We start from the raw sequence: 68,911 nt of genomic DNA on the forward strand, positions 1-68,911 counted from the left end.
CAGGGCATCGGCAGGCTTGTTTCTTCTGGGGACCCTGAGGGAGAAACCCCTGCCCGTGCCTCTCCTAGCTTCCAGTGGTTGCCTACAATCCCTGATGTTTCTTGGCCTCTGGACTCACCACTTCCTCGATCTCCATCCTCACATGGCATTCTCTTCTGTTTCCGTCCGAAAACAGACCTCTCATGACATTTCCTACCTCTCATAAGGACCCATGACATTGCATTAGGGCCCACTCTAACCCAGTGTGGACCTCACTCAACTTGATGATGTCTGTAAGACCCTTTTCCCAGATAAGGTCACATTCACGGGTACCGGGAGCTGAGACTTGGGCTTGCCTTTTCAGGGGACACAATCGGATCTGTGATGCTCTGCAAACATAAATCAAAAGCGAGCTGGAAGCTACTATATTAGTATCTGACACACAATAGACTCCAGGCCAAAACATATCAGCAGGAATAAAAATCGTAGAGGAGGACAAGTCATCAACAAAGGCAAAGCAACCCTCATGTGTCTGCACCTGCTCCAGAACTCGGCATCACGTGAAGGAAGGGACAAGACAAAGGAGAAACAGACAAATCCTGCACTAGAATCGGACGTTTCAACATCTCTCTGAGCGATGGTAGAACCAGCACAGAAGCGCAGAATGAGCAATGCCATCCACCCACTTGACCTGATGTATACTAACCACTGCACCTGTATGCTCCACGTGCTCGAGGAACATTTACCAAGCAGACCACACTGTGGCCATAAAACATAGCTCTCGCTTTAAAAAGGATTGAAATCATACAAAGCATGGTCTCTGGCGACCAATTAAGTACACAAGGAACTAATTTTGGAAACATCTGGAAAATCCTCAAATATTTGGAAATCCATGACACGTTTCCAAACAAACCTTGGGTCTGAGAAAAAAATCATGATAGAAACTAGAAATCATTTTCAGGGGTGCCTGGGTGGCTTGGTCGTTTAAGCATCCGACTCTTGGTTTCAGCTCAGGTCATGATCTCAAGGTTTGTGAGTTTAAGCCCTGTGTTGGGCTCTGTGCTGACAGTGCAGAGCCTCCCTGGGACTCTCTCTCCCTCTCCCGCTGCCCCTCTGATGTCTTTCTCTCTCAAAATAAATAAATAAACAAAAAACCCCACCATTTTCAGCAGACAACGTAACATAATCATGTGGGATGTGACTAAAGCAGTGCGTGGAGGGAGAACTACCACCTTCAAACCAGATGTTGAAATTCAGACCCTGGGTCCCTCCCAGGACATGGTTCCTACACCCTCTCAGTGAACACTGGAAGCACAGATTATAAGCACAGATCACTGCTTACACTGCGATTTCATAAGGGTCACAAAAAGTTGCTTCTATAAAATTTTTTTAATGTTCGTTTATTTTTGAGAGAGAGAGATGGATCATGAGTGAGGGAGAGGTGGAGAGAAAGGGAGACACAGAATCCAAAGCAGGCACCAGGCTCCAAGCAGTCAGCACAGAGCCCAATGCGGGGCTTGAACCCACAAACCGTGAGCTCATGACCTGAGCTGAAGTCTGATGCTTAACTGACTGTGCCACCCACACACCCCTCAAAAGGTTGCTTCTTTACTTTTGGTGATCCTTTTGCATTTATTAGCTAAAGTTCTTCCCTATAAAATCAACCATTTACCTTGAAATATGAGGTAAAAAAAGAAAGGCAAGGGTAATTATTTTTTGCTTGAGCCTTTGATTTATTTTCAGAGTAATGACACAATGCTTACCAGTATCCACCTGTGATTATACAGTTTTCTATGCTTTTGAGGCTCAAGTGATTCCAAAGGGGGACTCTTAAAGCTGCCTCCTGAGTCCTCCTCATCCCTAATAACTTACTATAAAATTTTCAAACATATAGAGGAGTTGAAAGAACTTTGCAGTGAATAGTCACAAACCTACCACCAAATTCTATAGCGAACATTTTTCTTTGATTAACATCACCAACGCTGCTTACCTTCCTCAGAGCCTGCTTTCATTGCACTTCATGTGTTTCCTTCTAGGCCTTTCTCTATGTACGGTACGTACTTGCCTGTCGTGTTAGTCTGCCAAGGCTGCCGTAACAGAATACCACAGACCAGGGGGCCCTCGACAACAGAAAGTTCTGACAGTTCTGGAGCCTGGTTATCCAAGGTCAAGGTGTGGGCATGTCTGGTTTCTCCGGAGGCCTCTCAGGATACGGGAGGTGGGCTGCAGGTCCTATGCTCATTTAGCGTGTCTGACAAGGTGGTGCTGATGTCGGCCAGGAAGCTCAGTTCCTCCCGACCTGGGCCCTCACAGTGGCTAGCTTCTTTCAGAGCTGGCGATCTGAGAGACAAGACAGCACGCCGGGGGGGGGCTTATCATGTGTAGGACCCAGATTTAGAGGGGACGTAGCATCACTTCTGCCACATCCTAGTCCTTAGAGTGACTAAGTGCACGCTCACTGTAAGGCAGCAGGGTTTGGCTTGGAATTTACGAGCTTATCATAAATGAATTTTTATGGGATGCTTTGACTCCTGAATGTTGTCTCCCTTATGCTGTAATTCTAGGATGACAAGAATCATGCATTCTTGGGGCACCTCTGTGGCTCAGTCAGAATCAGTTGAGCATCCGACTTGGGCTCAGGTCATGATCTTGTGGTTCACGAGTTCGAGCCCTGCATCGGGCTCTCTGCTGTCAGCACGAAGCCCACTTCGGATCCTGTCCCCTTCCTGTTGCCCCTCCCCCCCGCCCTCAAAAGTAAGTAAACATTAAAAGATTCTTGCATTCTTTACCAACCACTGTCCCTCCAACAGAGCACAGGCCACTCAGGCCCCTGACACACTCGGAACTTCAGACCCTCATGGCCGGTGGAACAGTGGGTGGTCTGGGGGACGCTCTCTACAAAATGGAGAGATATCTTTGGAAAATAAACATAGGTTGTTTTGCACGGGGAGTACATTCATGTTACCTGTATTAAAAGACATCACAAGGCTCAGGACGCCTGGCTGGCTCAGTCCGAAGAGCAGGTGACTCTTGATATCAGGGTTCTGAGTTCAAGCCCAACATTGGGCATAGAGATTACATCCGTAAATAAACTTAAAAATATATATATTAAGAAAAATGAAAAAAAAAACCACACATGACAAGGCCCTTCAGGTGGAAGCAGTAAGTAAGACTATCCAGGCACTCCTGGCCACACACACGTGCCCCAGAAACCTTCCCTGAGAAACGTGTAACCACCACACTGAGGCCAGCTGTTTTCAAGCTGTTCTGCGAATTTCTGCTTCCTTGTTCATGGATCTGTCACCTTCAGCACTTCTACAGGAAAAGGGCTGGCAGACCCCAAGGACGTCTGAAAACTGCAGATGCATGAGGCGAACTCTGACCTCCAGGGGAAACCTGTCAGCCAGCACAGATGGGGAACCTAGGCAGACAGGCCACTCAGCTGAAAATAGGAAGGCGAAGATTCAAACCCAATGTCAGGCAACCAAAGAACCTTCTGTTAAACAAACAAACAAACAAACAAAAGCCCCTGTGTTCTTTGACTGAGGGAAAAGACACCTGACTTCTAATGGAGCGCTCTGACCGCTTTACAGGGCGCTGATGTGCAGCCGTACCCAGCGTCCGTCTCCAGACGTTCCAGGTCCCCTCCCTGAGCCTCGGTCCCCAGCACCCACTGACGCCCACCCGCCCCAGCCCCCGGCCCTCCGCCACCGGGTTCCTTCTAGCACCTCACAAAACATGACGGTGCAGCACACTCTCATCTCACATGGGACCTGCCACACCTGCTGGGCCGGCCCCGCCCAACAGCGGCAGACCCCGCCCCACGTCGGCAGACCCCGCCCACTCACTGCCAACCCCCCCCATCCCCGCGCTCGCGCCTCTGAGGGCGGAGGCCTCCGCGGGCCGAACCACGGTGCCCCTCGGAATGGGGGAAGGCGGAATTACCACCGTCGCCGCCGTTGGCTGGGGCGTAAGTGATTAAAGCAACTCACCATCATTTTGGAATCGCGCCAGGCAGTCGTCTTTCCAGGAGTGCTGGCCACCTCTAGGTCGCCAGGAGTTCCTTTTATATTTTGGAATCGTCCATTCTTTTGCCCAGTCAGTAGAAGGTTCTAAAAGTCGACACAGAGAGGGGCCTAACTTATTAATGCAAGCGAAGCTGTTTGTCTGGTGGAAGGCTAAGACATCACAACCAAGATAGCTTGTTGAACTCGTAGTGTATTCTAGTATATACTTCTGAGTTATGTGTTCCGTTTCAGTGAATAAGCCGCTTCCTTGTGCCTCCCCGCGGCGTCGCAGATAGTTTAGTCCTTCAGCGCAACGCCCGACGGGAGAAGGAAGGGAGTGGCTGCCATGTTGGACGGGACCATACGGTCCCACAGGCGGGGGTGTTAAGGGGCTCCCGGTGAGTTGTTTGCTTGAGCCCAGCAGCCGTGGTGCGGCGCCTCAAGCAAATGCTTGTCATGGGCGCCCTGTCGTGGTCCTCGGTGGAAACACTTGCGGCCCCCGGCAGCCTCCGGGCAGCTGCGAGCTTCAGGGCGTGGACAGTCCCCCTCCCCGAGCTCTGTGGGGCGGCCCGCGGTGCGCACATGGCCCGGCGGCAGGCGCCGCGCAGTGCGGCCTGGGAGAGTCGGAAGCGCGGCGAGGCTCGGCGAGGCGGCAGCGGCGGGCCCATGCAGGACGCGGAGAACGTGGCGGCGCCCGAGGCGGCCGACCAGCGGGCAGAGCCTGGGCAGCAGCAGCAGCCGGCTGCTGAGCCGCCGCCACCGGGGGAGGAGCCGTCGCGGCCCACGGGGCCCGGCGCCCAGGAGGCAGCAGGCGGCGAGGACGCGGAGGCCGGGCCGGAGCCCGACGTGCCCGCCGAGCCCGCGGCTGACGGGGAGGAGAGGGCAGCTTCGGCCCCAGGCTCGTCCCCACCGCCGCCTCAGGAGCCCCCCGCGTCGGCCCCGGCCGTAGGAGAGGTTGCGGCGGAGCAGGCCGGGGACCCGTCGGCCGAGGCCCGGTCCGAGGGGGCGGGCGGGGAGGATGGTGGCGCGGACGAGCCCTCCTTCAGCGACCCCGAGGACTTCGTGGACGATGTGAGCGAGGAAGGTGAGGTGGCCCGGGAGGCAGCGGCGGCGGCGTCCCCGCGTCCCCGCTGTAGACCCGGCCTAGGGAAGGGTTTCTAGGAGCGTTTGGATCTCCTTACGTGTGTTCTTCATTCAGAGTGGGGCGGGGCGGGGCAGGGGGCCAGGTGGAGACTGGAGACCGCTTGGGAGCCGCTCACTTACACTAGAACCTGGATTTTGGAGGTGGTGATGGTGGACAGCTCGCAAGCAGAAGCCATGGCCGTGTGTGGCAATTAGGGTCGAGCCAAGCATGGCAGTGCACGTGTCGCACTATCTCTGGTGACAGTTCCTTGTCTGCAGGTCTGGGTGCCCCGAGTGATGAGCCATACCTGTCAAAGGCCTGACCCGGACCTCATGGGGACGCTTTTTGGGGTTGATGCGATGCTGTCCCTTAAAACAGTTTGTGACAGGGTTAGGTTCCTTTGCCCTCGCTCTACGGAAGCTGCTGCCTCCAGAGAGCCTCGTAGGACTGGCAAGCGGACTCAACCAGGTTCCTGTTTGATTCTCTCTCCTCTTGAGTCTGTAGGCGGATCGCTGTCCTTGTGCTGGCGCATCATATTTTTGGGGTTTAGCGTCAGTTGTTGTAACTTTGTTTTTCTTCTTACCTTGATTCCATCTGCGGGTATTTCTGTTTCTTCCCTGAGAACTGTCTCCTGGAGTGATCTTTGTAGTGCCTAATCCCATTTGTTTATGTTCTGTTTTTAGCCATGTGAACTGTCGGAGCTCCCAGCACATCACTGGACTCCTGTGCATTATGGTAGAATCGGAAAAACAACACCAAGGAGGTAGCTCAGGACACACCAAGAAAATTAGATGTTGTCGTGTTAAGGTTTTTTTGTTTTGTTTGAGATCTTGCGTCTGATCTCACGGAGGTTGAGTCAGAATCAAAGAATTTCTGGTAAAATGAAGAAAAAAACTTAGGGAACCAACAATATTTATTTTAATTTAAACCTAATGTTAAAGAGCCACCTGTTGTCATCATTATCCTTATGCTTTGTTTCTTAAGAGACATCTTAGCTTGAACAGCAGAAAAGGCTACACGGACCAGTGAATACTTGGGCCGCTGAGCCAGCGGAAGTCCCTGACCTGTGGGGAAATGTGCCCCCTACACGTTGGGGAGGTCGCTGGTTACGTACAAGGGGACAGTGTTGCCGGGACCCCACCAGGCTCTCCTTCTGGGGCCAGCATTCGTTTCCATTGCCCTGAGTTTTATAATCTAAGTTTCGGTTCAAAAGCTCATTTTGAGCCCCTGAGTGTTGACTCTGCAGTTGATTTTTTTAAAAAAGCGTTGAGCACGTGCACTTCGCATGGGATTTCTACCGCGTGGACCATTTCCAGAGTTCGGCTATGTGGCAGGACTAATGGGAGCATGCGCGAGCCAGGCCAGGTGCCTGCCCAGAGAGCCTCTGGGGGCCCTTGGGGTCCTGAGACTGCCCAGAGGGGCCTGTGAGGCCCCTGGTCCTAGGGAGCTGCGCCCAAGCACACTGCCCCCCGTCTTTCTGCAACCACCTGTTGTGGTCAGTAGTCCAAGTGCGCATTTCGTGGTTAGTGAGACAACTGCCCCGTGGGGTCAGTGAGGTGCAGAAGGTGAAAATGGACGGGTCTCCAGGAAGAGCCCTCATGGAGGTGCTGGAAGCCACAGCCGGGCCGTCCTGACTCCAGGCCGAGGGGTTAGCCTGCCGCACAGGGACTCGGACATGCAGCCGCTGCTGGTGCTTGCCAGACAGTACGTTATGGGTCTCACTCCGGGCCACTAAGTCGTGCTTACCTTTAGGCTTGGTGTTTAGTTTTGAGAATTGCAGTCTCTTTCTCCTGGAGCCAGGCTGGGAATCTGTATGGCAAGAGTGAGTGGACGTGGGCACTGGGGGTGATGAAGGAAAGGGGTCTCCTCAGCGTGTCGTTGCCGTGTTTATTCCCTTCCTGTCTGTGGGCACTTCCTATAAATGAGACGCTTAATGATTGAGAGAAGGAGTCCACAGTGTGTGTAAAGCTGAGCTTTTTATTGTAAACCTTGTAAAATCAGATCTGGCTAAACAGGCCACGTGTAATTGTACGGTAAGAACTTTAACAGCAACCCAGGGAGCTGACGCAGCCTCCCTTGGGAAGGTGCCTCCCACCGCGGTGACTGCGATCCGCCTCTTCCCATCTGTTTTCTCTCGGTCTCCACTTTTCCTCCTTGAAAATAAGAGGCAGTTCTTCTTTTAGAGTAACACTGTCTACATGATCCATGAAAGTGTTGAAACCAGAGCTCGTTTATAACAGGCTTGCTTTTAAACTAAGGGGCTTTTTTCCTTTTTGAAAAACTTCTGTAATTGTTTTTTATTACGGAAAATTTCCAGTATGACAGTGCAGAAACATTCGTATTAAGTTTTGAGAACGAAATGGCAGTAAAGGATATTTTTGGACATGTTTTTTTTTCAGCATGTTGAAATTAAGAGGAGAATTCAGAACAGAAATAATTGGGTTCCAGGGCACAGGGAGACACGAGGGGAGGTCCTTCGGGCTGGCTTTGCTGCTGTAGCTTCATCCGACCCGTGCTTGGACGGCAGCTTTGCTCTGCTGTAGCTCCTGGTGCCGCCAGCACCGGAAACTACAGCTTTCTTCACCAGCTGCCTAAGTGGGTTTAGGGTCTGTGCAGAGCTTACGTGGCAAAGGCCTCATCTGATGCTCCGTTTGACCCCTGAACGCATACCTCCAGCAGCTGGTCGGGCATTTTATTGGCTCTGGGCCTTCATGGTCAGAAGACCTCTGCCCGCAGGCAGGACAGTGGCGGGTGGCGCCCAGCTGGCCTTGTCTCCTGCCCAGCCTGCTGTCCCTGCGCCCACTCCCCGGACACGTCTTTTTCCTGGCCCTTGACACCTGTCCTCTTTCTCATAACCTAGCCGGCCACCTTATGGAAATAAAGCAATTCTAACACGTCTGAGTGCTTACGGTTTGGGTTTTGTGACCTTAATTTTAAAAACAGGCGACAGGAACATAATACGTTTCCAGTTTCTGAGTCTAGTTAAGAAAATAATGGCTAACACACTCTGTGTGTTGGGTGCTGCGCACAGTCCTCAGCACTCACAGACTTAGTACCTGAGCGGCTGGCGTCTCCCCCGCGCCCTGTGAGGGGACACTGTCCCTTGTAAGGGGCGTCGCTGTTTGCTTTCCCCAGCGTGTGGGTTCTCTAGCCTCCCAGCCTGCGCAGCGATTTGACGTCGAGTACTGGGTACGAGTTGTGTGCTTTGTCTTCAGCTGGACATGGAGAAAGTGCCTGCTGGTGGGTGTGCGCTGGCGGTGGGCTGGGGAGGGCTCACTCTCCTGGAGAGGCCAGCTCTGCGTGGCATTCTGTATGCTGCAGGGCTTTAAAACGTTGATTTACAATCTTCCCCTGATTCCAGAAATGAATGGACGTATCAGCAAGGAAAACGGGAAGAGTTAAACTCATCCTAATGTTCTCAAGTTTAAATTTTGAGTCAACCCAGGGCCGGGATTTCTTTTCTTCACAGTGGAACCGTTCAGATGATTCATTTTTCACTTACTGGGAAACTGTTCAATGTGTTAAACTAGCGTGTTAACATTCTGCGTGGTCAGAAAGAAGTCACTGGTCCATCTTGCGTCCATACAGAGCTGCTGGGGGACATTCTCAAGGAGCGGCCGCAGGAGGCGGACGGGATCGACTCAGTGATCGTGGTTGACAACGTTCCTCAAGTGGGGCCCGACCGCCTGGAGAAGCTCAAAAACGTCATCCATAAAATCTTTTCCAAGTTTGGGAAAATCACAAATGATTTTTATCCAGAGGAAGATGGAAAGACAAAAGGGTGAGTGGTGTTTCCCATGGTCTTGGTTCCTGGCGCCCTGTGGTGGCCGTTAGGCCATATAGGAGTCGCTGTGGACACAGAGGTGCCCGCCTCACCCACTATTCTGCCCCAGCCACCCTCAGCTTCAAGGAGGTCCACATGGTTCTTAAATTTGGGCATTAGGGGTTGTCTGCTAAATTCTTAAGGAATTGGAACTTAGGGCGGGTGGCGGGCGCACCTGGGTGTCTCGGTGGGTTAAGCATCCAACTCTTGGTTTTAGCTCAGGTCACAATCTGATGTTTTGTGAGTTCGAGGCTCGCATGAGGCTCTCTGCTGACATTGTGGAACCTGCTTGGAATTCTCTCTCCTCACTCTCTGCTCCTCTCCCATTTGCTCTGTCTCCCTCTCTTTCCTTTCTCAAACTAAATAAAAATTAGGAGCGCTTGGGTGGCCCAGTCCATTAAGTGGCCAACTTCACCTTAGTTCATGATCTTGCCATTCATGAGTTCAAGCCTCGCATCAGGCTTTGTGCTCAGCTCAGAGCCCAGAGCCTGCTTCAGATTCTGTGTGTGTCTCGCTCTCTGCTGCTCCCCCATTCGTGCTCTGTCTCTTTCTCAAAAATTAAAACACTTAAAAATTTTTATTTAAAAAAAATTGTTAAAGATCAGAGCTGAGATTTACGTCTTCTGCCATCGGGACAAAAACTGGCATGATCCGTCCTGGCCGAAGGGCCCAGCAGATGAGAGGCTGGGTTCCAGGAGGACTTTACACAGGGTGCGCTGTTGATTCTGAGATGAGCTTTTCTTCTTTTGCATCTTAACATCTCTGAGATGGGGTTACTGCTAACCGGTCTAAGTGAAAGTGTTGGGTCACTGCTTAATTAGCAACTTTTTTCCAACTGTTCCTTAAAATAGTGCGTCTTTTAAAAATGGTAGCATAAGGTATGTGTCCTGGAGTTTGCTTTTCAAATTCAGCAAGAGGTTTTCTGACACAGGAAAACCTTTCTTGTCAGATTTTCTCCATTAAAATTTCACGTGATACTGGTCTTGGAGAATCTTACAGGACAGACAGGAACCAGAAGAGAAGATGATGTTATGTTTTTTTAATTCAGGTAGTTTTGAAATTATCTTGAATAGCTTTCATTTTATTTGTTTTGTAAATCTTGGATAGTTCAAAAAATCTTTTTAATGTTTTTATTTTTGAGAGAGAGAGACAAAGCATGAGTAGGGCAGGGGCAGAGAGAGAGGGAGACACAGAATCCAAAGCAGCTCCAGGCTCTGAGCTGTCAGCACAGAGCCCGACGCGGGGATGGAACCTACAAACTGAGAGATCATGACCTGAGCTGATTGGATGCTAAACCAACTACGCCCACCAGGCGCCCTTATCTTGGATAGTTTTAAAGAAAAATATTTTTTTTAAGAAACTACCAAATGCAGGTAATGCTCCTTCTGCTGTCTGTTTTGGAAACTAGGTGGAGAGATAACCTGTTTGACCAGCACAAAGCATTTTCTGGAAGTCTTTATAATTTTGCTGTTAACACACCGTGTCAGACTAATCATGTTCTTAGATTTCTCACTGCTTTATTGAGAAAGTTGATACACAGTAGACTTGTGTAGTCTCAGAGCACATCACAGTCACAAGTTCTGACACATGTACTTTCATGAAGCCCTTTCCACCGTCAAGCTAGTGAGCATTTTGATTAATTCTCTAATTTGTGATTGTGGCATTAGAGACTTCGGATCTTCTGTTAGGATTTCATTTGCGTTTTGGGAACCATTCTGCTGGCAGCTCGACCCTCGGGGATGTGGTAGCAGATGGGCCATAGGCCTTGCCGGCGTTTGCTGGTCGGCTGGACGGGCCTGGGGGTGTGGAGCACGGCCTGCCCGGTCCTGCAGTCTGCGCCCTATGAGGTGTTGTGTCCTGATTCAGGTATACGTTCCTGGAGTACGCCTCCCCTGCCCATGCCTTGGACGCCGTGAAAAATGCGGACGGCTACAAGCTGGACAAACAGCACACGTTCAGGGTCAATCTCTTCACTGACTTTGACAAGTAAGTCCCGGCTCGCATGGGCTCGAGTGGCTCAGGGTGTCTGGGGCGGTGCTGCTGGCCTTTTCGGGGAGCTCCGTTCTGCGGGCACATCCTGACCCCTGACGCTTCTGGCCAGTAGCACCCCTCGCCCCTTGTTCCCTAGCCTCCTCCCACCTCTACCCCTACTATCATGGATCAGAGGGGGAGGAGAGGGGAGGGGCAGTACACACTGCCTGCAGCTGAGAGCCACCCATGGGGACCGCCACCCTGTCCCCTCACCCCTGTGGTCCTTCTGCATGTTCCTGAAGAGCGGCTTCTCTGTTCCAGGTATATGACGATCAGCGACGAATGGGATATTCCAGAGAAACAGCCTTTCAAGGACTTGGTACGTGGGTATACTCCCCCATGGTTGAGAGAAGCAGGGGCAGCCATGAGCTCGGGTCGGGGCTGCTTCCGGGAGCGCAGGTCAGGAATGCAGCTTCGATTGCAGCCCATGAGACCTATTCTGTCCCTTGCCTTGGGCTCTTTCTCTAGGGGAACCTGCGTTACTGGCTCGAGGAGGCAGAGTGCAGGGATCAGTACAGCGTCATTTTCGAGAGTGGAGACCGTACTTCCATATTCTGGAACGACGTGAAGGACCCTGTCTCCATCGAGGAGAGAGCGGTGAGTGGAGCCGCCCCGCGGGGCCTCCCTCTGTGTTTCCTTAACAGGCAGCTGGGGCCATTGTGGTTGAGCGCCCTCTCCTTCCGGGTTGCCCCTCTCCGCAACATCATTCGCTCTTCTGCTTTTTGTTGTTGTTGTTGTTTTTTAAATTTTTTTTAATGTTTTATTTATTTCTGAGAGAGAGAGAGAGAGACAGTGTGAGCAGGGGAGGGTCAGAGAGAAAGGGAGACAAAGAATCTGAAACAGTCTCCAGGTTCTGAGCTAGCTGTCAGCACAGAGCCCGACATGGGGCTTGAACCCACGAACCGTGAGATCATGACCTGAGCCGAAGTCGGACGCCCAACTGACTGAGCCACCCAGGCGCCCCTTGCTCTTCTGGTTTTGAAAGAAACTCCAAGATGTGAGCGGGCGTCTCGTGTTTCTCAGTCAAGGTTGAGGAGTGAATCCTCATCGGAGCGGGAGGCTCTGCGTCGTCCTCATGGTGGTGGTAACACGGGCCCCGACTTTTCCTGCAGAGATGGACGGAGACCTACGTGCGCTGGTCTCCCAAGGGCACCTACCTGGCTACCTTTCACCAGAGAGGCATTGCTCTCTGGGGGGGAGAGAAATTCAAGCAGATCCAGAGGTTCAGCCACCAGGGCGTTCAGCTCATTGACTTCTCGCCCTGCGAAAGGTAAGTGGTCGGGGCGGGCGGTGGTCTGCTCTGGCTTTGGGCCTCTGCAGATTGTGTGAAACCAACCTTGTGGCGGTCCCAAGCCTGGTGGGAGTGTTGCGGCAAGGACAGGATGGGCCCTTGTAGACTGTTGGCTGGCATTTCCCGGGTGGCCTTTGGTTGTGGCCGCTTGGTCATTTCTGCATGTGGGCACAGCAGCCCTTTCTCCCCAGCCCTGGGAGCGAGTTGATGTGTCCCTCGCTAAGGGGTAGGGAGTTCTCTTAGTTAAGTGTCCCCAGGGGCGCCACGACCTTCAGGAAATGCGTTCCTCTACTTTTACCGAAGTCCTACCCTGTTCCAATTTCTTCAAGTAACGTAAGAGGCCTCTCGTACCATGTGGTCGGAGTGCATTGTGGGTTCGCGACCACCCCTGGTGTCCCAGGGCTCCTGAGATGTGGCTCTGTGTCACCTGCTTTGCTTCTCAGTGTTTTTGGTAGAACATTTTTCTCATACATGGAAAACATGGAGTGAGAACGTCAGTAGCATCCCTGTGGTAATTCCTTAGCTTTAATGATTTCTTACTTTGCTGTATTTGTTTCAAATACATTTTCACTACGGGGAAGCCTGTGCGGCTCAGTCGGTTGAGCGTTCCTCTCTGGATTTCAGTTCAGGTCACGATCTCACGGTTCCTGAGTTTGAGCCCTGCGTCAGGCCCTGTGCTTGAGATTCTCTCTCTCTACCTCTCTCTGCCCCTCTACCACTGACTCATGCAGGCTCTCTTTCTCTCTTTCAAAATAAACTTTAAAAAAAACTTTATGGACCATCTGACTTCGGCTCAGGTCATGATCTCACGGTTTGTGGGTTCGAGCCCCACATTGGGCTCTGCTGACAGCCAGCTCAGAGCCTGGAGCCTGTTTCAGATTCTATATCTCCCTCTCTCTGACCCTCCCCTGCTCACGTGGTCTCTATCTCTCTATCTCAGAAATACATAAAACATTAAAAAGAATTTTTAAAAACAATTTAAAAAATTTAAAAAAAATACTGTGAGTGTCATGAACGAATGCCGGCAGTCTGTGGAAGTGCATCAATCCAGGTAAAGGCGTTCTTCCCCGGTAATCGCGGCAGCAGCGACCTTAGCCTGACATCTTCGGGTGCCCTCCATTCTGCGCTTTCCCTGTTGGTCTCCCCCCGTCACTGTCGTTTGGAGCTACTTGTTCAAACCTGGGTCCCGGGCTTATGTGTGGAGCCCTCCTGTTGCCCCAGCCCGTTGCCCTACGTCGCCCGCCCTCCCTGGGCTGTGCTTTGATGGTGGCCTATGAGGGAGATGGAGCCGGCTGGGTTTGTCTCCTGGCCCACTCCAGCCACCACATAACTGGTCCGCTCCGCTCCCGTGTTTCCTGTAAAGTGTAAGTTCTCTGCAATAGGCCTTTCTTACATCTAGTAAAGTAGGTTTTGTGGAGCGTATTCTTGGAGGACTCATGATGCACAACCACTTTGCATCCGTTGGGAACAAAACACGCGAGGTCTGTCGTTGTGGCCGCGGTATGTTCACACAGACCCACGCGGGACCCCTCCCGTGGCGCGTGAGCAGAGCAGCCGCCCGGATCGGCAGCTGATTCCACCCGCGTTCTGGTCTTCCCGTATCCGGTTGTAGTTAATGTGCATACAGATCTCTGTCCGCTCGAGGACTGGACCTGGAGCGTCCCCTACTTGTTGTTGCACCCTCGCATGGCACTCTGCAGAGAGCCTAAGGTGTGACACCTGCCACGGGTCCAGGAGTGTGTGCCTCAGCCCTGCAGGTGCATGTGGAGGGTGTGTTTCTTGGGGACACCTGAATTGGCCATTGTACTGAGTGTGATGGCCTCACATGTGGGGGCGTACGGAGCGGGTCTGCATAGCGAATTTCATGACTTGCAGGCGGTGCCTGCAGCCCCAGGTTTTAGTCCAGAGCGCCAGCGCCAGGAGCCCCACCTGCCTCTCCTGGGCGTGCCTGCCTCCTGTCCCTCCTCACCGAGTGTGTTTCAACCTTTCCTGTATTCGTTCCAAGGGAGCCATGTGACTTAGGTGGTGCACTATGTGAGCAGGGCAAGTCGGTGACCCAGGTGTAGACAAGCCAGCGGGTGGGGGAGTGAGAAGCCCGGGCGCAGGAGTGGTGGTAGGTGGATGTTGCTGTGGGATGCATGTGACCGGCTGCGCAGTCCACGCCTCTGTCCTGGCCGCACGTGGGCGGAGCGGGTAGATGGTGCACCCCTGCCTTGGAGCACACGCACACCTCACTTTGAGGCCTGTCGGGTCCTCTCTTGTCCCAATTCTGTGGGGAAGCACATGCCCTGGTCCAGGAGTGACCACTCGCCTCCCGCCTTGGAGGCTAGAGGTGGCTTTCCTGGTGGGAGAGCATTGCCAGGGAGCCGGAGTTGGGGGAGAGTGCCATGGGTGTGAGTCCTGTCTGCGTGTTCTGGAAGCCTCAACAGTACCTCGAGCTGCCTGGAGCTGAGGAGGCTCTGCCCTCAGCACGGGCTTGGGGACAGTGGCCAGGGTTGTAAGCGGTGTCTGCTCCGTTACAGGTACCTGGTGACTTTCAGCCCCGTGATGGACACTCAGGACGATCCTCAAGCCATCATCATCTGGGACATCCTGACTGGGCAGAAGAAGAGGGGCTTTCACTGTGAAAGCTCAGCCCATTGGCCTATTTTTAAGTGAGTAAACGAGGGGTGGTCAGTGGTGATCTTGTCGTGGCCTTTCCTCACAACAGAGGCTGGCACTTGTGTTCTCCTTTTTAGGTGGAGCCACGATGGTAAATTCTTTGCCAGAATGACACTTGACACGCTTAGTATCTATGAAACTCCCGTAAGTGGCACAATTTCCCGAGAGGCAGCCTGCCTGTTGGGAGCTTGGGGGCAGGGGCTAGGAGGGAGGAGAAGCGATACGTGTGCAGAAGGGGGTAAGACTGGAGCATCTGTCCCTTCCTGTCCCCGGGGGCCTCCCCGCTGTGCTGCCAGGAGTCCGGGACAGGAGTCAACAGAATCCCCACTATCGGCGAATTGTTGTGTTACATGCCCCCTACTGGGCTTCAGACTCATTCCAGAACCTCTCGTTTGCTTGCTGTGAAAATGTGCTTGTGTTACGGGGACCACGGCCTGACTTGTAACCCTCACTTCTCCATAGTCCATGGGTCTTCTGGACAAGAAGAGCTTGAAGATCTCTGGCATAAAGTAAGTGACCGTTCTTACCAGTGGGGGTTAGTGGCTTCCCCCTTCGCACTCACGCAGCCGCAGGAGGTGGTGTGGGCCGGGTCCAGACATAACGGTGGCACGGTGGGCCCTTGCCTGTCGCCACAGGCCTGCTCATCAGTGCGCCCACAACTCTGATGAGCCTCGCTGCCCACACTCCCTCCTTGTGCCCAGAGACCCCCCCATGAGGGCCGCAGTCCTTAAGAAGGACGGGGGGAGGGGGCTGGGAAAGGCTTCTGTGCACACTGTGGTCTGTGCAGCGGGTTCGATGGCTTTGGTGAGCCACCCGGAGACATGTGTTTGTACATGCGTGTGTGCACGTGCGTGCACACTCTCTGGGGCGGCCCGTCTGCAGAGGAGTGCCCGAAGTGTGGACGTCAACGCTCTTGGGCATGGTTGTGGCTCACAATGCAAACTAAGGCAGGAATCGATTCCCCGTGAACATTAACAGTAACAGTAGTCTCCGTGCGCCTGAGCCAGTGGATCATGTGTGCCGGTGCCCGACCTCACAGTGCCTCGCAGTGGGGGACATCGCTCTCCCGCTTAGCGTCCGGCAGCCACAGCTCCCTGCGTGTCCTGCAGCAGGATGTGGTAGGCGATGGCCAGTCGGGGCTCGGGGCACCTGCTGCGTGGTGGCCGGGACCCTCGCCAGCGCCTCTCCCCGCTGGTAGAACGAGTGTGGGGAAGCCCCAGGTGGCCAGGGGCCAGCTCTCAGGGCCGCGTTCCCTCGCTGTTGGTGGCCAGCCAGTCCTCAGGCAACGCTGTTCTGCTTCATCCCGCAGAGACTTCTCTTGGTCTCCCGGCGGTAACATCATTGCGTTTTGGGTCCCTGAGGATAAAGACATCCCGGCCAGAGTGACCTTGATGCAGCTTCCTACCAGACAGGAGATCAGGGTCAGGAACCTCTTCAATGTGGTGGATTGCAAGCTACATTGGCAGAAAAATGGAGATTATTTGTGCGTGAAGGTGGACAGGACCCCAAAAGGTACCCAGGTGAGTGGATGCCCCAAGCAGAACCCTTTCTTTATAGCTCCAAGCAGGCCCCCCACCCGAAGCCTGGTGACGGACTCTCCATTCGAGCTCACGGGTCACCTTTAGACCCGCCAGTTCCGGACAGTGGTTAGTCCTCGCTAGAGCTTGTGTCTCCTTGCCGCTGAGGCACAGGCGACCTGGTGGCCCAGTTCACAGGTCACAGGGATGCAGTGCCGTCTCAGGGAGATGGGATGCTGGCGTGTCTCTCTCTCCACTTCTTTCTCAAGCGCAGAGAGGAGCATGCTGGACCCAGTTCTGCGCCCTGATTGGCTTTGTTCCCATCATTTATGAGTTCTTCCCCCCAACGGGAGTGTTTCTCCTGCTTTCCCCCAGAGATCCCACAGACAGGGTCCCCGCACTGTAGCACTCGCCCTCGAAATGGCACAGTTCAGTGGCTTTTCAATATGTTCAGACTTGTGTGGCCATCGCCACAGTCTGAAGTGGAGAGCATTCTCCTCATCCACCCGCGGCACCACCGCCCACCCCGGTGCGCTCCTGTGCCCGCTGCTCTGCCTTCTTTCTGTCTGGATCTGCCAGGCTGGGACACTCGCTGGGAACGAAGTCCTGCTGCGTGTGGCCTTTGTGGCTGTGGCCCTTGATGAGCACGATGTCTAGGCCTATCCGGGCTGTGACTGGTGTCTGTGCCTCCTCCCTGGTCAGGGCCGAGGAACACAGCCGTGCTTCCTTGTGTTCGTTGTCTGAGGGACGCTTGTGCTGTGTCCGCCTCCCAGATGCCAGGAAGAATGCAGTGTCCTGGTCTGGCATGTGCCAGTGCTGGCGGGATTCGCAAACAGTGCAGCCCTGCCCTGTTGGCTCTCCGGGGCACCGCACGAGTTCTGCAGTGACTGCCTGTGCAGGGCTTTCTCCATGCAGGGGTGTGACCTCATGCATGCAGGGCCCTCTCTGTGCAGGGGTGACTCTAGGGCAGCTCTCCAAAGTAGGGCCTGGACCAGAGAGGGTGTCCGCTGTCCCCTTCGGACTGTGCCCACGCACCTCCGTCGGCACTGTCGTGACTGTTGCACTTTTAGTCACTTGACACGTCCGTGTGCCTGTCCCAGCTATGTACGTTTCATCTGTCGCCAGGTTGACTTGTCCTTGATTTAAGCGTTTCTCAAGTTTTCAGTTTTTGTGACTTCATTGCCTTTTTTTCTTCTGAATAGGGCGTGGTCACAAATTTTGAAATTTTCCGAATGAGGGAAAAGCAGGTACCTGTCGACGTGGTGGAAATGAAAGGCAAGTTCCGTTGTTTCTCTGTAGTCCAACGGCCCTTGAGCACTGCCGCCACTGGCCTTGGCGCTCCCCGCCTGGCAGAGTGCTCATGACCCTGACTGACATGTGCCGTCCGGCTGCACGAGAGCGCTCCCTGGTCCCTCTTCACATCCATCTCGGCCAATTTCCCCCTCAGAGGCTGCGCTGGGAATGGCCATTCATTGACGCTTTGAGCGCCCAGCAGCGGGAGGGTTTTCACATGGCAGTCCCAGGTTCTGCCTTGTCTAGAGCTCTTTCCTGGGCCTGTGAAAGCCGTTCACGTTCCTGTTTCCACCTCTGGATAGGAAACATTGCCCGTCTTTTGTCGGGTTTTGTGTTCTACTTTTGTTCTCTGTTTTGCTAGGGAGTCGAGAAAGGGGAGGGGAGCACAGTGGGAACGTAGGTTCAGCCTGGCCACCCTGCCATGCTGGGGTCTCCCCTTCCCCCATGAGAGTGCCAGCAGGTGGGAGGCCGTGGGATGCACTGGACATCGGGCTTTGGCCTCGCTGCAGTGGGCATCTAGGAAGGTGGTGGTACTCCATGGCCAAGGTCCCCATGACTCACCCGCACACTCGTCCTTAGGCCTGTCGTGTGGTCCCTTAGTGGATATAAAGATTGGGGTGTTGCTCTGGTCTGATGGTGAGGCCTGTGCGGGAACATGACTTCGTCAGGGACACTGTTGGCTCGCGTGACTTAGGGCCTTGCTCTTCGTCCCGATCGCAGAAACCATCATCGCCTTTGCCTGGGAACCGAATGGGAGTAAGTTTGCTGTGCTGCATGGGGAGGCCCCTCGGATATCTGTCTCCTTCTACCACGTGAAGAGCAACGGGAAGATTGAACTTATCAGTAAGTAGCCTCTCCCGTTGGCAGAGAGACAGACTGGACAGATGGATGGGTATGCACTGGGGACACAGCCCCGTCCTCGCTCCACGCGAGGTTGTTCGGTTGGCCAAGAGCTGCCGTTTGGGCTCCCCTCACGGCCCAGAGGGCCCCTGCAGCTCAGGCCTCATATGCTGCCCACCCACAAAGAATCGGCCTCTGGGAGCCCTCCCTCCCACCCTGACCTTCACAAGAGGGCTTCTGAGTGGAGGCGGTCCCCCTCTTGCAGCCACAGCAGGAGTCTCTGGGCTGGGGGTCCCGTTTCTCCCCCCGCCCCGCTCCGCCTGCTTGGGAGGCAAGCTAGGGCCTGGCCCCTCAGTGGGGCAGGGTGCGCTGTGTCTCCCCGAGCCCCGGGTGCACAGCCTCCTCGCAGGATAGACAGCACCTGGGGCCAGCATCTCACAGCCCAGGTGCAGAGGGCGTCCTGAGCGAACTTGGCGAACTCAGCTTTTACCTTCTGAGCTCAGTGGTGGGCGCAGTAGAGCCGTCCTGGGGTAGATTGGTGGCGGTCATAAAACTGCGTTATTAATTCCCTGCAACGGAAGAGGAAGTAGGGGCCAGTATGGGTTCCCAGATCTGCGTAGTCTCTTGTAGGAAATACATTGGCAAACAACGAGCGTCCAAAGGCATCTCTGAATGCTCTGTGTCGCCCACCTTGGAAGGTCGCATGTCATTGCTGGGATAATCACGTGCGTTCTGTTAACACGTGTGGTTGTTAAGGGACACCTTACAGTATACTGTCCCTCTTTTGTTCTGCTGAGTCCTGCTTGTTGGCTGGTGTATCCCTTCTCACGTCTCACTATCCCGGCTGGGCCCCCGTCCTTGGATCCACGGCAGGGTGAGATCAGGCCCCAGGCGGTTCACCTCCAATGAAGAGACCCCAGCCTGAAGCTTGAGCGGTAGTCGTCCACTCCCCAGGGCCTCTGCAGGCTTCTTCTGGATTGTGAGCAGTCAGGGTGCTGGGCTTCCAAATGAATTGATGGTCCCAATGTTCAAAACGGTGTTTGAGTCCCTGGAAGGATGAGTCTTGGGCCTCTTTGGGTCACAGGTGTCTCTCTGCCTCGGGGGGGGGGGGGGGTCTCGCCCTCGTGTGGAGACCCCGCAACAGTGTTTACGGTGAGTCGTCTGCAGTTTCCTGGAAAGTAGGCTGGTGTCAGTACAGATGGTATCGTAGCTTCAGGGTATCTCCTCCTTCCTTATATGTTTGGAATGTAGGTCCTAACTTGAACACATACCCAAACAATGGGTTTTCCAAAATGTTTTCTTGGGCAAACAGGCGTGGCATGCAGGGGTGGACATCTGCCCACCAGGGCTGCATGGACCCATTGCCTGTCTCAGCTGCATTGCGGCTACAGCGTCTTCACGGGGACTTCTAACAGGCACTCTCTTTGCTTTCAGAAATGTTTGATAAGCAGCAGGCAAATACCATCTTCTGGAGCCCCCAGGGACAGTTCGTCGTGTTGGCTGGCCTACGGAGGTGGGTTCCTGCTGGTGGCTGCCTCCGCATGTCATGATTCATGCTTGTGGGCCCCACGGGCCATGCTCCAGGTTCACAACCACCACGGTGTTTCCTTGAGAACGCGGTGGAACGAGTGTCCTACGTGAAAGGACCATCCCATTGTGCTCACACTTGGGTGGACGCTGGGCCGGGTAAACCATTCCCCACAGGTGTGTGTGGGGCGGGCCTGGATGCGTGAGCATTGTCGTTTCCTCACGGTTAAATGAGCCATCTTGGTAGCCGGGCAGTGAGTCTGGCGTAAACCCTGTCCTGTTGCAGGAGGGCTGTGTGAGCTCGGAGCCTGAGCCCCCTCGGGTCCTTGGCCGCCCCGCCATCCGTGGGAGCGTGGTAGCCGGATACACTTCAGTTTCCCGACTCTGCTGGAGGTGCTTCCTGTGTTCTTAGAGCTTTGGTCTCCGATAGGGTCTTCTGTGAAGGCGGGCAGGCGTACTAGGTGCCCTGTGTGTGACACTCTGGGGAGACGGCTCCTGGCTTACTTCCTCCTCAGCAGCCAGCCAGCAAGCGGGCGTGCCCACGGCTCCTGTGCCCTGCCCTGGACCCTGCAGGCAGCGGGATGCCACAGTGGCACGTGCACATGAGGCTCCCCGCGTGGACCGACCGTGCGCTGTGTCTCCCCAGCATGAACGGTGCCTTGGCCTTTGTCGACACCTCGGATTGTACAGTCATGAACATCGCCGAGCACTACATGGCCTCCGACGTGGAGTGGGACCCCACCGGGCGCTACGTGGTCACCTCTGTGTCCTGGTGGAGCCACAAGGTATGGGGCCCCGCGTGGCCCGGGCAGTGTGGGGCTCTCCTCCCCTCCGGGTCTCCTCAGGGTGGCCCCACTGCTAATCCTCCAGCTGCTCTTTGGGGCCCTGCCGGCTGCCGCTGCCACAGAGCCCCCAAGGCAGCGGCCTTGCCGGGGCCCGGCTGGCACTCCTTCACTTCTCTTGCCCAAGTCGTGCGTCTTCTGCTTGTTGCAGCCAGCCCAGGCTGCCTTCCTCTGGCGCAGCAGCCTGGGAGCCCTTTGCAGCAAGAATCGGGGTGGGTGGTTTCCCCCTGCAGTTCTGAACCACGCCATCCTCTATGGTGTGGAGGGGGGGGAAGGCTGCACCGAGCCGTGCACACCTCCCCGGCACCATTCTTCCACCCTCAAGAGGCTCATGGATCAGAGGAGCCCAGCTCCCCAGACCCTCAGAGAGGGAGGCCGGCAGGGCAGTGGCCCATGTGCTCCTCCCCTGCCTGGAGCGTGCTTCCTCTTCCATGGGCACCCCATTCCACGCTGTGCTTTTGCACAACGCTCACGAGACGGGAATCCATCTCTTCTTCTGGAGGGTGGAGGTTTGAGAGGGGAGCGTCGGCTGGGCAAGAGCTGTTCCTGGCGTGTGGTCCCTGTTCCGTCCAGGTTTGTAGGCTGCCAGGGCAAGCACTGCTTGGGCTGGGTTCTGGGCTCTGGGCCTCCCTAGAGGACACGAACACGTGTGTGAGGGAACCCATGTCTTAGTCTCCAAACTCCGTAACCTGAAGGACTGGAGGAGCGCTGTGCTCCGTGGGTTGAGCTTGCGTACAGAACACGTTCTAAGTGGTGTCTGTGTGCTGGGGTGTCTGCGTCAGTGCTCCAAGCTCATTGCTCCTGAGCCATAAGCCGCGGGGGAGGCCCTGCTGAGCATCCGTTCTGTTTACTGTTTCTTACTGGTAGAAGTAATGAGACTTGAACCAGCTCCTGGGTGGACATGGAGCCTGAGGGGACAAGTCAGGGCGATTCCGTTAACAAAATGACAACGTTCTAGGAGCTCAGGATTAGCAAACATCACTGATGACGCTGACTTGAGAATGACCTTTGAACTCGGCACAGTGGTCGTTCCGTGTGCGTCCAAGTTTGTCTGAGTGCTGCCTGCGTGGGGCCCACCCTGGGCCTTGGTAAAGTCTTTGAGGCTGTTGGCCGCCCTGTCAGATCCCAGCGCTCCCGAAGAGATGGCCTGCGACCGGACCACTCAGTTCACAGCTCCAGGAGCCGCTCCCTCCTCAAGGGAGGTGTTGCTGGAGACAGCCGTCGGTGGGCTGAACAGTGTTCAGTGACCTAGTCAGTGTGCATCCTGCTGTGTGTCCATCGTGCAGCAGTAAGGGGGCCAGGGCTGCGTGGCGCTGCCATAGTGCTGGGAGCTGTGCTCAGTGACGCGTGCGGCTTTCTGTCCTGTTTGCTGGCCGTGTCCCCCTCTGCAAGCAGAGATCCTTGATTCGCTGCTGTCTCCCAGACACAAAACTGCTGTTGTTGGCTCTCAGGCAGCCATCGGAGGGGTGGTTGACTTGGGGGGTGCGCTGTGAGGGTCCAGGTGCTGAGACCGCCCGTGTCTCACTGTGGCTCAGGCAGTGAGTGGTGGTGTGGCCTGTGTCCTGTTGCAGGTGGACAACGCCTACTGGTTGTGGACCTTTCAAGGGCGCCTTCTGCAGAAGAACAACAAGGACCGCTTCTGTCAGCTGCTCTGGAGGCCCCGGCCCCCCACGCTGCTGGGCCAAGACCAGATCAAGGTCGGGGTGGTGCCGGGTGGGCAGTGGAAATGCAACATTTTGGTGGGGGTGTGGGGTGCCTTAGGAGAACTACGGGAACATTGGGAAGCCAGTGGGAAGGAATGGTTTCAGAGTCATAAACGTGTGTTTCCAGGCCATTCCTGGCCACGTCAGTGCCCTTCTGGGACATTGGCATAAGCTGGAAGGGGAATGAACAGGCGCCAGGGGCGGGTGAGCCATGCCAGCAGGACTGGGAGGCGATGTCGGGGCTCCACATGGTCACAGAGAAATGGCAAAGCTGGGGGGAGCGACCATGAGAGAGGCAGGGACTCGCCCCCGTGACCCCTGCAGACCGGGGTGTGCATGCTCGTGGATGGCCATGTGTTAGTGATCTGTGACGATGCCGTTTCCTGTTGGCCACTTCGAAGATTGCTTGTGTGGTTCTTGCTCAGAGCGTGCAAATCCTGAGTGGCTTGTCTTTGTTTTGGTCTCAGCAAATTAAAAAGGATCTGAAGAAATACTCCAAGATCTTTGAACAGAAGGATCGTCTGAGCCAATCCAAGGCCTCGAAGGTTAGCCTGGTCCCAGGACTGAGGGAAGTGCCGCAGGCTGCCACCGCCTGTCTGTAGCCTGGAAGGGCCGGCAGCGGGCCCCAGGGGTGGCAGTGTGTGGGGGTGGGGGGAGTACATTGAAGGGCCAGCATCAGACCCCAGGGGCGGCAGTGTCTGGGGAGGGGGGCTGGTTCACTGCCTGCACACACAGACTGGCAGGACCCTGCTCTGCATCTGGGTGGCTGTGTTTCCGGGTGCATGTGAGGCAAAGGAGGAGGGCACGCCCTACGTTCCTGTCCAGGGTGTGGGGGGTGACTGCCAGCCACAGCCATCATCATGGTGAGGGGACTGTCAGCCTTGTGACTTCCCCAACTTCACACACAGGAACTAGTGGAGAGAAGACGCACCATGATGGAGGATTTCCGAAAATACCGGAAAATGGCCCAGGAGCTCTATATGGAACAGAAAAACGAACGTCTAGAATTGCGAGGAGGTAACTATTAGCTGGAGACATGTTTTTAAGAGCTGGAGTCTGTTGAAACGTTTTTCTCCTCCTCAGTGAGTTTTCCAGTTCAGCGTCCGGTGTTTTTGTCAAGGAACCGAGTTTGCCGGGGCCACAGGTTCACGTGCACAGCACTCCACGGAGGGCCTTGCTGTGCTCGCACCAGGCTCGGCTGGAGCGGGCGAGCGTGGGTGTGTGCACAGTGTCTGCACACGTCACCCTCCCTGTGCGTGCAGACACGTGTCCCTGTGGCTTGTCACCCCCCTTCCCTCACACAGGTGTGGACACGGACGAACTGGACAGCAACGTGGAGGACTGGGAGGAGGAGACCATCGAGTTTTTCGTCACCGAGGAGATCATCCCCCTGGGCAGCCCAGAGTGACGGGAGCAGGTGGTAAGATGGGGACTAGCCATGCCCTGACGTGTCCCGCAGCGCCTGTTGTGTTGTCCCTTTGCTGAGGAAAGAGCCAGGCTCACGTTCTCGGGCCAGTGTGGCCCCAGCGTGGAAGCTGCAGGGCTCAAGTGCATACCCTGGCTGTCTGAGGCTCTTCCTCAACACGGCAAGGCCTGAGCCCCGGACTTAGGGGACGCGCCCCTCATGTGTGCCCTGGTTGTGGGTGGGGGGCGGGGCTAGGGAAGAGGAGGGAGGCAGGCAGCAGTCCTGGGAGAAGGCCTCCGTGTGCCCAGCAGAGCCAGGCCTGTTGGTCTGAGGCAGGAGCCTCTGGAGCGCACTCGGGTTTCCTTGGTAAGCGAGCAAGGACTCAAGAGCCGTTGTGTCCAGGGCAGCCGACACTGGCCGGGTAGCCCCTCGGGCGAGGCTCTCCGCCCTTGAGGCCGCTCCCCTGGGCGTCTGCTCGTGATCACCCCAGTGTCAGGCCAGAGTTGACCTGGGGTCCCTTCCACCCTCCGAGGTTGTGTGCTCCATGTCTTCTGCCCATCAAGGCACGCCATCGCGGAAGCCCTGGGCAGAGACTAAACCTGGCTCCCCTCTTACAGCGTCCCCTGGCCCGTGCCGGAACAAGGTCGTCCTGCAGAGAGCCCACACGACACCTGGATGTTCCCTGTGCTTTCTCTCGCTGCAGGCCGTGCGCCCGGTTCTCCGTCCCCACGCATCACTGTGCCTTTAGCCCCCCCGGCCTCCGCCGCAGGGAGCATTTCAAGGCACCGCTTTACTCTTTTCTCGTTTGGGGTTTGTAAGGTCACACCACCAGTGTTTGTTACTCAGACTCGTGCACGGCGGAGGCAGGTTCCTGCCTTCTGGGACACGGCCCAGTGGTCATTCTCCAGTGATTTGTCCTGTCTCTAATGCGGGGGCCAGCGTGGCTGTGTTCCAGACACGCGAGCCGCGCACCAGTGTCCCCGCGCCATTCAGGTTGTGCTAGGTTCACAACGGGCTGAGCGTGGAAATAAAAGCAAACCTGTATGAAAACGCTGTCTTTCTCCTCTCTTTGAACTTAGATAGCGGCCTTGAACTTGATGCCTGTGCCCAGTCCCCCTGTGGCGGCGGCAGAGGTGCTGCTGGCCCCTCGGGCAGCTCTTCCGCCTCCTGGTTTGGTTGTGTTTTCTCAGCTGAGCTCTGGAAAGTAAAGCACTGGTCTGATCAGTGCAGAAGAAGTTTTTTCAGCATTTTTTGTTTTCCATGCTTGTTTCATCTGTTGGGAAAGATCCTTCTAGACCTTTCCTTGGAGTCCTACAAGTTTGAAGTTGTCCGTGAGAGTTGTCACTTTAGCCGCCATCATGTGGTTCTCTTTGAATATTTAACTCGGTTCCTCTCCTGTGAAGGGAGTGAGCAAATCCACGTAATTTCAGCCCCTGTGTATTTGCGATGTCTGCTGCCCACCTGTGCCTTGTCAGCTCCGCCGCATCACCTCTTTCTTCCCGTCTCTGGGAGCTTGAAGCCTGGGTTCAAAAGCAGCACACAGAATGGGCTCACTGTGCTTTCACGGCTGTGGCGCCCATGAGCCTGATACATTGGGATTGGAGGAGAAGCTGCTCGGGCGGCTGGGGCCACGGTGCTGGAGGAGAGTGTGGGCCGCCTGTCCCCAGTCCTAGGACCCCCCCCCCCCAAGTTTGGATGAGGCGCCCGGCGCTCTCCCCAGTTCCTGGTCACACCCGGCAGCACACAGTGTCTGGTGTTTCTTACTGGCTTCCACTCCCTTTCAATCTCAACGTGCTTGACTTAGGTTTTTACTTTGATGACGGTAAGGAGGAAAAGGCTCATGTTTTGATTGTGTTCACAGTTTTAACAGCTTTCAAAAAATTTACTTTGGACTGTTTCCAACTCAGCAGTTGTAATTGTTTTACATGATTTGTTAATAAAAGAATTTCGGAAACACTTGTGCTTGTTCATATCTCGTGCTGTAGAAACAGTCCCCCAGGGAGAGCCGTGTCCCGACCTGTCGGGTGAGGCCTCCACCCCCTGGCTCCTCGGGCTGAACGTCAGGGTGGGCGCTGGCCCCAGCTGCCCACATGGGTCCACTTCCCTGGTCCTGTCCCCAGAGGTGGGCAGGAAGGGAGGGGATTTACCCTCAGGTTGGAATCAGAGACTTGGGCTCTTTGGCAGGTTCCTGTGATCACAGGCTGCAGCCTTCATGGAAGGTGGATGTGAGCATTAGATGGGTGGCTTTCTTCTGCTGTCCCCCTCCCTGGTCCATGGGGTGGGAATGTCCTAGAGCCCAGCACTGGCCCAAACTCTGAGGAAGAGAACGGCACACCCAACACAACCCTGCCCCACCATGCTCATGGTCAGTCGTGGTCCCTGGGCTGGGCATGCTGGGGACAGCCCTGATGACCTTGAGGGACTCATCTGACTTGCGGCCCAACCCCTGCCACTGTGGGCTGGCCTCTATGGGCCTTTGAGCGCTGTAGCCACAGTCGCAAAGTTGGGTTTCTCAGGTTGGAACTTCCTGCACCTGACTTCTCTGACTTCCCAAACGTGGGACAGCTCGTTCTCCTCACCTCTGGTTCTCCACCTGACAAGGCTGCTGGCATCTGGGTCGCCGGGTCGCCAACTTGCCTGGAGGCTGCAGGGAAAATTGTACGCAGCCCCTGGTTGCAGACACCTGAAGGTGATGGCCAGCCCGGCCTGGGGGGTGGTGCAGATTGGCCACCTGGGAACTGTAGCTAGAACCACACCCCAATCAGAATCTGGAAGACCTTTTCAAGGTTGCTCTAGAAATGGCATTTGTGGGGAAAGCATCTGTAGTTAAGATTAATTTCATTAAACGTCAGCTGGTGGCATTTGTCTCCCTTTGGCGGAACTGCTCCTAGGCGAAGACTGGTTGCCGTGGCATCAGGTGAAGGTGCGGCCCCCATGTGCCCAGCGTGCAGCTGCCCTGCGTCCACCAGGGCCTGGGCTGCCCAGCTGCTTGGGGCCTCCCCAGCCACGTGTGCAGTCCCGAGTGTGCACACTGTTAAGGACTGGCTGGGCTCCTGGGGCCTGCTGATGTCACCAAGGCGGGGCAGATGGGAGGGGGGCCTGCCTCGCAGACAGGTCGCCAGGAGAACAGGAGCCTGTCATGCCCTCTGGCCCCACCGCTGCTGGCCCTTCCCCAGCCCGGGGCAGCCCGGCTTCGGGAGATGGAGCCCAAGGACCAGCCCCTCATGGTGAGCACCCTCCCTTGTGTCCCTGATGGGCCTGTGGCCGCATGTCCCCAGGGCTACCTCCTCCCTGCTCCTGCTGCCTCCTGACCCTCTGCCCCTGGTGCCCACTTGGCACAGGTCAGGTGTCAGGGCTGCTGGTCCCCATCTAGGGCCCTGCCTCTGCTCCCTGGGCTCTTCCTCTTCACCCCTCGCCCTGTGATCTCCTCCTTGAGGGACTCCAGCTCCTGTGAGGACTGGCCACATCTGTCTGCTTGGATGACTTGGAACTTGAGCCCACCTGACAGTGGAGTTGCTGAGGCCTGGGACACAGCCGTCGGCTGTCATGAAGGGGGTTCTCTGGGGATTCGGGGGCAGCTGCTGTGAGACCTCTGGAAGCCAGCTGCCATGGTGTTTGCCCTCAGGTGGTGCTTCGGATCCGCCCGCTTAGTGACACAGAACTGGACGAAGGGGCCACCGTCATTGCCCACAAAGTGGGGGACCAGGTGAGGCTGCTGGGGCACAGGGTGTGTGTCCACAGCGGGGACCTAGTGAGGCTGTGGGGGTGCAGGGTGAGTGTACACAACGGGGACCCGGTGAGGCTGTGGGGGCGTGGGGCCTGTGTCCACAGCTGGGACCTGGCAAGGCCACAGGGGCGAGGGCATATGTCCACAGATAGAGTCGCGACACCCATTGAATGTTAATACCAAGGGCTCACGGCAGCCAGGTACTGTTGTAGACGCTGGGGCAGAGCTGTGAGGAGACCCAAGGACTTTTCTTGTCCAGGGTGGGAGCGAACGATGAAGGGATGCATGTGTGATGTCAGGGGAGTTTGCTGTCACAGAGGATCAAACAGAGCGAGTCGGGGGAGGGGAGCCCTGACCACTGCTGCCTGCCAGATGGGCATGCCAGGTGCTGACCTAGTGGTGGGGGGGTGCCCAGTGGTGACCTGGTGGGGAGGGGTGCCTGGTGCTGACCTGGGGGGAGCCCTGGAGGATGCTGTGGGAAGAAGAAACGGACAGAGCACGTGGGCTGTGCAGACACTTTGGGTGCGCTGGGCAGAGGCTGCCGTGAATTAGTGCTGAGTTCATAGATAGCTAAGCAGTAAAACAAGGTGAGGGGTGTTAAATTGGGGGGAGCAGAAATTTGCAGGAAAGGGTTTGGCTTAGGTGTGAAGAGTGTATGTGGTCTCCATAGGAAAGCAGGGTTGATCCAGCTGAATTCATGCCGTGAGTGCCCCGGGGGTTGGGATGGGGCTCTGTCTGAGTCACCAAGGGGCAGGTGACCAGCCAGGCACAGCGCAGATGGGGGCCGAGTGGGGACTGCCGGGTGCGTGGCGCTGATTAACGCGGGTCAGGGGATGACGGGAGTATCCTGGAGTCAGTAACAGCTCTTATAATAGTGTCACTAGTGCCTGAACCTTGGTGCTGGCCCATCTGGGGACTGACAGACCTCCTCCCAGGGAGTGTCCCTGCTGTCCAGGGTGACTCCCACCCTACCTGATGATGAAGTCAAAGTGCAGCCTCTTGTGTTTGCTGGCCCAACACCTGGGAGGTGACCGACCCACACCTGAACAGTGTCCCCTGCCCACTGTGGCCCGGGGCAGCTCCGTGGGCAGGAGGACTTCCCGGTGATTCCTGGAGTTTAGGATGCTTTTCTTCTCACGGGGAGAATTTCTCCAGCTTCCTGGACTTTGAGGACTGGGTGACTTTAGGGGAAACTTCTGGATCATGGGGAAGGGCTTAGTGTGGGGAGAGTGTGTCAGGAGAAGGGAAGTGGCTTTAGTGAGTTCAAACTTCACTTTTCCCAGGGCCAGGGTCCTTCCAAATGTTGTGAGCAGGTGGGGTCTATGTGTGTTCAGGCAACAGTGTACATTCACAAGCCCCCTAGACCCCCTGCCCCCACCTGCCTTCCCCCACATCCTGTCTGGTCTGTCCTTCCGCTTCAGGGTCCGTCAGAGACCACCTGGGGCCTCTCCCAAGGCCGCCTCACTCTACCCTGTACAAGAGATAGCTCCCTTTTTAAAAAATGGAAGCGAAATTCATAAAACATAAAATTGATGATTTTATTATTTTTTAAGTTTACTTATTTATTTTGAAAGAGAAAGAGTACAAACAGGGGAGGGGCAGAGAGAGGAAGACAATCCTAAGCAGGCCCTGTGCTGTCAGCACGGGGCCCTACGCAAGTCTTGAAGTCACGAACCGTGAGATCATTTGACCTGAGACAAAATCAAGAATCAGACACTCAACCCACTGAGCCACACAGGCGCCCCCAAAATTCACCGTTTGAACGTGAGCAAGTCAGTGGTTGTTGGGACGTTTGCAGTGTCGGAGCATTTCCATTTCCCCAGCAGCAGCCCCTGCGCCCACTCAGCTGCCCCATGCCCTCAGCCGGCCTGGACCCCGTGGTTCGGCCCCGTGGGTGTGACTGCTGGCCTGCGGCACGCGGCCCCCATACATCGGGCTGCTCGCCCCCCGCACGGTGTTCTGGAGGTTTGTCCACATTACAGCACATCCACGATTCCTTTTAACGTTGTGTTTTGATGTGACTTCAGGCCAGGACACCGGCAAGGAGTTCCCGCATCACCTGCGGGTGCTTCCCTGCATGTGAGCGCTTGGCCAGCCTGCTCCGTCCTCTGCCATGTGTACGCTGCCACTGTGCCAGGCCATCTGAGGCTTCTGCCCCTCCACGTCCGACGAAGTCCGTGTGCGTCCCTGAAAAGCACGAGTATCGTGTGACCCCCGTATGGTGACCAGAGTCAGAAAGTTAACATTGTTTTACCCAGTCTAAACCTGGGTTCGTGGCTTACCGATTTCCCTCAATCATGGTATTTATAGCAAAGGAAAATGTATTTTTTCTGGCTATAAGAGCCACTCCAGCTGACGCTTCTGGAACACGGAGGGCTCAGTGCTGGTCAGTGTTGCTTGTCCCCCACACCAGCAGTGGCTTCTGTTCCCGTGTCCGTCTAACAGAGGGGAAAGCAGAGCCCAGGCTGGTGTGGGAATGCTGCCCAAGGCCTCCCACTGCTGGGAGCCTGATTGCCAGGCTCAGGGCGAGCACCTGCGATGGGAACTGCATGGACGGGGCAGCCCCTGAGCGCCTTTCCCGAGAGGCTCTCCATGACTGCACAGAAAACAGTGTGGAGGCCAAGGGCTAGCTCACGCCATGGAAGCTTACGCCCTGGAGAGTGTGCTGGCCTGAAGCTGGGGTGCCTGACTCCCCAGGAGCCTCTGGGCAGCCCTCGCCACCAGACACCTGCTTCCAAAGCTGTGGACCGAGGGAGGGCGTGGCCTGGTGGCCCAGCAGCCAGCTGGCCAGGTTTGGGGTCTGTCCAGCCTTGTCCTGGGGACTTTGGGCTCTCCCCTGGTACCCTCTCCCTCCCCCAGCCCCAGAGCTCCTCCTAGAGTAAACAGAGCTGATGGGCCTCTAATGGCCCTGCACCCCCACCCCCTGGGAGAGGCTCTTTGAACCTCCCCATCCCCAGAGGCTCTCACGCACCTTGCTTCCCCACCAGGGGCAGTGGGGGGAGAGGTGAATCCCACTGGGAGAAGCAGGAGCAGGCTGCAGAGCTGGGAGTGGGGGGCAGACCGGTGAGGAGTGGATGCATTATGTACACTCAGGGCCGCCTGGGGGAGCACAGCCCCTGCCCTCCTTCTTTCAGTTCATCAAAGGTCACCTTCCTGCAGAGCCCAGAGGGCATCCTGCTGGCTCTTAGCTGGAGTGCCTCTGTCCTGGCCTTGGTGTGAGGGACTCGGTGTCGATTGGGTGCTGGTGTTGGGGGTGCTGGGAAGCAGAGCCAGCAGGCCTGAGGGGCTTACAGTTGTGACTTTGGGGTGCAGTAGCCTGGAGAGGCTACTCCCCTGCATAGAAGTGAAGAGGATGCCTGGGAGTGGAGCCCCGGATGGCCCTCCCAGCTGAGCAGCCCTCTGGCCCCGTGGGTGAGCCTGGATCCTTGAGGGTACATGGAGACTGCCTGGGCTCTGTGAGCAGCCCCCTCACTGCTCCTAGATGGTGGTGCTCATGGACCCCAACGAGGACCCGGAGGACACGCTGCGTGCACACCGATCGCGGGAGAAGACCTTCATTTTTGACACCGTTTTCGACCAGCATGCATCACAGGTACCCCCTGGCCCATGGCCTCCCACGTCCTCCCCTCAGGCCAGGCTGGCATGGTACCCTCTCCAGGCCCTGGAGCCCCCACCCCCACCCCACCCCCCCACAAGGACCTGGCAGGCAGGTGGCCCCATCCGAAACTTTCACTGACGAGCAGGAGGCAGCACACTGGCCACCCAGGGGCAGGTAGCGGGAGGCCCCTCCCACAGTGGCGGGGTTTCACACATCTTCTCATTCATCTGTCTAGGCGATGAGCAGTGTCCCCTCTGCCCTGTGGGAAGGGCATACTCCCGTCCTGGGGGACCCCAGCCCCGGCAGGGGAGACAGGATGAGTGAGCAGGGGCGAATTGGGCTCAGCGGCCAAGAGCTAGAACTGATGGATGGGTGAGGGGTCCCAGCAGGGCTTGGGCGCCCCCCCACCCCCCCACCACACACACACAGAGGAAGAGCCCAGCCTCCCGGAGATCCCGTGAGGTCAGCGCGGGGGTTTGGACCCAGCATCAGGCCAGACTCACCAGTGCCCTTAGCTACAGATGGAAGGCCATCCAGCATGTCACCTGACCCTCACCTGTGAGACAGGTCTTGTCACCCCATGCTACAGAGGGGAGCCCTGCAGAGCAGGATTGAGCCCAGGCGCCCGGAGGCGGGACTGTCATGCGCCAGGATGATGATGTCTGGGGCTGTTTCACCCCAAGATAAAGCCTGGCGAGGGACACGGGCTCTGTGCTGATGTCAGCCCTGCACCCAGGTGATTGCCCCTCCCAGGTGAAGCAGAGCCCTGAGGCCCTTCCTCGCACTCCGTGCCACCCTTCCAACTGCCTGGGAACTACCGGCTTCTGCCTGTCTGTATCCCAGCTCCTGACGAAGCAGACTGACCTCCCCAAAGCTGGGATGGGAGATGACCACTCTCTGCCATCTGTCCCAGCTCTGGGTGAACAGGGGTCTGTGAGCAGATGCGTGCGCATTTTTAGTCTTATGTGGGGGAGGGGCTGCGGGCACCTGAAGGCCCCACAGGCTAATGTCCAGACGGCCCGCTCACTCGGCCATCCATCAGTGGCTGCACTGGGGCCTGGAGCTTGCTGGGGCTTCTCCCTGGGGCTTGGGCTCCCTCACAGCACGGTGGCCTCGGCCCCACGAAGGCAGGGTGGAAGCCGCCAGACTTAGGGGCTCGGCCATGGCCGGCACAGCATGGAACAGGCCACTGCAGCCCCAGGGAGGGAGCCAGACTCCACATGTCAGTGGGAGGAGCCTCCAGAGCCTGTGGCCCTCCTGATTCCCTTGCTGGCCGCCCCGCTGGGCCCTGGTGGCCGAGTCTGCATGGACAGCACCGCGGGGCCTGTTGAGGACACACCCGCCACCTGATGGCCCTGGGAGCGACCTTCCCGTGGGACTTGGCTGTGGTCATAAGGAGACCCAGCCTCTGTGGAGCAGAGATTTTTACTCTGCTCCTTTACTCTCGAGATTGCAGCCGGTCGGTGATGGGAGGGACCTGGCCCTCAAGGCCTGCTGCCTGGCTGTCCCCACATGCCAAGTGCTGTCCTCGAGGGCTCGACGTGCCTTGTCTCGCGAGCTTCTCAGCAACCCTCTAAAACATATAGACATGATCCCCATTTTACAGATGGGGAAACCAAGGCTGTCTGAGCTCACACAGGCCCGGATCATAGATCCTGATGGTGTAAGTCCAGAGCTGAGGAAAGCAGTACGGGACGGTGCCTCTAGCTTCCATGAGCCGTGTGAGCAGCCAAGGCTATGGGGACAATTCTGTGACATGAAGAGCAGGGTCCAGAGTGGGTGCCGTATAAGGGCATGGAGGGGGGACTGTCATTTCTGTCTAATCCAGCCAAACCTACAGCCCTGGAGGTACCCTTCCTTGAATACCCCCGTGGACAGGGAGCTCATTTCCGCACCTATTGCTAGGCACTGCTGCCTTACCTGAACTGCTGCTGTCCTGAAACTCTGACCCCTCGGTGCTGGTTTTGCACCATAAAGAGGAGTCCTGTCTCCACAGGCACATGGCCTGTTGTCGCTGTCCGGTCTCTGCCTTCTGTATAATTTCTCTCAGTTCCTGAGAAGCCCTGGAAAGGACTCGTCAGTGCCCAGCACCCAACGCATGTCAGGCTCTTGTTGGGAGTGGTTACACACACTCCTGCATAACCCTTCTTGGAAGCTACTCTGGGAGCCCGGCCCCGTTTCACCCCATGGGGCTGCATAGCAGGGTGGGCACAGAACCCCATGCCATGTCTACACTCCCATCCTTCTGGAGGTCCCTGGCCACGCATAGAGGGAACAGGACACTTGCAGACGTCACATGTTTGTCCTCTCTGGCAGCTACGTGCCCTGACTCTGTCTGGGCCATGCGCTCCGCTGTCTGTCCTTCTGTTCATCCACAGGAAGACATGTACCGTGCCACCACCCAGCACCTAGTGGAAGGCGTCATTTCTGGATACAACGCGACAGTGTTTGCGTACGGCCCCTCAGGTACGGCTCAGGGCAGCGTCCCGCAGAGGGGACTGGGTGGCAGGAGCATGCTCTCCCCGACCACACAAAGCGCTTGCCGTGCGCCACTGTCCCTGGCTCCTTCCATCCTGGGAGGAGCCCCCAGAGGTGTGGCCATCTCCTTTCCACATTCAGCTCGGCAGAGCTGAGTCTCAGGTAAAGTGGCCTCCCCAAGGCCACACAGCTGGGAGGAGTGAATCTGGGACTCAGCCAAAGCCTGCACCTTGCTGCCTGTGAGAACCCACAGACGTCTTCTCCGTAACAGCTGGCTGGGCCCGACACAGCTCCCCAGCACTCAGCTGCCTCTCACGTCCCGAAGGCTGGAGTCGCAGAGGGCCAGGGCAGATGGGGAGACTGAGGCCCAAGATGCGCCTTGCCCAGAGCCACAGCCTGTTTAATCCCTTCATTCAGCAGGAGTTAGGGAACGCCTACCCCGTGCCCGGTTCTGGCATTCGGGGAGCAGGTTGGGGGGTGGACGCTTTGTAACAAGAGCTGTACGATGGTCCTGTGACCAAAAAGACAACAGCAGCTCCGGCCTGGGGAGGAGCAGGTGCTCCCAGTGCCCCCCGTCCCCACCATCTGCGTCCTAGCTTAGACCCCGCCCTCCCTGCATCCATGGATCCTCCCGCATGGGAGCCACCAGCCTCGGGTCTCTCTCATGCCTCCTGTGATGGGAGATGAGTGTGTCCGTGTGTCAGGACCATCTGTCCAGCACGGGTAGACGTGGGGACGGTCTCCTGGGGGCATGCCTGGGCGGGGCCAGAGCCCACTCAGGAGGCCCCGCCCGGCTGGGCGCCCTGCCATCCACAGGTGCAGGGAAGACGCACACCATGCTGGGCATGGACGCGGAGCCGGGCATCTACCTGCGGACCCTCAGCGACCTGTTCCGGGCCATCGAGACATGCGGCTGTGGGGACTGCAGTGTGTCCATGTCGTACCTGGAGGTGAGCCGCCCTCTGCCTCTGTGCCCTGTGAGCAGCAGGGTGTTCGTGCACAGAGAGCCTGTGTAGCCCCCAGATCCCCCTTGCCGGGGACACTCAGCCCTCAGCACGTTCCCTGCAGACGCAAGGCCCCATGATCCGTGACACCAAGCCCTCTACTTCCTCTGCACCAAAGCCGCTCAGCCTTCTGGCTTTTGTTTCCCCTCCCAGATTTACAACGAAGTGATCCGGGACCTCCTGAACCCGTCCTCAGGCTTCCTGGACCTGAGGGAAGATTCTCGGGGCAGCATCCAGATCCCGGGCATCACGGAGGTCTCCACCTCTAACGCGCAGGAGGTGAGGGTCCTGGGGTCCCCGGAGGGAGGCGGGCCTCAGACTGGGCCGCTGCGCTCCCACAGCTCACGGGGTGGAGCTGGACATACAGCTTCAGCCATTTCTGGCCGAGGGGATGCTGCGCCAGCACCCACAGCCCCCTCCCCCAGCCCGCGCTCAGGGCAGACTTCACCAATACGCCACCCATTCCCCTCCGCGGCGCCCCAGCCTGTCAGGGTCAGCTGCAGGCTTGAAGCCACTTGTCCAGAGCAGGCGTGTCGTCCACTAGCCCGCAGCCCTCTGTCTTGTCCATCCGCCCCCCACTCCCCTTGCTGGCCCACACCCTACACTGCCCTCGGGGTGGGCCTCCTGCCTGCTCGAGATCCCTGTGCCTCCTTCTTGCCCCCGGGTCCTGCACAGTTGCCTCAGGATCCGGCCACGTGCCCTTAGCAGTGCCCTCATGGGTTCAGGTCAGGGAGGCAGCCTTCCTGCTTGTTCTTCGCAATGACACTGTGTCAGTGTCCTCCTCCCAAGTGCTCCCAGCACCGCCTGGCACATGGCAGGGACCCCACCATGTGGGACCCCACCAACCTCTCTGGCCTGATCCCCAGAGCAGTTTGCACACAAATGGGTTTCAAACCAACCCACCACCTCCAGGGAGTCCACACAACTGCAGGGGTCTGTGTGAGAGGTTCTGGGACTGCCCCTGGCTCGAGGGCACAGGCGGGCAGGAGCCCCCCCCCACCATGATGTCCAGGAACACCCCTGGTTCTGGGCACAGGCGGGAGGCCCCCCGGTGATGTCCGGGTCCACCCCTGGTTCTGGGGCCCAGGCGGACAGGAGGCCCCCTGTGATGTCTGCTGCGGGTAGAGGAGGGAAAGCGGTACAGGTGTCCGCATCTGCCATTCCTGCCTCCACCGGACAAGTTCTGTTGGCCAAGAGGACTGGTGTCCTCTCCTGCCCGTGGTTCTGCAAGGTGCACATGGCCTCTCGGAGCCCCTGCCCCTGCCCCCCAACACCCCCTGTGTCCTCAGATCATGCAGCTCCTCACCAAAGGCAACCGGCAGCGCACGCAGGAGCCCACGGCCACCAACCGGACGTCGTCCCGGTCCCACGCTGTGCTGCAGGTCACCGTGCGGCAACGGAGCCACGGCTCCCCCCTGGCGGAGGAAGTGCGCGTCGGGAGGCTCTTCATGGTGGACCTGGCGGGCTCTGAGCGGGCGTCGCAGGTTCTGTCCACCCTCGCACCCGTCACGCTGTCCCCAGTCCCTCTGGCCTGTGAGCGGGGCCCCTTCTTGTCCAACCCCGCTCCGCAGAGCTGCCCGCTAGGCTACCGGCTACAGTTACGGTTACAGAGGGAGTGAATTCTCAGCACTGAGCAGCGGAGCCCACTGAACCATGGTTTGTAAAGTCACAGCTCCCGAGTGGCAGGCTCTCTTGACACACCCTCCGAGCTCCAAGCCTCTGTGGGGAAGACGTGCATGAGCAGATGGTTACGGCTTGGGTAGGCCGTATGGAGGGTCCACACGGAGGCTGCAGGAGCCCAGAGGAGAGCATGGTGATGGTGTGGGGTCATCAGGGGTTGGGTGGAGGGTACAAGGAAGGGTGTGTCAGGTGGAGGGAACAGTATGCATAAAGCCCGGCTGTTGGGAGGACGGTGCCCAGCTTACTCCTGCCCGACGTGGCCATGCCCCAACGTGGCCGTGCCCCAACACTCCCTCCGAGGGCCCTGCCTGCCCGCCCCTGAGCCCCTGGCTTGCCTAACATTTATGGCACCTGTCGCTGGAAACAGGGCTGTGCTTACCCTCTGCTGCCCTGGAAGGCTGAGCCTTCCTCGAGGGTGGGACCCAGCCCAGGGCCAGGTGCAGAGAAGGTGCTTGACGGGGGCCAAGTCAGTCATGTTATCAACCAACGACATTTTACAGGTCCCCAAAGACCAGGCCCTTAGTAGGCACAGTCCCTGTAACCCCTTCCCCCTAGCACAATGTAGGGTAGGCAGCACACGTTGGGCCGGGATCTGGTGGGGTGTAGACCCCAGCAGGGCATGGACCCAGGCTTCAGGCATGGGGGTGTCAGGCCCAGGGGCATCGGCCAGGATCCCTGCCTTTCGCTGCTGGGATGTTTGTGCTTCCGGTCTGCACCACGTGTTCTGTTTTCAGGGCTTTCGATCACAGAGTTGTTTCAGCATCTGTTGGCTGCCCTGCCCCTGCCGTGCCCCTGCCCTGCGGAACTGAGCAGGCCCTCGCCAGCTGCCAGAGTCAGGCTGGCGTGGGATGTAGCGTGTTTGCAGAAAGTGTGTGGCACGGCAGGACATCAGGAGACAACAGCCGTGGGAAAGGTAGTCTTTACAGTCAGAAGAGGAAGGGCCACAGATGCCACACAGGGCCACACGGGGAAGCCCCAGGGCTGGTCAGGAGGCCGAGGCACATGGGCCTTGGCCAGAGTGTACTGTGGTTTCCACGGGAAGGAGTGGGGAGGCAGGGCGAGTAGGCTGAGGACCGGCCAGTCTGGGTAATTCCAGTGGGCTGGGGGCTTGAGGGCTGTCCAGGCTCTGGTCCCTGGGGGGTTAGGGCTGGGGGACAGAGGCCCAGAGTGTAAGGTGGGGGGGGGGGCGTGGGCTAAGGGTCGGTTGGTTGCATTTGGAAGACGGCTCCTGGGTGAGTGGTTGGTCATCTCCAGGAACCAGCTGAACCGTGGGGGCGTGGCAGCGCCTCCAGGCTCCACAGGGGCTCCGGGTGTGAAAGCATCAGAGTACAGAGAGTACAGGCCGTGCTTGACACACAGACAGCTGTGGGTGTGACAGGTTTGTGCACGGGCAGCCCAATGTGATGAAGGTCTGGGATCTTGGCCCATTCTAGCTGGGTTTGGCCGTGTCCTCGGGGGACAAGATGGAGGGGTTTCCAAAGGGAGGTCTGGGGTCTGTGTCCTTTTCTCACTCTGTTCTGACTTGCTGTGTGCCTTTGGCCAAGCCACCTCCCCTCTCTGGACCTTGGCTTTGTTTTAGCTGTATATTCGAGTGGCCTACGTGGGCTACTTGTAGAACCTGCTTGGCTTTTGTGAGCTGTGATTTCTTCAAAGAAAATCACTCATGAAGGAGTCTCTTCCAGGGTACAAGGTCTCTGAGAAAGGCCCCCAGCTCTGTGACACAGACACATGACATGGGCTGCTGCCCTGGCTCCGGCCACACCAACAGCTCTGGTCCTACCCTGCACCAGCTCCCACTTAATGAAAACAGTAGCTGGCGTTTACTGCTTGCTTCTTTGGGCGCAGGCCCTAGCTGGCCTGTTGCACATCTTCTGCGCTGAATCCTCACCGTAACCCTGTGAAGTTGGAAGATTGCCCCTTCTGGCAAATAAGGAAGCTGGGACAGACTGGGACATCTGTCAGAGATTTCTCAGGCCGTGCTCCCAGTTGGCTTTCTATGCCTTTAAAGAGAAAATGTTCTTTTACCTTGATTCAAATGTACTAGAAACACAGTGCAGAAAATGTGGAAAATACAGATAAGGGGAAGAAAGAGTCCCCACGGTACCTGCCCTCAGAGGTGCTCGTGCTGACGGCAGTTTGGCGCCTCTATCCACCTTCACGCGGGCAGCCCCTGCTGTGGGCTGGGCGCTGCGGTGTCCCAGGCTCCAGGGCTATGTGGCCCCCATGGGGGCCAGGATCCCATGGGAAGCATCCAGGAAGATGTTGAGTGTGTAAAGGAGCATGGCAGCTGCCAGGGGAGTTAAGTGGTGAAGGAAAGAGGGGGCGAGGCTGGCTACCATGGCCCCTCGATTCAGAGAGCAAGGTGGGGGTGCCTCTGTAGGAGGGGAAGGGCAGGAAGGTTCCAGCATGGGGGGGCCACCTGCATGAACTCACATGCCCGTCTGTTCCTCATCAGAGTGGGTTGTGGGGCACAGACCTCCCTTTCACCCATGTCTTACCTCATTCATTTCTTGGTGAGCAGCTGGGCCCGGCCACACCCCGCCCTGGCGGCACAGGGCTCTGCGCACAGTCCCGCCACCTACTTACAGGCCTCAGGCTGTCAGGAGAGCAGGGGTGGCCCCCTGGGTGGGAGGGGTCAGTGCACTGCGTGGACCTCATCCTCTCCTACCCAGACCCAGAACCGTGGCAAGAGGATGAAGGAGGGCGCCCACATCAACCGCTCCCTGCTGGCACTGGGCAACTGCATCAATGCGCTCAGTGAGAAAGGCGGCAGCCGGGTGCAGTACGTGAACTTCCGGGACAGCAAGCTCACACGCCTGCTGAAGGTACCGCTGCAGCAGCTGCCTGCATCCTGTGTCATCCAGGCTTCTCTGTGGGGAGCGGGAGGCCCAGACACGGCTCCCAGGACCCCCAGGGCGGGAGAGCACTGTAAACCCCAACCATCGCTAGTCACTGCCTGATTCCCGCTCCATCCCTCTGAGTATGCACCGGCCAGAGGCTTGCATACTCCCAGAGACAGGGAGCTCACTACCTTACTGAGGCCACCTGTCCAATCTTGGACAGTCTGTCAGTGAGACCCTGTCCTCTCCACTAAGCTGGGTGCTGTCCTCTCTGTCCCATAGCAAGAGCATGAGTAAACAAATGGGCAAAGCACTAAATGCACGTCTCTGCAGGTCCAGCCTCTCTGTCTGCTCCGTTCTCATCAGAGCAGAAGTCTGATGGGGTGGCCCTGGGGCAAGTCTCACTGTGGCCTCCCCCCACCGTGCCCCTCCCCGAGCACCACACCCTTGGTCCCTCAGGGTTTGGAGCAGGAATTCAGAGGCGAGTCCCCGCAGTGGGGCGGGCACTGGGGGGCCTGTTCGCATCACCCCCAACTCGGACCCTCTGCTGCGCAGGACGCCCTGGGAGGGAATAGCCGGACAGTGATGATCGCGCACATTAGTCCAGCCAGCACCCACTTTGAGGAGTCCCGGAGCACCCTGCTGTATGCCTATAGGGCGAAGAACATCAAGACACGGGTGAGGCCCTGCCTGTCTGCTCCCCTGCTCCCCTGCTGGCTGGATTCTCACTCGGGGCTCCCTCTGGAGCCTCCTTTCCACCCCAGGTCTCCTGGCGGCCGTGGCCCTGTGACCGCCTGCCTCCAGGCTCTGCCGCCATCTTTCCATCTCATCTTAAGATTCTTAATCACATCTGCAAAGACCCTCTTTCCAAATGAGGCCCTGTTAGCAGGGTTCAGGGGTTCAAGATGTAGATTGACTTACCCGTTAGCCAGGCATGCTCTGAGCTCTTGCTGTCTGGGTTTACTTACCCCTTCACACCCTCTCCCTGGGAGGTAGGCCTGTCATCCTGCTTTACAGACCAGGCAGCTGGCACGGAGAGAGGCTCCAATGTTCAGGCTCCAGGGACCACACCTCGGGCCCCTCCTGCCTTTGGCTGTGGCTGTGCTCCGCGTAGAGGGTGCGCACATGTCTAGTGGCCATTAAGTAAAGGGGACGCTTATGGGGATGAGCCCATCCCAAAGCGTGGCCCTGAGCTAGGCACCAGGGTGGCCCCTGCTCTCGGCCAAGCTTTGGGCATAGCAGTGGGCGAGACCGATGGAGCACCATGATTCCCACACATAGATCTGTCACTTCTGGTTGGAGCCAGTGCTCTTCATGACAGCCGCAGGGTGTGGCAAGGGAGAGTGATGGAGGAGAGAGAGTTTAGGGGGTCGGTCCAGGATGCTGGACCCTACGTGGGGAGGAGCCGTGGGTGTGCAGACTGAGGGTGTGCACACGTAAGTGTGTGTGCCTTGTGACCCGCTTCACGCTCACATCCACCAGAGGCAAACTGGGACCTGCGTGCTCCCGAATGCTGTGTCACTGAAAGCTCCAAAGTGCCCGTCCAAGGGGACAGGGCCAGCAGGCAGGTGCATCCTTGCCAAGGACTGCTGGGTAGCCATTACAGAGGGCAGGGTAGACCCATCTAGGCAGACGGACCCCCCCCCCCCCCCACTGCACTGGATGAGGGAAGCAAGGAAAAGAACGTCTGGGGGGGGTGGTCTCTGCCAGCTCTGCTGGGGGAGCGAGTGACTCTTCGTCTCAGGGGGGTGAGTTTGAGCCCCACGTGGGGCATGGAGCCTACTTAAAATTTTTTTAAAAGAATACCAGCCCTGGTCTGATATAATTTACAGAAAAGCACAAAGCCAAGCCTGTTATACCAAGAAACTCCACACATGTGTCTCTGTAGATATGTGTCTACCTATGGAACCACACGGAGCAAGGCCCAGGGGCACACGCCCAGGTGGTCACCATGGACACCTACAGGGAGGGCCTTCAGGGAAGCTCTTGAAGGGTCATTTGAATTTTCTGTATTGTGGCAAAATCCGTGTGACATAAAAATTACCATTTTAACCAATTCTAAGTGAACAGCTCAGGAGCACTGAGCACAGTCACACTGCTGTGCGGCCGTCCCCACTGCCCGTCTCCGGAATGTTCCATCTCCCCACATGGAGACCCTGTCCCCATTACACACGGACCCCCACTCACTCCCCCGGCCCCACCATCTACTCCGTGTCTGAGTCTGACGACATCAGGACCTCATGTGGCTGGGTCCCGGTGCGTGTCCTTCTGTGTCTGGCTTGTGTCACTCAGCATTGCATTCTTGGCGTTCATCCTCATGGTGGCAGGTGTCTGAGTTTCCTGTCTTTTTAAGGCTGAGTTGCACTATCTGAATTTTCATGACGAAAACGGGCTGGTGTGGTTGTAGCACAAACACACCCCTAGGCGGGTCAGCCTGGCTCGCTCTGACCGTGGCCGTGTCCCACCCACCAGGTTAAGCGCAACCTGCTGAACTTGTCCTACCGCATCACGCAGTATGCGGACGTCATCTCCACCCTGCGCAGGGAGATTGAGCGCCTCAAGTCCAAAATCGAGAAGCAGGAGAAGAGAGGGGACCCCAGCGTCCAGGACACACAAGGTAGAGCCGAGCTCCCGGAGCCTAGGGCACGTGGCCGTGGCTGTGGACTTCTGTCCCAGGCCGCCACGTGCTGCCCATCACTCCCTGGCCTGCAGAGCGTGGGGAGCAGCTGCCTCCTCCACCTTCTCCTAATCTCTCCCTTCTTTCCTTCTCACCCTCCCACTATTTTGTTTTTTCCTTTGTCTTAGATCAGTTGTTCTTTAAAAACACAAATGAAAGTTGCAGAGAAAGTACAGAGTCCTCTGCCTCCCCTGATGTCAGCATCTATGTTATTTACTTATTTATTGAGGCAGAGCTACACGTAACAGAACTCACCTTTTGTTTTAAGTTTGTTTATTTTGAGAGAGAGAGAGAGAGAATGGGGGAGGGACAGAGAGAGGGCGAGAGGGAATCCCAAGTAGACTCCAGGCTCAGCACAGAGCCCAACTTGGCACTCAGCCTCATGAACTGTGAGATCATGACCTGAGCCACACTTGAGAGTTTGATGCTTATTAACCCACCGAGCCACCTAGATGCCCCTAAAAATCTCCATCTGAATGTGCACAATTCACTGGCATTTGGAATTTCCACAGAGTCATGGGTTCAGCCCTCCATCTGGCCCCAAAGCAAACCCCGTGCCTGGCATGCACTTTTTCTCTGTCCCCTTCTCTCCCCACCGGCTTTATTTAGCCTTCCCTTAGGGGTGAGCACATCAGCACTTTTCCATAAAGTTATAGAATTAATCAGTAAGTTAAAGTAACCATAAGAACGGCAGTAAGGAAGAGTGCATATGTACATAGACACGCACATACTACACAGACACGTTCTCTTGGCTAATTGAGGCTTTGCCGTAGTAAATAAAGATAGTTTGAAAATCAGCAAGAAAGAATAATTGGTCCAAAGCTGAGGAAAATAATGCTACTCAGAGAATCCCTAGTGGCTGATAAACATAGGAGAAGATTCTTAATTGCGTTAGGAAACAGAAAACATTGAGACAAATTTCCCTTGTGGGATTGGCTACAGTTAAAATGCCAGGTCGCAGTAAGTGGATGGTATAAAGTACAGTCTGTAAGTGGCAGCTGACACTCCTACCAGGAGCGTGAATCAGTGTGTGTGGGGGCAGCCGGCCTACCATCTATGCAAACTGGCAGCGGTGTGCTCTGCGCCTCAGCCCTCCACGCCTCAGCCCTCCATGCCTGTGCCCGGGTGCCTGTGGGATGGGGAGTGCCCTTTGAAGGGGGCGCGACCCGCACCCTGGGGCGACCCCCATGGCAGTTGTGGAGGGTGGGGTGGGCCCATCTGTGCAGCTGGGCCCTCGAGGGCATGTCGCCTGGCCCTGGTCCAATCCATTCACCCGCCACAGGCCCCACGTGTGTCTCTATTTACACGCACGGGCACAGCCCCCACAGAACATGATTCTGAAGGACACACATGCATTGGTTGCCGTGGTTTTCTATGGGTGGATATCTGGAATTTGGGGGGCAAAGACCAGATGATGAAGAGGGGCTTCAGCCTTGACCTATAATTCGAATTTTTCTTTTTTTTTTTAAATTTTTTTTTAATGTTTTTTATTTCTAGGAGAGAGAGAGAGACAGCGTGAGCAGGGGAGGGTCAGAGAGAGAGGGAGTCACAGATTGAAACAGGCTCCAGGCTCTGAGCCGGCAGTCAGCACAGAGCCCGACGCGGGGCTCGAACCCACGAACCGTGAGATCATGACCTAAGTGAAAGTCGGACGCTTAACCGACTAAGCCACCCAGGCACCCCTAATTCGAATTTTTCTGACAGGACTGCATTCCCATATTGCTCATGCACATACCACGTATTATAAAACCGTGGTACTGTGTGTTCACGACACACAACTTGCTGCATGCTGCCAAGTACAGGAGAAACCAGGCCTCAGCTGCAGGCCCGCAGTGCGGGGCTGGTTCCCACCTGACTCTTCAGTCGATGAGCACATGCACCCACCACCCTACATGCGCCCCACAACCGGTGGGGGAATCATGCTCCTCACTACTGGTTGGGGGCCTGCTATGGAATGGGCACCCTTCTCAGCGAGGTCCAGATGGCCCTGTCCTCAAGCAGCGTGCACTCTCATGGATGGGAGGGAGACAGCAATGAGTGGGATGGGGTGTGAGACCGTGAAGCTGGGCAGGGTGGGAGTTGGAGGTGAGGAGGCCATCGGAGCTCAGCCGTGTGCAGGGGCCTCTCTGAGGAGGTGGCCTCTCGCTGTGTTAAGGAAAGAGCCATACACAGACCGGGGGCCAGAGTCTTCTGGCCGAGGGGACAGCACGTGTAAAGGGCCTGGGGAGGAGAGCAGGGGCGGGGGTATGGCTAGTGCTGAACCGGAGCCCGGGCTTATCCTGAGCGTAAGGGCCCAGGGAGGCCCAGCAGGTGAGCAGGGGAGCGATGTCAGGGACCCCCTTGAGATGTGCAGTCGGAAGTAGAAGCCAGACCACATGAGAGAGCGGTTTCCTTCCGTGTGTTGCCTGGGAGGATTCCCCGTGGTGACGGCTTAACCCGGCGGACATGGCAGGGGTCGAGGGGAGGCCCAGGGCGACCATCGCGGACCGCCGTGAGTGCCCAGGAAAGGAGGCGGGTTGAAAATGCTCATGGTCTGTGATGGGATTTCCAGCCCTGGGGGTGGCAGGGCGGAGAGAAAGGCCGGCAGGGTGGGGCAGAGCCACCACTGCAGCCGCTCCGGTGACCCGCAGGGGGCGCCGTGGAGGTGGGTCCCAGAGGACAGGCGTCAATACCGCAGCCTCTGAGGGTTGGGGAGTCAGCAAGCATAAGGAGAGGGCCGTGCAGAGGAGAAACTGCGGGACTAAGCATGGATGCCATCCCTGGGGAAGGGACAGTGGCATCGGGAGCCCTGGCCAGAGGGTCTGTGGGTTTCCGCTCCCGTCCGCTGTTCTCTCCTTCCTCGCACCAGCTGTGGGTTTAGTTTGTTCTCCCTTTCCTGGTTCCCCGAGGTCACTGCCATCATTTTGCTGTGTACCCATCTGGGTTGTGCTCCCCAGAGAGGAACAGCTGGTTTATAAGCATGTGTGTGTGAGGGGCAGGGGCATGGCTTCGCGTTTTTACCTCACGACGCCAGCCTGTAGCTGTGCCCGGGGTTTCTCAAGCAGCCGTGTGTCCTGGGGCCACCCATCTCTACACGGTCCGCCCCTTCTCGCGGTGGCAGAGCGGTCCACAGGCCCACACTAGAGCCTGCAGTATCTCGTACCCTTCCACGGGCACTTTGGGGCTTTCTAGTTACACGGACGCCTCTTTCTCTCACTTCTCTCCGGTGACTCGGAGGCTCGGTTTCTGTTGGAGCAAGAGGGTGAGGGGGCCAAACAGGAGGGGCTGTCATTGAAGGCAGCTGAATCCCAGGGGACCAGTGGAGGGCTGGGGGGCTGCAAGTGTGGAGGGCAGCGCTGTCGTGGAGAATTTGCAGAGCTAGCTGTTGGCCTGGGTCCTTGGGCTTCATCAGGGCCGGGGGTCAGCTGGGATGCCTGGTAAGAGGGCCTTCACCCTGATGGCCTCCTAATTAGTGGGACTGGTCCTAGGTGGTCTGCAGTGGGGAGATGAGCAGTGTCCTGAGGGGGGTGGTGTCAGGGTGAGCCTGGAGGGCATCGCTGGCTTCTCTGGGGTCCCTCTCTGGCACACCTGGGGCAGCACTATGGCACGCCGGGATCATTATGAGTATTCACGGGATACCAAGTACTCCCCAGAAGCCTTGCTCGGTTATCTGGATGCACTGTGTATTTCACCCACCTCCCATCGCTTGACCACTGCCCTCAGGTCAGAGCAACGGGCTGCACGTGTCCCGAGTGGAGCTCCCAGTGGGGCAGTCAGGGACCACGATCAGTGAATCATGACAGCCATTAGTTAGGAACTTATGTGGAAACGAAAGGACAAAACTAGTTTGTTCTGTAGACCTTACATCCTACCAGGAAAGGGAGATGTCAAACATTTATCACAAAGTGTTTATCAATTATCGATATCGAGGACTGTGAAGGAGAAGGTATGATGTTATCAGAACAAGTGGCAGGTGGACCCAGATTGAGAATCTTGGAGGGTTTCCCTGAGGAAGTGAGGTCTGAACTCAGATAGCTAGCCCAGCCACACCTCTCCTTGGATTCCTGAGACTCAAATCCAGGTAACCTGACCCCAAACCAGGCAAGGAAACTATGTAAATCATCCACCCAGTTATCTATCTATTCATCCATCCATCCATCCATCCATCATCTACTCGTCAATCCATCTATCCATTATTCACCCATTCATCTATCCATTTTCATCTACTCATCCATCTATCCATCCACTCCATCCATCCATCCATCCATGGATGTACATAGAGCTTCTCCTTGGGTCAGACCCTGTGTTGGTGGGCAACCATAGAGTTTGACCCTGGCTTGGGTGGCGCTGCTTCTGGCACAGCTGGCTCTCTTCCTGTCCCTAGTCAGGATCCCCTTGCACAACGGAGAGGACAGCCGCCAGCAGATGAACAAAATCCGGGCACAGCTCATCGGGGCCTTCAAGGAGCAGCTGGAGATGCGGCGCAGCCTGGTGGAGCTGGAGAACACCAATATAGAGCTGCATGTGGACCTGTCCCGCCACCTGCTGACCATTGCAGAGTGAGTGCTCCCACTTCCCTGGGCTGGGGCGCCTCCCTCCCTGTGGGCAGGGGCCCAGCCAGGACATGAGGGGTGCTGGTGGGAGCTCCTGTGTGCCCTCATCAGCCCCTCTCTACTGCCTGCAGGGCCCCGGCAGGGACTTTGGTGAAGAGCACCCCCACTCCCCAGGCAGGACTCCTGGCCCAGTCCCTCCCTGCTCTCCTGGCCCTGGCGCTAAGCTGGGCCAGGTGGCAGCAGGCTTCCAGGTGCCTTTGGTGTTTTTGTCTCAGGCTGGAGTCCAGAGCTGGCCTGGCAGTTTAGGGTCGACCCCATTTTACAGCAGAGGATTTTGAAGCTCGGAGGGGATGTGGGTTTGCCCAAGACTGCACAGTCACGGGCCCAGGATGCTTCTACCATTCCACACATACTTGCCATTTGTACTCCCATGAGTAGCCTGACCATGTGTGGAGGGGCTGATCGTGCAATTTGTCATCCAGAGCGGGACGAGTTTGGGGCGAGACAACGTGGTTTACAATAGCGTGTCGTCACTGCCCTGGGCAAACAGGGACACCCACAACTCTGCCTGCAGGAGCTTACATTCAACTCTGGGGTCCCCATCCAATCTCTGTCACCTCCTCCCGACATTTCTTCTCCTCCTCCCCCTCCCTCCCCCCCTTCCCCCCCCCCCCCCCCCCCCCCCCCCCCCCCCCCCCCCCCCCCCCCCCGCTCTTTCCTCTCTGTCCGTTTTCTGAGTTATACAAATGGCGTGATGCCCACACGGGAGGGATTCTGGGAACAGGAAGCGCTCTCCTTCCCTCTGTTGCTCCCAGACCTGCTCCTCTCTTCCTGCAGTTCCCCCGCGGTGCCCATGGCAGCTCAGACCCAGCCTGGAGCCCTGGTGTGCACCTTTGCGGGCTTCCTCTGTGTGGGAGCCATCACAGCTAAGCCTCAGAACCTCAGTGTGCTATTGCTATCCAAGTTCTAAGGCTGAGGGGGATGGGCTCAGCAGGGACGGGCAGCCTGCAGGTGGCCTGAGGTCTGCACCTCTGTTTGTACACACAGAGGAGGTAGGGCAGCAGACCCACCTGTGTCCCACTGTCAACCCCTGGGCCTGCGGGCAGACCGGCCGGGGCAGGGGCCAGCACCCTGCCCCCTGCCCCTTCTGTTGTGGCTGTAGCTGGGAGCGGGAGAAGAGCCAGCACCTCACGCACAAGGCCAGGGCGGCGGAGAGGGACGAGGGACTGGCAGAGGCCGACGCGGACGAGGGCGGGTCCACGGAGCCGCACGAGGTGGCCCTGGCCAGAGAGGAGGTCAGCGTGCTTCTGGCTGAGCAGAGGAGAGCTGCGGCCCTCAAGGTGGGGGCAGGGGCTACCCGCGCACGGTGCACCCACTGCTTGCCTCCCGGGCCCCGTGACAGCAGTCCACCCAGAAGGGCCGGCCACAACTGTACTGTAGATGGAACCAGGCTCCACGGGCTGAGATTCACCACCCCAAGTCCCCAGGGGGCGGGGGGAGCAGTGCTGGATGTGACCTGGGCTGACCACAGAGCCCATGACCTCTGTCCACAGGGCCCTGGGACTCAGAGTGCAGGATGGGGGTGCCGCGGGGGCCGAGGGGCCGTGGGGGTCAGTGCACAGGATGGTGGTGCCGGGTGGGCAGAGGGGCCATGGGGGTCAGTGAGCAGGATGGGGGTGCCCAGGGGGACCGAGGGGCCACACGGCAGCTCGCCTGCCTATCTGCAGACACAGCCGCCACCTCTGCTGGGGAGGATAGAGCCCTCAGCCCCACGGGGTCCTGTGGGCAAGCTTCACACACTCTCTTTCGGCCTCTCACTCAGTTGTTCCTGAGTCGGTCCTAAGGCACGTGAAGGAGGGGGACAGGGGACACAGCCACAGGGAGCCCGGTTCCTCCTGGGGAAGGAAGGGCTAGCTGCTTACCTGAGCTGCTCATGCAGGAGCTGGTGCTCTCACGGTCCTGGCAGCAGACTGGCAGAGTCGGCACCACTGGGGAGCCGGAAGTGCCTGGCAGTCAGACGTCCACAGGCGGAGGAAGCACCAACGCCACCATGCGCTGAGGGCAGGTGGCACTCGTGTCCCTTCAGAGCAGTGCAGCCAGACCCACACATCCTCACGGGCCGTGTACGCCCAAGCAGACAGGAGGCTACGTGGTCTCACCTCGAAAGACCTCTGGTTTTAGGAGTAGGAGAAAGGCCTTTTGCTGAAGGCAGTGACATGCATCAGCAGAGAGCATGAGTACAGAGCTCAGAGGTGGATCCGGAGCTGCCACCTAGCATGGATTACAAGTCCATTCTTAGTGCGTTAATCAGTCGATTGAAGACAAATTGACATTTTAAGCGTCCAGTGCAGGGCCAGGCCTGAGGATGTAAACACAGGTAAGACCCTGTCTGTGACTGAAGCTGTCAGGCTGCCGGATTCTTCTCCACCCACCTGATGCCACAGTGCGTTGCAGGGCAGGGCAGTAACCAACCTGTGGACAGGCTGCAAGGGGCTCGGGGAGGGACTGCTGATGTAGCAGGGGCAGGGAGGACTCAGGCAGAAGAGGAGGACCATGCCAGGGAGCAGAGCCTAGTCCCCCAGTCGCCCCTCCCCATCCTGGAGAGGAAGATGTGAAAGGCTGGAGGAGCCCTTTGGTCTGTGCCAGGGGCCATCATCCCCCTGTGCCTGGGGCCGTGGTTCTGGGGGCGGGTGCGCGAGTCGGGGTTTCCCACAGAGGACACACGGCCAGTGGTGAGTCCTAGGGGGTGTTCTAAATGCGTGTGAGGCATGGCAGGGCCAGGACACCAGGAGACGACCACCATGGGAAAGGTAGTCTTCACTCACAGTCCCAAGAGGAGGGTTTCCACGGCATGGGCAGGGTGGGGGGGGGGGGGGAAGAGGGGAGAGGCAGGGGGGTGAGCAGGCTGAGGACTGGCCAGTCTGGGTAATTCCAGTGGGCTCAGGGCTTGGGGGCTGTCCTGGCTCTGGTCCCTGAGGGGTTAGGGCTGGGGGACAGAGGCCCAGAGTGTGAGGTGGGCGGGGCATGTGCTGAGGGTCGGTTGGTCTGCATTTGAGAAGTGTGCTCCTTGAGTGAGTGGTTTAGGATCCTCAGGAACTGGCTGACCAGGGGAGGGGCCGTCCCTCTAGGGACTGCAAGGGCCCAGGTGCAAAAGCACCAGGACATGGGGCCATGGCCACACGTCCTCAGGCCCGACAGGTCGCCTCGTGTTTCCCCGAGTTTGATCAGCCAAAGTGGAGCCCGCAGGAGCAAGCAGATGGGGGAGTGGAGCCCCCAGGCACCAGCCCTGAGCCCCCCGGGCCCTCCACCAGGCAGGGCTGGAGCAGCGTCTGGCCAACGCCAAGGAGAAGGCCTCACAGCTGGAGAAGCTGCTACCTGCAGGGGCAAGCAGCGAGGACCAGCGGGAGGTGGTGCGGCTGCTGTGCCGAGCGCATGAGCTAGAGGTGGAGAACACAGAACTGCAGGCTGACAGCTTATGCCGGCGGAGCCTGCTGTGCCAGAAGGACTTCGTGATCCAGCGCTACCACCAGCACCGGCTACTGTGCGAGCAGCTGCTCCGGGACCAGCGGCAGCTGATCGAGGGTGAGGCTGACTGGAGGCGCCCGGGAAGCATGCGTGGGGGGGCGGTGCTCGTGCTCAGGCCCCGGGCTCCCCCACAGGCCCCCCCCACACTGCGCCCTGTGACAACAGCCCACGCCCGCCCCCACACTCCCTGACCCCTGCAGGCGGTGGCCTCGCAGTGCCCGCGTCCCTGGACCAGCGGTACCATCTGCTCCTGCGGGAGCTGGGTGCCGGCTCGCTGAACCGCCTGCTGCTGCTGCACTCCGTCATGTCCAGCTCCCTGCGGGTGAGTCCCCTGGGGGCCTAGGCCAGTGCCCGCTGTCCCCTCTTGCCCACCCCGGCCCCACAAGGGCACTGACCCTGAGTCAGAAAAAGGATACTGGGGAAGCCCCCTGCACCAGGCCCAAGAGCCAGCAGCGCTGGATGGGCAGAGCCGGTGGCCGGGGTGCGGGGTATGGGGAGGTGGCCCCCACTGGACCCTGGCCTCTTCACCGGCAGGCCTGTGACCCTGGGCTGCTGCAGACCCTGTGCGGGAGACAGGGCGCTGATGGGGAGGAGCCTGAGTGTGGGGTGGACCTCGGTGCCACGGTGACCCAGGGAGCAGTGTGGTTTTAGGTGTCTCCTGCATGCCAGATGTCATCTGGGGCCTGTGTGGGGACTCCCTGGGGAAGAGGCCTTGGGGAGGGAGCTCTGCATTCCTTCGTCACATGAATCCTGTTTCCCCAGCTCTCCCCCAGCCCTGAGCAAGGAGGGCCCCTCGGCTTCACCTTTTCAGGAGAGAACCGGAGAGCCCCCCGGCTTGGGGCAGAGTGGGCGAGGGGCAGGAGCCCACACGTGTGGTGTGGGGAGGGCCCCAGGGATCCGACTGCATATAAAGCTTCCCACCCCTGATTAGAGGTCCCAGATACCCACATGGTCTGTGCCAAGGGCTCCTCACTTCCCTGGCTCTGCCAGCTCGGTCCCCACGCAGCCGTCTGGTTCCCCGCCCTCACTACTGCAGTGGGACCTCCTCCCCACTTTCCCGCCCGTTCTGTAGTACAGGTCAGCGTCCCCAGGACCACCTGCAGGTTCCCTTCTCGAGGACTCCCAGAGCTCAGAAAAGGTGTTACCCAAAACTGGAACTGTGTCCCCGTTAAACCCTCCTCCCGCAGCCCACTGTCTTCTCTGTCTCCTTGTCCTTTGTGCCTGGCTTACTTCACTGAGCACAGTGCCCTCGTCCATCCTTGCTGGAGCAAGTGTCAGGATGTGTGTCCTTTATGAGGCTGAGTGGCTGGAGCTCACTGTGTTTATCCAATTGTGGGCTGATGGATTGGGTGCTTAAACCTCCTGGCTCTTGTGAACGACGCTGCCGTGAACATGGTTGTCAGGGAATCTGCTCGCAGTCGTTGGGGTGGATAAGTGGGATTTCTGGGTCACAGGGGGACTCATTGTGTCTCCTTGAGAGCCTGTGGACTTTTGAGAGCGCTCGGGCAGACGTCTGCCTCATGGACCATTTTTGCTCCAGGGTCAAGGCTGTGCCCTGGTGGTCCCTGGTGCTCGCCCTTGCCCAGAGCCTGCTCTCTGTGTCTGTGCTGGGGAGACCTGGCCAGAAGGGAGCTAGGGCTCCCTGCTGGGTGGCTTCCTCCCATCGAGGGTGGTCAGCAGGAAAGGGCCCTCTCTGGGGCCCCTCAGGGATCTCCACTTGACGACATGGCTTGCCTGTGTCCAGGGTCCGTGCCGCCTCCCCAGCTCCCTGTCTCTTCCCAGGATGGCTCGGTTCTGAGTAAGTCCCCTGTGCCGCCAGAGGAGGCTAGCCGGGACTGGCCAGACGACAGGCAGGACCTCCCATGGGGCGCCCAGTTTGAGCTGCCACCGATGCTGCTGGAGGCGGACAGGTACCCAACTTTTTCCTCTCCCAGCCCGCATCGCTGCGCCCCTCCCCCTGGGCCGGGCCATGGAGTGTGACAGGAGGGGGGAGGGCGTGTCTGGCCCAGGGTCGTGGCCCGGCGTCAGCACAGTGTCTGTCGAAGTCCCTTCCCTGTGGGGTTGGGACGAATCAGTGCATCCTGGGAGGTGCTTGCCGGGAGGGTGCTGGAAAGGCCGTTTCCACTTCACACGCAGTGTCAGCCTCCTCGCCTCTGTTTACCTGTTGCTCCTGCGTCTTCCAGCCCCCAAGACAGACTCCCAGACTCTCCTGGTGATAATGCTCAGTGTCTTGTGGGTGCGCATCATGGCTGATGCAGCTCGGGCTGCGTCCTGGCCTGCAGACAGCCACCCCCTTGCTGTGTGCTCACGTGGTGGAGCCCCCGCCCCCATAAGGACACAGCCCTGCCGTCTGGGCCCTGCACGCGGATCCCCTTTAGCCGGTATCAGCTCCCGGAGCCCATACTCCAGACCCAGTAACGCCAGGGGTGAGGGCTTCCACATGGGGACTTGGGGAGGACACATCCACCGTCACAAACTTTGTGACAGGTCCCCGCCCAAATGTCATATGCAGTTTGAAATCTGGGACACCTCCCTCCATAAGCACCCTCCCTGGAGGAATGACTGCTACTTCCTACCTAGAGTTGAATTTCTCCAGTTTTGCCCCAAATACCTTTGCAGCAGGTTTGTCTAAATTGGGAGCAGTGAAGGCCCAGATGCTGCATGTGGCTGTAACACAGGCTTAACCTGTGCCCTTTGGGGTAAGGAAGACAGCGGGGCTCCAGCCTGGGTGCGTGCATGCCTGTCTCTGTGTGTGTGTGTGCACACGGGTACATTTGTACACTCACACAGGTGTGCCTGTGTGTCTTATGTGTGCAGTACATATGTACATGTGAGTTTATGCGGGTGCATGTGTGCAAGTGTGTGCATGGACCTATACACCTGTGTGAGTTTTGTGTGGGTGTATGTGTACGTGTGTGTGCATGTATGTATGTACCTGTGTGAGTTTTGTGTGGGTGCACGTGTGTGCATGTTTGCGCCTGTGTGCGTGTGTACAAAGCCCCCCTCCACCACCACCACCCCCATCAGGACTAGACGCCCCTGGGCACCCCTGCCTGGACCTGCTGCTCAGCGCCCTGATGAGGGAAGGCAGGTGTCAACCCCTCTGAGATGGAGGTCACTGTAGGTCGGTTGCAAAGGGAGCCTGGGGCCCCCCACCTCCAATCCTCAGCCTAGAGGGGAGGGGACTGTGCCTCGCCTCGTGCTGGCCCACTCCTGTAGCTGCAGCCCGGACTGGTGGGACAGAGGGGCCATGCTGCCTGTAGGCCGTGAGCTGGAGCGCTGGCACCATGCTGCAGACAGCCCGAAGCTGTGTCCCTGCAGACGGCCAGGCCAGCGCCCCCCACGGCCTCACCTCTGGCACCCGAGCCAGGCTCACGGCAATCGGTGAGGCCCAGCGCATGTGCCCTACCAGGGTGGAGGCCCGCATGGGCAGTTGGCGGCCCGCCCTCACATCAGACTGAGCAGGGATTGATAGCTGGCTGTGCCAGCCACCCACGCCATGGTCCTGGTCAAGTGGCCAGCTGCCCTGAGCCTCAGGTGCCCCATATCTAGGCGGGGTAGATAGTACCTCCCTGCAGGGCTGCACGTGTCCGGCGCAGTGGGGACACAGTAGACAGAGCTGCCCTTATGGTGACGACCAAATGCGAGGCCTCTCACATCAGCAGGACCCAGTACGGGAGTTAGGCTTCCCCCTGTATCTCTTCTACTTCCCGGTTGCCGTTGGTCCTGACTCAGACTGCTTTCGGCTGCAAGTAACAGAATTCTCAGTGACATTGATCCAGTGTAAACAGGCGTGTGTCACCTGACGAGAGTTTGGAAGATGAGTGGACTTGGGGCCTTTATTTAAATGACTTGATGAGGCCCGTTTCCCTGGCATGTAAATGATTGTCTCCCCTTAGGGTCAAATAGGCTGCCACAGCTCCATAGATCACACCTTCATATAACCACACCTAAAGGAGGAAGGGAGGGAGAGCTGGCCTTTCTTTTTCATCTGGGAGAAAAGTCCCTTCCAGAAGCTTCCCCACTAGATGTCACTAAGTCAGTCGATCCCCTGATCTCTCCTGGGCCAGTTCCCCACAGAGAAGGGAAGGAGGACCCTAACGGGTATGGGCCAACCATGACCTGTGTCTTTGGGCTGGACACGTTGTTACACGGAGTAATGTGGGGGCTTATTACGCAGGTAGGAGGGGTGGCCGTTGGGGAGGTGAGCAGAGTATTGGCCTGACCTCACCACGTACTCACTGAGCATTTGTGCAGGGAGAGATCATGACAGACATGGTCCCTACCCTACAGGGGCAGGTGGGGAGAGGGTACACACGGCTCCCTGACCCCAGGGGGATTCTCATGGCGGCGTGCCAAGTCTGGAGCTAGCGTTGGCAGGCATGCCTGCCCAAGCCAGACATGGCCTCAGCAGCAGGGCCCTGCTGCTCCGGTCTTGTTCCATGGGGTCCAGTGCCTTGCCTGGGGTTCCCTGGGAGGAAGTAAGGGCGCGGGAGTGCAGACCCAGTGTTTGCCGTTGGCTTGGACTCCTGGCCACGGTGCCAGGCAGCCTGCACCCTGCTCACAGCACCCCAGTGCCCTCGCTGGTTCATGCAGTGCTTAAACACAGCTCAGGTCGTCACCGTTCTGATCTCACCAATGAGACAGCAGAGGTCAGGAGCCCGAGGCCCCGCGTCAGGGAGCCTGGGTTTGACGAGTGATGCCCTGTTCTTACACAGATGACCTGACTCGACGGAGGGCTAGGAAACCCTGTTCTTTCACAGTAGACCCAGTAGGACCAGGGAAAATTCTGGCTGGAAGATTGTCTGAGGTCCCTTCCCCTTCCAACAGCCAACGTCTTCCACGCAAGGTCCTGGGCCAACTCCCATGTCTCTGTTCCACCCTCCTTTTGCTGGGACCCGGATGTGCCAAGCCAGCCCCTGCCCCAGGGCCTTTGCCCATGCTGTTCCCCTGCCTGGCAAGGTCTTCTGCAAGCACTCGGCATAGCTCTTTCATCACCATTCTTTGGGCCTTGGCTTAGATGTTTTCTCCTGTTCTGTTTCTACCACAGTCAATCTAATGGCAGCTGGGTGTGCTGCGGTTCAGTTCTGGCACAATCACATAGTGTCGGCATCAGACCCCACCAGTTAGGGCCTCCATCCCCAACAAGATTGTTCCCGTATCAGAAGCCACCTGCAGGTGGAGTCCCTGGACCACCTGCCCCTCTGTCCAGCTGACCACACCTTCAGGGGGTCCTGGGCCCCTCAGGTGTGACAAGGACCCAGAGCTCATGCTCCCAGCATGGCCTGACCTTGGCAGGGTGCAGACGCCACTTACCCTGGCCCGACGTAGGCTGCGGCATCCTGGGGTTCAGTCTCAGCCTTCCTGGGCTGGAAGAAGGGCCAAGAGGCCCTGGCAGCTGGCTCAGCTGCTGCCCCTCTGTGTCCCCCACAGCGGTGGCTACAAGTCGTCACAAGCCACACCATCAAAAACACTGGCAAAGCAGGATTCCCTTCTCCCTCCGTCATCCCTCCACATCCTGCTGACCCCTCCAGCTCATGAGGTAGGCGCACGGCTGGGCTCCCAGGAGGCCTTCCTGCCCCCACAGAGCCATGGGGGGTGGGGGCACAGCTGTCAGGAATCTCTTGGCCGGTGGGGGGGAGGACTTGGGGAAAAAGGGAGGCTGTGACTATTCACACGCTGGTAATTGGGGCTTTTCCTACGAACTGTCCTTAAGAAGCTGCCAGTCTCACGATTACCAGTAATAGCTTGAGTGGTCGTACTCTGGGTCACTGCCCCACAGGAAGTTCAGGTCCGCAGGAGAAGCCCTGTCCGTGACTAGGAATGGCTCCTAAGTACCCATGGGTGGGGCGACACACTCCTCCAGGGTGTCTGGGCCCAGGGACTGGCTTCACTCCCCTTCCTGGGCCGTCCTCCCACAGCCAGAAACCTTCTCCCCACAAGTGAACCTCTTGCTCGAGTCACTGACTCTGAGTCTGCTTCTGGGGACCCAGCCTGGGGCAGGCCAACAGGGTGGCCCAGTGACGTCTGACCATCCACTGACGCTGGTCTCCCGCAGCACTTGAGCCCCCTGAGTGTGAAGAGTTTGGTTTCCAAGCTGGGCCCCCCCGCTGGCCTGGACCTGGGTGCCTCGCGGATGGCAGCGGAGGCCGGCAGCCAGGCCCTGAGCAATCAGGCCCTTGAGGAGATGGCCGCGAGCACCAAGGGTATTGCTCTGATCGCGGCCACCCGGCGCTCCAAGGTGCAGGACCATGAGGGTGGCGGCAGCCACCCCTCCCTCCACCTTCCCGAGGACATGGCCCTGGACTCCAGGGACCCGAGCCCTGCAGACGGGAGGTGGCCCCACACCAGCCTGGGCCGGGACCATTCTGCGGAGAGGAAGGCCAGGAGGAGGCGGTCACCCTCGCTCACCTGGAGTGTGCGGCCGGTGGGTAGACGTGGCCAGCCTCCCAGCCCGGTTGCAGGGTCCGGCTGGGACGGTGGAGCAGGAGGGTGGCGGTGGACGCGGAGGGCCCTGGGTGCGGAGGAGGCACAGGGAGGACGCTTGCACCCCCCATCAGAAGTAGCATGCAGGCGCATGCAGATCACCTTCTGATCCCGTGTCCTTCTTTAACGTCCTTCCACGCTCCCAAGTGCCTTCATGGCATCTGGTTTTCACCTCGAGAGGGTGTCTTGCTTGGCTCTAACACGCATCAGCTTGGCCGTAACTGAGCCACCAATCGCTGTCCACCGTGAGGCGTCCCTCTCCCGCCGGAGCCCAGCCCCTGGCCTGGCGGCACGGCCCTCCTCCAACACCTGCCGGGACAGACTCCATACGCAGCCCTGTTTTAGGGCCACTTAGGTTGTTTGCTCCCTGTTCTGTGGCCAAGGGGTTGCCTTTAATTTCTGACCACTATCTGTGGTGTGTCGGCCCCCCTCTGTGGATAGCATTCCTCGTTTCCAGCTACTTTCTCGGGATATTGTGCGGTGCTGACCTGTGGGAAAGTCTCAACAAGCAAAATGCAGCACTCAGCAGAGGGCCACATGGACCCCACGGACCACACTGACCACACGGGCCTCTAATTGACCACATGGACCACAGTGACCACTCACTGACCACACTGACCACTTACTGACCACTCACTGGCCACACTGATCATACACTGACCGCTCACTGGCCACACTGATCATGCACTGACCACACTGACCGCTCACTAACCACGCTGACCGCTCACTGACCACACTGACCGCAGTGCTGTGAAGGTCTGTGTGCACGGGGGAGTGGATGTGGCACAGGCTCTGGTCCGTGTGGAAACGGCGTGGCCTTCACGCGGTTTCCTTCTCATCATACACTTGGTTAAATGAACTGGAGGGAGCGAGCAGGCTTCTCTGGGCAAGCGGGTGCCTGGCCAGGGGCCTGGTAGGTCTCCTTTCGCCTCTGCCAGCCGCACAGTGGACATTTGCTGAGTCCAAAAAAAAACCACTGTGGCCAAAGCTCAGTGGGGTTAGAGGCAGGACACACAGGGCTCAGAGGGGAGGGTGTCAGTCAGGGCTCTCCAGACAAACAGAACCGATAGAATGGTGTATGTGCAACACAGGCACACATGCGCTCACACTCACACACTCACACACAGAAGGGTTTATTGCAATCGGTTCACGTAATTTATGGAAGCTGACAAATCCCAGAGCCGTGGTTGGCAGACCCACTTAAGTCTAGAGGCAGGAAAAATCCCGAAGTCCCAGTTCAAGGGTATCAGGCACAAGGAGCTCTCTTACTTACAGGAAGACAGCCTTTCTGTTCTATCCAGGCCTTCAACTGATTGGATAAGACCCACCCACACTGCAGAGGACAATCTGCTTACTTAGTCTTTCTATTTGTTTTTTTAAAATGTTCTTATAACTTATTTTTGAGAGTGAAAGACATAGAGCATGAGCAGGGGAGGGGCAGAGAGAGAAGGAAACAATCTGAAGCAGGCTCCAGGTTCTGAGCTGTCAGCACAGAGCCTGACGCGAGGCTTGAACTTACGAATCGTGAGATCATGAGCTGAGCTGAAGTTGGACACTTAACCAACAGAGCCACTCAGGCGCCCCACTCAGTCTCTGTTTTTAAATGCTGACCATTTAAACCCCTTCCATTGTGGGGGGGCACTGAGAGGGAAAGTGGTGGTGGAGGCAGGCAGCACCCAGGAGAGCATCACTCATTCATTCATTCATTCATTCATTCATTCATTCCTCTTGAGGCTGGAGGAGAATGTTAGTGGTGATTCTGCTTATGTTTGCTGAGAGACATGCACCTACAGCAAGTCAGCCACCCAGTAGGGGCTTAATCTGTTCACGGCTTCAGCTCAAAATGACCTTGACGTGTCGCTCTCCCCACCCCCCGCCACACCTTGTCCTACTGTGCGACTGTCCCTGCAGGTGACGGAGAACCCTCGGCCCCCATCCGTGGACCGTGTGGCTGAGAGCCAGCCACCCCCTGCGCCCTTCCCACTCACAAAGCCGCCGGGAAAGAGCTTCCTCCCCGCTCTCTGCACAGCCTCCAAGACAAAGCCCAGCCCCAGTCTCCATGCAGGTACAGAATCCAAAACGGAAAATAGCGCCCTGGGGTTCTGTCTGCGTCTCACAACCCTGCCCCTCCTGTCACAGGTGAGTCTTTGGAAAGCGGGACAGCTTGGGCTATTGTCACTTGTCCGCTCCTGGGTGTGAGTTTCAGGTGTTCAGGGAGGCGAGTGGGTGGGCAGGGCCACTGTCCTTGTGGAAAGAAACCCTCACAGAGGCATTCAGTTTTGCTTCTGCCTGCCTGACGCCCCAGCAGAGTTCAAAATGATGTTTAAAGTTACGGCCAGCACCGCTGCTCAGTCTATCCCCATCCGGGTTTGAATCCCGGCTTCCTTGGCCATTGTCCCAGGACCAGTGACATAGGCTTATGGTGACAAGTTAGGGATGCAGGATTGTCAGTGGGAGAAACATACTTGTCCTCTGCCCAGTCTGGAGGCAGCCACTCAGCGGCGTGGGCACCTCTGCCCCTGTCCCTGCCATGGGGCCGTGCTGCCGGTGTGTCACAGCTGTGAGCGTAGAGGGAGCCGCCCATGCTCCTGGAGTGGCGCCCGCAGACTGGCCCCAACCTGCAGCAAGATGAATACGGATGTGGAGACCAAGCTATCAGAAGGGCGGGCGGCAGCTGGGCCGGACCGCCACTTGTGACAAAGAGCTTACATTCTGTCTTCTTCAAATCGTCCATCAGTCTTTCCAGTGATTCATCTTCATTATATTTGCAAAAGTATAAGTCCAATATAGGCTGGAAAAAAACCCAGACAAGCTAGTGAGTGCTCACCATGGGTGGTCCCGAGCACGGATGGCCTGGCCATTGACCATGTCATTAGAGCTTGCGGCTACGGGGCACCTGCGTACGTGAGGCACCTCACAAGTGTCAGCTCACTTGACCTCACAACAGCTATCTAAGTAAGGAACGGCCGCTGTGCCCACTGTACAGATGAGGAAACTGAGGTATAGGGGTGCAGGAGCTCTCCCGAGGTCATATGGCTGGGAGTGGCAGGCCGGGCCCCAGCTCCTACCCACACCCGCATGCCTTCTGGTAGAGTGGTCCTTGTGGGTCCAACCCGAGTGCTTTCTAGGGCCCTTGCTGTCTGCGTCGGGGACCATGGAGGCAGCATCGTGCCTGGCCACGCCCTGCCTTGCTGGTGGGTATGCACCTGGGCCCAGACCGATTCCTATTCATCCTCTCAAACTTTTCAGAAACCTCTGATCTTGAGGACAAAGCTCAGATTCCCCTTCAATTTCTCAGTTCAGCTCCTGTAACTGCCGGGGACAACGTAGACTGGTGATAACACTTAAAAATTTTAAAAACACTTAAAAAAACACTTGAAGTGTTCTTTATCCATATGGGATTTGCCACCTTCAAAAGATTTTATTTACTCATCTTCCCGTCTGCAGGTGTGTAAAGCAAGAACACAACCCTAGAGAACACAGTGGCGCTGGGCGTGGGAGCTTTGAGATGCAGGGCTGGGCCTGTGCCCACTGCTCTCCTCTCGGTGGGCGGGCGGGCACCCTGGATGCCAGTCACCAGGCCCTCACTCGGGGAGGTGCCATGCTGGCACCTGCCTGGGGGGTAACAGGGGTGGAGGCGCCGGGTGGTTCGGGGGCAGGCCCCACCACGACCACCTAGCCGGGAGCGCCCAGCTCCTGTGACCACCCATTCCCTGGAGATAAGCCCCTCGTAATGTGTCTCCGCAGATGGTTGGGAAAGGAGTATACTTGCCACGCCGCTGCATCATAAACTTGCCCATACGGCAACATGGGGCAGGAACGCTTCACACCCGGCTCCTCTTGGCCCTCTGCCCATTCTGTCTGCGCTCTCTCGATGCATTTCCGTTCTTCCCTTTGTTACTTGCTCCCCTGGAGAGGACTCGGGAGGGCCCCAAATCATGTCATTTCAGCCATGAATCTTTCAAGAGCTTTCTCTGTGTGATGGCAGAGTGTTCCTTGCCCATCATGGTAAAGAAAGTTCAGTGTGGTTCCCTAGAACCATCTAGCACCCGGGCTATGCACTAAAGAAACCAGCCTTTTTCAAATAGAAGTGAGTACGCTGTACCTGGTTCTCTCAGTTTGTGAGAAAGGGGCACCGCCGGAGCCCCTGGGTTACGGGAAGGTGCTGGCCCTGGTTTGTGTGTCCCTGAGCAAAGGCCAGCCTTCTCTCAGCTGTGTCTACAAGAGCCCTGAGAGGCGCACTGTGTCTCCTCTGTACCCACGTGTTTCTGATGTGGGCGAGGCAGAGCCTATTAGCATTGATGGTCCTTCCAGACCTGCAGCCCTACTGCTTCAGATGGGTAAACTGAGCACAAGTGACATCTCAAGGGCCTGCGGCCAGGGCCAGCGCCCCCCAGGCCCCTCCCACTGCACCCAGCTGCCTGTGCTCGGAGAAGGAACGCGTTTGTCCACGGCAGGAGGCCCTGCGGGTAGCTGGGGTAGGCCAGGGGACCCATTTCTCTGGCAGGGGCCATGCAGGTTTGTGCAGGGAGTCTCAGGATCACCTCCTGCCCTGTGCACCCCCCCGGGGCCCAGAGACACCCACGGTTTTCAAGTGATCGCCGACTCACGGTTTAGGGCAGTGCTGTTGCTGGTGCTGCCCCGGGCTGACCGTGGATGGACGTCAGGAAGCAGAGGACGTGCTGCCTCAGTTATCAGTCGAAGCAACCCTGTCAGATCAGTGCCCATGTCTCAGAGTGACAGAGCAGGGGCGGAGCTCGCCGGCCACTCTCCTGCCCACGGCAGGTGGCCCGGGCCTGAGCCTGTTCCCATCCCCATCCGGGCCGGGCGCAAGGGGGTTCTTCCCCAGGCTGTCTGCCAGTGCATCAGGGGGCGTGAAAGCCACCCCAAACCTTCCTACTCAGCGGTCAGTCCTTCCTCTGAATGAGGAGCTCCTCCCCCCACCCATTAGGATCCACTTGACGACACCCTGAGCAGCTCCAGGTGTTCCTACTGCAGCAGGGATGACGGGCAGTTTGGTACCTTCACACTGTGAATAAAATGCAAAAGTGCAGCTTCTCCCAGGAGAGGAAGGGCTGGAGACAGAGGGCCCCTTCCCCGCCTGCAGAGCCTGACTCGATGACTGTTGACTTTTCTCAGCAAGGTCTTCGCTGCCTGTGCCGTTGCAGACCGCACCCCCAGCCCGCGTGCCTGCCCGAGGGGCTGCTACTGAACACACACTCTTGTCTGTCGTCATCCTCCTCAGGTTCCCCTGAGTGCAGGGACACTGTCTTGGCGTGCCCAGTAAACACAGCAGGCGTCATAGGGAGCACATGGACAGATGGATGGATAGACGGCCTCCCTGAGGCCAAGCGCTCTGTCACTGTCAACTGCCGGGCTTGCCGGGTCTCTGGCCTCCTGCCCTCGCTGGGGCCCCTGACGGGCTGTGCACATCCCACCCTGCCGGTCCCGGAGCGTTCTTCAAGCCCAACCCACGTTCTTTTAAAATTGCAGTAAAATCCACACGACAAAACTCAGTGTTTCAAAGCATGCAACACTGCACCATTTGGTACAGCTGGTGTTGTGCATCCACCAGCTGTCCATCAGCACCAGACATGTGCCATGACGTTTCAGAGCATCTCATCTCCCTGAATGACCTGCTGGGCCCCTGCCACATGCGGTCTCTGCCGTGTCCTACAAACAGACTTGGCATGCGGCCATGGGCATGTGTGGCCACCCCGAGTGGAGCTGCTGAGAACATCTGTGTCCAGGTGTTCGTTTAGCCTCTGTTCCCAGTTCTTTGGGGGTAAAAGTACCCAAGAGGGGGTCTGCGGTCATGAGCGATCCCACATTTAACTTCCTGGGAGACCGCCGCCGTCTTCCCTCACGGCCGCACCGTTCCAGTGGCTACGGTCAGTCTCTGTTCGCCCCCACGGGCCCAGTCCTGGGACCTGTGCTGTAAAAGACTCCTCGACGCCCCGCGCCTTCCCAGCTGGCTGAGCCCTGGCCACATGTCAGGTGCACTCAGGGCCGCGGGGTGGTGAGAGCCGGAAAACACACGGTGGACGGTCCACGTAAGATGAGTCGGGCGGAGACCGAGATGGGAAGAGATGAACAGGGCAGAGCGTGGGGCAGTGATCTGAGCTCAGGCCATAGAGGCGCCTCTGCATGTGGGCGTTCCCCCCCACATCTGGGCGACACGCCCCTGCCTCCCTGCTTCCCCTCCTGTCTGAGGGGCTCTGCTCCCCAAACCCAGGAAGTCCTCCCATTGCTGGTCACGGGCAGCTCAGAGCAAATGGGGAGGAGAAAGGAGAGGAGAGCACGATTGCTGGGGAAGGAAAGGAACCAAAGCCCGAGGAAAGAATGTTCTGGAAAGGGCAGATCTCAGGCATTTGGAAGAAACAAATGAGGTACCCTCAGGACTCAATCCACTGCGTCCATCACTTGTCACTTATTTTCACGGGCCGGGATTCACTGGGCAGTCCCTAAAATCATGTCCTTTCCTCTCCCGCCCACCACTTAGACGAGAAGACGCTGCAGGTGCCTGAGGTCACCTTCACCCTCCCCAGTGCCCTGTGGCAGGGCAGCCACGGCCCCCGCAGGACCCCGCTGGTGCCCCGGGACGTCCAAGGTCAGTTTCTGCCCCGCCCCTGTCCGCGGATCGCAGGCTGCCCATGCGCCCCTGTGCCCACCCTCCCCTGTCCCCGTGGCCGCTCCCCACACACCCCTGCCATGCCCTCGGCGGCCACACTTCCCGGTGGCTCTCTGGTGGGGCGGCCAGCACAGGCTTGATCACGAGTGAAAACACGCCACACTAATGCTTTCGTCCAAAACCAACAGTGCTTGTTACATTTAACTTACGCTTAAGCAAAACAACCTTCCAGGCGAGTTGTGCTAGTTCTGTGCCCTGGTCCCTGGTACCATGCCTGCACCTTCACCGAGAAACGCAGACACAGTTTTGGCAGCGTGCCTTCCCCCGCCCCCACTTCTTCCGTTCCTGGGCCTTGAAGCTGTGGATGCTGAATCCCGGAGAGGGTTTGAGCCGTGTTAGCATCCGTGTTCGTGTAAATCCTCACCCAACCCGTGAATGGTGCGTTTCCTGAATCCTGTGTGGGGACAGGAAACTCCCTCTGGTGGTGCTGCCACTGTCTCCTCAACCCCGAGCCAACGCCAGCCCGTGGTCAGGAAGGGCGGCTGTAGATCTACAGTGGGCCAAAAGCTGCCAGGGAGGGAAGTTCTTCCTGAGGCCTGACCTCAGTCCCCTACCTATACCGTTAACCTACCCCCTGCTGCTACTGTTTCAGAACAGGGTAAGAACCCACTATTATGCGCTTCTTTTTAAGGCTTCTTGGGGAAAGGGTCTCAGAGGTATTTGCCGGCCAATCCCTTGGGGCTGGAAGCTTCCAGAACTGAGCAGACTGAGTAACAGCCAGTGGTACAGGCCAGTGTAAACAGCACGCATCCCTTCCCCATCCCCAGGGTCGACAGATAGTGGAGGCCGACGCCACAGCCCACGGCCCCCCAGCACGCCCCGCAAGTACCGGGGCAGCACCAAGCGGCCAAGGAGGCCGCAGTGAGGATGTCAGCAGGCAGGCCAGCACGAGGGGGAGGCCAGAGCGGGAGGCCCCAGGCACGGGGCTCTCCCTGTCCTGCAGCTGGGTTCGAGAGACGGCGCCCTGGCAGGAACCAGCCAGCCCCAGCTTCTGCAGCCCTCTGCCCCGGCAGCCACCTCACCAACCACCTTCGGAGGAAGGGCCGTCGGGGAGATTTCAGAGCCCTTCTCAAGGACACCGCACGGGGAGCCTCAGGCATCTTTTGGGCCATTCCCGGGTGTGGGTGCTTTTCCCAGGATCACTCTACCCTAGTTTCTGCCCTGGGAACGCTTTCACTTGTCACCTGATTGGGTAAGGCCACCAAGTGTCCTTACCGATTTAAATGCTAATCTCACCTGAAAAACACCTGCACAGCACAGTGTACTCTGGGGTTTGGCCCATCACGTAGGTACTGTGGCCTGGCCAACTTGACACGCAAAACTACCCCTCACACCCCACGAGCCTTGGCCAGAAGGCAGCGACACCATCCTGTCCCCACATGTACACGGTCCCGGGAATAGGCCAGCGTCAGGGAGGCACGAGAGCCCGCGTCCTGCCGTCCCTGCCTGCGCCCCGTCATGCCGAGGACACTGGCAGGCGGCTGGCAGCGAGGCAGTGTCTCAAGGTACACAGAACGCAGAAATCAAGGTCCTAACTCTTTGTCGAGATAGAAAGGAGATGTCACAGGGACTGAGCACCACCTGTGAGCTGCGCCACCGCCTTCCCTGGCTTTGCTTTTGGCACTTGCTGTTGTTCCCAAGCCTGTGCCCAATCTCAGGCTCTCAGGGGCTCCCCTGGGAGGACGTGGGGACCAGAGCCCCCTCCCCCGTGGCAGGAGCCACCCCCGGTGGAGCAGGTGGGTCCTGTGGGGCTAGGGAGTTGGCTTGTAGCACGTCAGGGGTGGGAGGTGGAGGTGTTGTTGGAGCCTCGGGGCCTGAGCAGGAGCCGGTCACCTTGCACTTGTGTGCCTGGCAAGTGCTGACCATCCCATGAACGTGGCGCGGGCTGGACTCCACGGCCGGCCCCCCCTCGGCGTAAGACCCGTCGTCAATGAGGCCGTGCTGTCCTTTCCAGGCCTCCTGGAGGAGTGTGAGGAGGTGGGGAAGTCGGTCCCATGTACCTTGGGGGCTGTGCTGCCTGCTTTGTGCAGACCTGCCGTGGGCACCGTCTAAGGCCCGTGCCCCTCACGGGGGAGATGCCGAGCCTGGGAGCAGGGAGGCTTCTGCTCTCCTGCCTTGGCCCCAGAGCCTGGGTAGGGCAGGACTTACTGGTTGTCCTCTGTATTTGCTCGCTTTCTACCATGATGATAGAACCCTGTTTGTAGCTAGTCACACGGCTCCAAAATAAGGACTGTATCTCCCAGCCTCCTTTGCAGCTGCCTGTAGCCACGTGACTAAGTTCTGACCCACAACGGCATGTAAGCCAGAAGCGGCTGCTTCCAGGACTCTCTAGCAAAAAGCATAATTAGCATGTTTCTCATGCCTCTTTTCCTCACTTCCTGGAATCCTACTACCTGGAATCTGAATGTGATGGCTGGAATCCCAGCCACCATTTTGAGACCATTTTGAGGACAAAGGCCATGCCCTCAGGAGGATGGAATGGGAAGCTGGAAGGAGCCTTGGTCTACAAGGTGCAGAGGTGCCTCTCAGCCTTGTTACGTCCTACCCCCAGATTTTAACTTGAGAGAGAAATGAATGTGTGTCTGAAGCCTTTGCTGTTTGTGGCACCTCATCTTATTTTTTTTATTTTGTCTTTTACATTTATTTATTATTGAGAGACAGAGAGAGAGCACACATGGGGGAGGGACAGAGAGAGAGGGAGACACAGAATCCGAAGCAGACTCCAGGATCTGAGCTGTCAGCACAGAGCCCGATGCAGGGCCCGAACTCACGAACTGTGAGATCATGACCTGAGCCAAAGTCGGACACTCAAGTGACTGAGCCACCCAGGGGCCCCTGGGGCACCTTATCTTAACCGATAGATGGGGGAAGCCCAGGCAGTTGGCAAGTAGTGGCTGGAGAAGTCCCTGGTACTTTTGTGGAACCGCAGCAGGAAATTAGAAATGGCAGTATGGTGGCATGAGCCATGGGGGTCAGGTATGGCCCACGAGTACAGAAGAAACTCCCGATCTTTTTGTACCCCATCTTGAGCTGGGTAGAGGCTGTGGACTGACCCATGCCCCGTTGGGGGAGGGGGAGTTCCCAGCTTCATGGGGTTATATTAGGGTTCTCCAACAAAACAGAACTCCTGGTGTATGTGTGTGTGTGTGTGTGTGTAGATACTTAGTTTACAGAACTGGCTCACACTATCACAAAGGCTGGCAAGCCCAAATCTGCCAGCTGGGCCAGCAGGGGGAGGCGCAGAGAGGGGCCGTTGCTGTAGAAGTCCCTCTTGCTCAGGGAAGGTGAGTCAGCCCTCTGTTTTGTTCAGGACTTTGGAGGATTGGACAAGGCCCACCCACGTCATGCAGGGTTGTCACCTTTACGCAGTGTCTACTGATTTAAATGTTAATCTCACCCCAAAACAGCACCACGGAAACATCCGGAAGAACGTGTGACTGCATATCTGGGCGCCGTGGCCCAGCCAAGTGGACACGTAGCATCAGCCGTCCCGGAGGGTGCACCCAAAGGCCAGGGAGCCCAGCACAGGACCAGGAAGGCCCAGGGAGAGATGGAGAGGTTCACGCCCCCTCTGCACCAGCCACCGTGACAGCTGGGGAGGCCCCCAACCAAGCTCGGGGTCAACCCGGGTGCCTGGAAGCTGGGTGAGGGCCTTGAATCTGACCCAGTTTGAACCCAGGATGACTGAGGAAAATTACCCAAGCCTCTGAGTGCTCACGGGGGTTCTGTTTGGGCGTGTTGGAGGCCACATGACTATAGAATCTGCACCTGTGACCTAAAGATCACCGCTGTGCTCTCACCACTGAAGAGAAAATGAGATAAAACGAGCGATAGAAATATCTTCCCCCACTTCATGCCGTCTCGGAGGGAGGTCCTCTTTAATGACTGGGTGAGTGCTCTTCCCAATTTTCCTACCAAATAAGCCTAATTAAGAAGTGTCTCGGCTTAGGTCCCCACCATCGCAGAGGCTGTCACCAGACTAGGGCGCGGGCGGCTTCTTTGGGAGGTGACGGCAGGGGGTGGGGAGGCCAGGTCCCTACAGGAACGCTCCATGGTGGCCCAGCTGCAGGAAGCGGGAAGAGGCAGTGCTGGGACCCCGGAGCCAAACCCCCAGGCCTGTGGAGGGGGTCCCGGGGGCACTGGCCCTGCATGTGGAGGGGTCCCAGGGGGCACGCGCCCCGCGTGAGGCTGTGTTCGCAAGCTAGCCAAGCATCCTGGGACAGAGACATTGCTCACACATACTCACATGTGCACATGTGTGTGTCACACACACCCACTCATGCACACACCCGCACCGGCCGCTCGCCTCCCTGCTGTTGCTCACGCTATCCTTAGTGCTTGGAACCTTTCCTCTCCTTCCCTCCAGGGCCAGGTACTCAGAGCCTCCTCTGTCCACGCACCTACCCACCAGGTGACAACTGTCTTTCTGCACATGTCCGCACTGCTGCCCCTCCAGCACCTGGGACCAGGCCCCTTAACGTTGCACACATTTTCTACCTATTGGGACTTTAACCCTGTTCCTGTATGACTTAATGAGAAAACAAAAGGAATTATTTTAAAAGTGGCGATGGTTCCATTAGACCCCAGTGCAGGCAGCTCTCTGAAATACACCAACTGGAGAAAAGAAGTTTCAGAACAGCACGTATGATACTCGTTTATGTCTCTTTGATGACAATTATGTAACGTACGTGAACGCGGTAAATGGGAATCTGCCTGCCAAATTCCCAAGGCACAAAGACAAACCTCGTGCCGTGTTTGGAAAGCCAAAGCCACTGGGCAGGGGCGGGTGGGGCTGGGAGGAAGGGCTAGGACTTACCCCTCGCAAAGGGTTCTTTGTCCCACAGACGGATCGTTCCCAGGTTTCTGGGGCCTGGAAATCCCCATTAGAGCCCCTGTCAGGGCCACATGTGCACCTGCGTGAGTGTGTACAGTATGAGGAGCAGGCCAGCCTGGGTCCCTTCCACGGGGCCCCCTCCCAGGAAGGGAGGGAGCTTGGGGCTGCCCTTGACTAAGCCACCCTTCCGGGAAGGTTTGCTCTGAGGCCCAGAGGGTCAGCTTTCTCCTCTGCTTGTGGCTGGGGTCCAGGCGGTGCAAATGTACCAGGTGGGGACAGGAGGAACACCAGAGCTGCAGGCGCAGAGTGCTGGGAGAGAGGCTGGTCAAGGAAGGCCTCCTGGAGGAGGTGCAGCCTAAGTGGAGAGCAGAGCAAGGGCAAAGGCCCAGGGAGAGACTGGCAGTGTTGGCTCTGAGAAGGCAATGCTGTAAACATCAGAAACCTGGAGCTGGCCTCACGGGGTGCTATGGCCTCAATGCATGTGTCCCCCTAAAATTCATACTTTGAAATCTTGACCTCCAGTGATGGTATTAGGAGGTGGGGCCTCTGGGAGCTGCTTATGAGTGGGACCAGTGCCCTCACAAATGGGACCAGTGGCTTTATAGAAGAGGTTCCAGAGAGCTCCCCAGTCCTCCCCACCGTGTGGGAACACAACAAGAAGGCACTGCCCACGAACTAGGAAGAGGGCCTTCCCTAGAATGTGGCCGTGTGGCACCTTGATGTTGGACGTCCAGCCTGTGGGACTGTGAGTCACACGCATCTGTTGTTTATAAGCGCCCCGGTCTGCAGGATCTTGT

General features: G+C 57.8%; 2 protein-coding genes across 2 annotated transcripts; both read left to right on the plus strand.

Moving 5' to 3' along the window:
* Nucleotides 1–4,587: 4,587 nt before the first annotated feature.
* EIF3B (eukaryotic translation initiation factor 3 subunit B) lies at nt 4,588–25,998 on the plus strand. Its single transcript, XM_039226080.1, has 19 exons — nt 4,588–5,070; nt 8,698–8,890; nt 10,799–10,918; nt 11,225–11,282; nt 11,432–11,560; nt 12,076–12,233; nt 14,777–14,908; nt 14,993–15,059; nt 15,378–15,424; nt 16,225–16,435; nt 17,635–17,707; nt 18,446–18,568; nt 20,000–20,078; nt 20,739–20,877; nt 22,506–22,631; nt 23,105–23,182; nt 23,546–23,654; nt 23,942–24,057; nt 24,660–25,998. Exons 1-18 carry the CDS (start codon nt 4,653–4,655, stop codon nt 24,043–24,045), a joined length of 2,364 nt encoding a protein of 787 aa, XP_039082011.1. The 5' UTR covers nt 4,588–4,652; the 3' UTR covers nt 24,046–24,057; nt 24,660–25,998.
* Nucleotides 25,859–56,358, plus strand: LOC120228001 (kinesin-like protein KIF19). Its single transcript, XM_039226107.1, has 22 exons — nt 25,859–25,864; nt 27,219–27,269; nt 27,668–27,748; nt 31,251–31,361; nt 33,746–33,833; nt 34,662–34,795; nt 35,003–35,128; nt 36,139–36,333; nt 39,202–39,354; nt 39,925–40,047; nt 41,842–41,986; nt 46,410–46,584; nt 46,710–46,829; nt 47,741–47,918; nt 49,890–50,160; nt 50,304–50,425; nt 50,638–50,727; nt 51,886–52,013; nt 53,323–53,487; nt 55,537–55,645; nt 56,162–56,309; nt 56,351–56,358. Exons 1-22 carry the CDS (start codon nt 25,859–25,861, stop codon nt 56,356–56,358), a joined length of 2,727 nt encoding a protein of 908 aa, XP_039082038.1.
* The last annotated feature ends 12,553 nt before the right edge of the window (nt 56,359–68,911 follow it).

Source organism: Hyaena hyaena, unplaced genomic scaffold (genome assembly GCF_003009895.1).
Source record: "Hyaena hyaena isolate Hyena2069 unplaced genomic scaffold, ASM300989v1 scaffold_20, whole genome shotgun sequence".
In the NCBI taxonomy this organism is placed as follows: domain Eukaryota; kingdom Metazoa; phylum Chordata; class Mammalia; order Carnivora; family Hyaenidae; genus Hyaena; species Hyaena hyaena.

Coding starts and splice junctions, on each gene's coding strand:
- EIF3B (XM_039226080.1), top strand. CDS start 4,653: ATGCAGGACGCGGAGAACGTGGCGGCGCCCGAGGCGGCCGACCAGCGG. Junction 14,909..14,992: donor GCCCATTGGCCTATTTTTAA/GTGAGTAAACGA, acceptor TCTCCTTTTTAG/GTGGAGCCACGATGGTAAAT. Junction 23,655..23,941: donor ACGTCTAGAATTGCGAGGAG/GTAACTATTAGC, acceptor TCCCTCACACAG/GTGTGGACACGGACGAACTG.
- LOC120228001 (XM_039226107.1), top strand. Junction 35,129..36,138: donor CCACCTCTAACGCGCAGGAG/GTGAGGGTCCTG, acceptor CTGTGTCCTCAG/ATCATGCAGCTCCTCACCAA. Junction 50,426..50,637: donor TCATGTCCAGCTCCCTGCGG/GTGAGTCCCCTG, acceptor CTTCACCGGCAG/GCCTGTGACCCTGGGCTGCT.